This window comes from Ictidomys tridecemlineatus, chromosome 2 (assembly GCF_052094955.1).
Source record: "Ictidomys tridecemlineatus isolate mIctTri1 chromosome 2, mIctTri1.hap1, whole genome shotgun sequence".
Taxonomy (NCBI): Eukaryota; Metazoa; Chordata; class Mammalia; order Rodentia; family Sciuridae; genus Ictidomys; species Ictidomys tridecemlineatus.
The window spans coordinates 160,267,745-160,339,833 of NC_135478.1; the positions used below are offsets into that span (position 1 = coordinate 160,267,745).

Consider the following 72,089-nt stretch of genomic DNA (forward strand, 5'->3'; position numbering starts at 1 on the left):
TAATATTATACCAAAGATAGACAAATATATATATGTATATATGTGTGTCTGTGTATTTTTTTAACCAAAATCTATCCAAACTAGTTTAATAAGACCATATATTGGTTTTGTTCTTTTCTTTCAATTCTCCTTTATAATTTCATTTATGCTTCAAAGACTTTCTTTTAAACATTTGTAAAATCCAAGTACTTTATAACTTTTATCACAAGTTATAAAGTTGGTACCCAGGAAAGAGAGTACTCACTGGGTATTCAGGATGACAGACTTTTTCAACATAACATCTATAAGAAACCATTCTACCTCATTCATTTTCTTTTTCTTTCCCAGTCTCCTGCTTATCTTAGATTTCATATATTGATAGAAAATGATTTAACATAGCAGCTTGAGTCTCCCTATTTGCTGAATGGCCATTGTTCCTAGGTTTTCTCAGATTTACTTTGTGAACTGGCTTCTTTCCTCTTGTTTCTCTGCTACACAGAGTAAATTAGTTCAGATGTTGAAGGGCATCTGGCTTAGCATATTACTGTGCTTTCTTGTTAGGGCAGTTGCCACAGTTTACAAACAGAGTGTCATCCCCACTAAATCCCACAGAGGTCCTGTTGCTATGCTGGGATTTATTTTGTTATTTAGCAAGGTTAAAATCTTAAGGAAAACAAACAATGTCTTCTGATTCATCTGTTTTGCTTTGATTTTGTCTCATTCCCAACTTCATGTCTTACATCTTCAAAATAAACACAACTTTCTAAACATATGTAAGGAAATATCCTTGCTACCAAGAGTATTGCAGCTGTATGACTGTATGGTGAATCAGACATCAAAGGGAACCAAAGAGGGAAGACTGAGAGCCTTGGATTTGATACAGAGCTAAATTTATGATGTTGGCAAGATTAGGATTTAATGCAGATATGTATACCCTCAACTAAGGCTTTTGTGTATTTGCTTTCCATAGGCTATCATTTTTTTGCCAATATAGTAATTATTATAAAAAATAATGTAGCCATTGTAATAAAATGAATTATTATTATAATAAACTCAATTCCAGGATATAAAAGGCTACTCATTGAGACTGTGGGGTGGAGGGAGTCCAGCTGGACCACTGTGTTGATCCACATGGATTTAATCGACTGTAGCTCTGAATGACCAATGTCCCTGCTTTCTTATGTTTTGAGCTGTCTTCCTTCAATGCTTTTCACATCTAAAATATCATAAAGAAAACAGAGGCACTAGCATCATCAATATACAAAATATACTTGTCAAAATATACTTGAAGTGCTTTTAGCAATATTTTTGTTGCTCTTTGGAGTCACATACAAGTGTACAACCTATAAAGTAACAAATCCAATATACTTATTTAATAAATAAAACATGATGCATAAGATTAGGAGTGCTAAATTCTGCTTTTGGTTTCCTAAGAACACAATGGATATGTGGGAAATATTTTGTTTAATTATATAACGAACCATTCTTCCTGTCACTCCAATAGAGAATGTAGATAATTGCATTCACATGATTGTAAATGTAAACTATGCTGTCTCGTGGTCAGTGGGATATAAGTAGAAATATTTGTGGTGCATTTGCCATGCCAATGAGAAGGGTTATAAGTTTAACAAAATGTTCTTCTTGTCATTTAGAATGATGTTTTAAATATCTTATGAATTTTTTTTTTCACTGTGACAGAAGGTCCCAACCAGAACAACTGTAGGGGAGGAAGAGTTTATCTGGAGGCTCACAGTTTCAGAGGTCTCAATTCACATACAGCAGGCTCCATTCCTCGGAGCTTGAGGTGAGGCAGAAAATCATGGCTGATGCGTGTGGTGGAAGGAAGCAGCTCACATGATGATCAGAAAGAAGAGAAAGAAAGACTCTACTTTCCAGATACAAAATATATACCACACTGAACCACTTTCGCCAGCCACACCCCCACCTGCCTCCAGTTACAACTCCTAACAGGGATTATTCCACTGATAAGTTTAAGGCTATAACCCAATTATTTCTCCTCCAAACCTTTTTGCATTGTCTTACCTGTGAACTTTTTGGGGATACCTCATATCTAAATCATAACATTTTCTTACCTAAGAAAAAATGTTATGAAATTGAATTCCTTCACAAGTTTTCAAACATTTATAAAGCATTCTTTTCATTCTGCCCTCATAGTGATATATAGTATTTCCATAATTAACTTAACTAATATTTAAATAAGCTGTAGAATCTCTGAGTAGAAGCATTAATGTGTTAAAAGGTGATTTCTACAATGTTGTATGTATGAATCAAAGTGCTTTGTGAGGAGAAAAACATGATCAACACCCACTTGGAAAGAACTGTGTTTCTTAGTTCTACTTTTACAATAACAATAACACATTTCACTTCAAAGTCTCCTCCTGTGGAGAGTAGTCATGAGAAGCCTCATGAAAACAAGTTTCATAGTTAAAGAAAAAATAAATGGTAAAGAATGTGATCTAAACATTGCCTATGTGTAAATTCAGAAACTATACAATGTCATAAGAAAATTCCTAAAACGTTGATTTCTGTTTCCTGGCTGATAAAAATCACAAAATCTTCTTGGAATAACCTCTATTAGCACCTCCATAAAACAAAACCTATTCTGGGATTTGCTAATATGACCATCTACCATTTACCAAATGTGTTCACATTTAAAACCACATTTGAGCCTCTAATATTTACCACATACTGAGACTGCATCCTTCAGAGATTTCCCTGGCTTTCCAAATACAGCTCTTGCTCTAGACATATTAGTAATTTGGGCTATAAGCTGAGACATAATGATAGGCAATTGCTCTTCTGAATAATGAATCTATTTTTGAATAGATAATACATATTTAAATAAATAGTTATTATATTACTTATTGCCTCGTTTTTAAAATATTGTTAAAGTGTGGGAAGTTTTTTCACCTTTTAAAAGAAATTTTTGCTCTTTTTAAAATTCCCCAAAAAGACACTTCCTCTTTAGAAAGGTAAAGGTGAAAATATCTTCACCTTTCCAATGAAAATATTTCATTTTCTCTTTCCATGTATATGGTTCTCTAATTCTAATAAAGTTATTGGGCATAATATTAAGACATCTTCAAAATTACCTCTTTTATTCCTAGAAACATATGTTATTTACTAACACACTTGATTATTTCACTAAATATAATCATGTGAGTGCTTCAGTAAATAATATATACTCAGTAAGAATCAGTGTTTCATTATATATATATATATAATGATATATATGAGCATAATGATAATGCTTGCTATTAAATGATTATTACTTGACTCTCTCAAAAAAATAGAGTAATAATCATATTCTATTGTGTCCAAAGGATCCCCAGCACTAAGTCATAGATATCACTAAAGACTAAAGAGTTGGGGTGGTAACACATGTAGAAACTTCTATAGCTTTTGATTTAAAGCTGTTTCTTACAAATCAGAAAACCTAATTTCAGCAAATTATGACAATTTCAGTGTCATCAAAATCTCAGAAGTTATTACACAAAGTTCTTCATTATAGAACAATTTTTGCTCACATTTTTCTCAAGAAGCTCTATCAAAAAATATTTAGAGTAATTTTCCAAATTCAGAAAAACACTGTTAGAATTGTTCTTCAAAGGCTTGAGAAGTATTGAATTAATCTTTATTTGATATGGTGTGTGTGCACTCATATGTATAGAAAAACACAAATGGATTTACCATTCAAGTTTCAGTATTCTACTTACTATAATTACAACCACCTAATTAACTTTTAAGTGTTGTGTTGGTGGGAATGCAAATCAGTATAACCACTCGGGAAAGCAGTATGGAGATTCCTATTGAAACTAGGAATCTAGTTTGACCCAATTATCCCACTCCTCATTATATATCCCAAGGAATTAAAATCAGCATACTACAGAGACACAGCCACATCCATGTTTACAGCAGCACAGTTCACAATAGCCAAGCTATAGAGCCAATCTAGATGCCCATCAACAGATGAATGGATTGGAGTCATTTTTTTTAAAAGTAAAATATACCTCGGTCATCATTCTTTTGACTGAGTGTTATATCATTCAAGGTTTGTGGAGATAGAGCAGGCCATGGACCACCTGCAGTTATTTCATAAAGGAAATTTCATTAAATTCAATTTAAGCTGGTAGAAGACCTAAAAAGACAACCTTGGGAAGATGATGCAATTCATAACTGGTGAACAAAGTGAAAGAAGCAAAAGCGCATAGTAAAAATGAGTTGATATTGGTAGAATGCTCACATTTTGCCTCTCACTATTCTAAGCATTTTGCAAGTATTAATTCACTTAACCTTCATTAGAAAATCTGTGCTATACTGTGTGTTTTATAGATAAATGTGGCATAAGGCACAGAGTGCCAGGGTTATCAGTTTTGACTGGGCTTTCTAGAGGAGAAAGTGAATGCAGCAAAAAGCCCACAGTTTTATGGGTGAGAGACTGGGAATTGTGCTAGCCAAGCTTCACACTCCTTATCCATACAAGATTCATATTTAGGCAACTGGATTTCTATACTCTTACAAACAATCCTATGATACAGGAAGCAAGGGGATGGGGAAGAAGACAGGGGAAAAAAAACCCATGAAATTGTGGGGTTTTTTTCTTGTTGCTGTTCTTGATTTGGTTTGGTTTGGTTTTTCTGGCAGGAGCCAATTTGGTTCCATTAAAACTCCTGTCTTTCTCACATCTGAGATACCTGCCTATCTTCCCATCCTCGTCAGTTCTTCTATTCAGTGACAAACTTTCATCCAAAGTCAGAAAACTAAACCTTGTCCATAAATTAGGCCAAGAAATTACCTGGAAATGAAGATAGCAACCAAGTTAGTATTTTGGAAGCTAATAATAAATGTCCTACTTGGATCTAATCAGTCTCACTGTAATCAGGCCCTATACAAGGTAAAATTGGGACAGAATTCTTGGCTGTTGAGGCCAGTGCAAATTTTGACATCTAATTTCCAGGTTCTATTAATTTATACTAAATGAATAATCAAAGAATCCAATAATTTCAATGTCTTCATGAATAATAAATGATGAATTAAAATCTTGGGTATCATTTCATAGGAAATCACTGTAATGGTTTAGGTAACTTATACAAGTACAATCGTTATAATATTAAGAATTTTATGAAATAACCTTTTATTATACAGAATAGAGAATAATTGGGGAAAAAATAATTGAGAGCAGCCTGCCAGCATATTCTCTGGGCAAACCTCAGTGAGGAACAGATCTCGTGACAGAACAAGATATGACTCCTTAACCACTTGTTCTGCTACTGTGGCATGGGGTTAGCTGGTGATTGGGCAGGGTGTGATCCCTGTTACTCATTGACAACTTCACCAGAATGCATATGAAGGAAATAATGGTCTCAGATTCTAGAAAAAAAAATGTGGCTTAGCTGTGATACAAACTTTTATCCATTCTGTAGATTAAACGTAGTATGAATTGAAAATTCTTTGCTTTTGTTTGAATATCTTCTTTGCTCTCTGTCTCATATGCATACATACACAGAAACACTAAATTCCTCATATATAGTAGCCATCAGTAAACTTATTGAATGTTTTCAATTTTTTTCAAACTGTTACTCTAGCTTTATTTTATTTATTTATATGTGGTGCTGAGGATCGAACCCAGGGCCTCACACATGCTAGGCAAGCACTCTACCACTGAGCCACAACCCCAGCCCCCTCAAACAGTTACTTTAGGTGGTTCCATTACCAGTTGTATATATAGACTTTCCTAAGAAGTCTTTTAGAAGAATAAATTATTATACATGAACACTACAGAAGTGAAGTAGTATATTCAAGTTAGGGTATCTGGGATAATTTATTACATTTAATATCAGAATATTGCATTAGTTAGACCTACTACTATGTGTATATAATATTTTGTCTGCTCAATAGCATCTCTATAATAAACAGTCCATCTTCCGAACATATCCAAAATCCATATGCACATGGAAAAATTAAAAGCACCCTAATAAAATGATTCCAAATGTGGGAAAAAGATCTAGTAATCATGATTATATGCTGAATCCCCAGGTTGTTGGCTCCAGTTTCTATTTTTTTAGGCTTTCTCTAGATCTCAGAAGGCTAAAAGTTTGCAAACTACATTTCCAAGAAATGCTTTCCAGGTAACTCTTGGTTAGGTTCTATAAGTGGAGCCATGGCAGGAAATAATGTCATTTCTAGTAGATTAGCAGTGGATGTGAATTTGAGTTCTAGCCTAGAAACAACCTCAGCTTCCTGATCTCTGGATAACACCTCTTTTCTTCTCAGTGCCATTTTTAACTGTTCAAGTCCCACACCACCCCTCCTGTTTACTTCTCTAGCCCTTCCAATATTTCTGTAACCAATTCCTTATCTTAAATCTCCGGGTTTTTATTTCCCAACTAGATTTCGTCTGATAACTTCAATTATGAAAAAAGTTGCATTCCATGGATTATTTGGCACTCATTTGCCTGAAAATCACTACAGAGGTCACCATAGAAATAATATTATGTATAATTTTTAATCCTCAACATGGCTTGCAAAAAATCAATTTATTCCATAATGTTTCAAAGCAAATGTAAGACAACATCCTAGGCCACACACATTACAGGTAAAAACAACTCTGCTAGAAGAGACTATTCAAAGTTCACTTCTCTCAATTTTATAATGGAATGAGAACATATATTTCTCTACCTGCTAATACTCTATTCGTCCCAAGTGATATTCTGACATATATTTAACAGTGAGGATAACATGGAGAATAAAACCATGTCCCTTTTTCCTGCTTCTTGAATTTCTTTCAAAGAAATTAACATGAAAGAATTGAGTAAACAAATTAGCAAATTACAAGACAATACAATTTCAATGAAAAACTATGAATTTCATTTTAATACAAATATAAATATTTCAAACTGCAGTAGTGTCCTGCAGTAGTGTCCATATCTTGAGATATTGAGAGGATTGGGATAATATGAGATACTGCAATTTTGAGTTAGAAGAATATGATTTTTATGAGAAATAGTGTCATTAAGGACCTCCCAAAGTTCTAACCGAATCTCCCCAACCCCCAGAACAGAGATTTACAGTGAGAAAAGTCAAGGAAATAAGACTTCACAAGAGTTGAGAATCATAAGACTGTAATCTCTGGACAAGTGAACATGTACAATGGAGTCTTCATAATGTATTTACATCATTTATAAATTACAATCAGCCTTCTAAATCATCCAATTGTTTTGTTATTAATTGTTGCTATTTAAAATATTTTTCATGTTTTCAAGAATTAACCTAATGCTTCCTTTCCCCTATCACTACACGTTATTTTCAGCTGTAATTTTTGTTTTTCTAATTCTGCTCCATCAAAAAACATACAGTTGCACACTTTCATTTCTGATTTTGCATGAGCTTTTTATAGCTAACAAGCTATGGTAAAATAACATGAAGCAAATGAGTATTTTTATCCTTCTGCTTTTCCATTGCCAAAAAAATAAATCAATTTAGATGATAAAATTACATAATAAATTTCATTTACATTCAAGAAATATTAGTGCTGAGATGGTAACAAATCAGAGAAAGCTACTCAAATAATTGTCATCTGAATCTTAGGGTAAGAAGAGCAGTTTAGGGTTTCTAACAGTCTCCATGACACAATTATAAACATAAGAAAATTGTACAAATCTGAGTGGACAACCCATGTGAGTAGAAAACAGATGTCTCCTCTGATGGACAAGATTCAAAACACAGCCTTTCAGAACAGAGCCTTTCCAGAGTTCTCCATGACTCTACATGGAGAACCTAGAGTCATGAACAGGGAGGTTGAAGTGTACTTAGCCAGGCTTCAGAAGGTAACCAGCTCCGGTACGCATCATTTCAGCAGATACTCTGGGAAGAACAAGGTGCAAGGAATGTGACTGTGACCCAACTAGATTGACTAACCAGTGACAAATAACAAACAGTTTAGTGAAGCCTTTGTATACAAAGGTAACAGATGATGACAATAGGAAATCCAACATCAGAAGTAAATGGTACCTGCAGAGAAGTAAGATCCCCATATACCAGCCAGAGCCCCACTTCACAGCAAGGAAGAGCAAAGCAACTAAAGACGCAAGGCAGAAACTTCCCTTGAGAAAACGTGAAGTGTGGTAGGTCACCAAAAAAACATGGAATCAGAGTGGAAAAACCAGAAGCACCGTTGATCAGACAAGTGACCAAATTCACCATGGACTGAAAGTAGGTTAGGGATTCCCAGTAGAATGGATTAAAGTTAAATTCTCCCCTGCCTGAAATTTGTCTTGTTTCTAGGAGTCAGAACAGGGCTCAGTGGCAATTTAATGGCCCTTAGAGAAAGTCAGATAAAAAGTCATAGAATTTCATTCATATTTTTCATCACACACTGACAATTCAGCCTTCCCACAGCTGACGCTGACTTGGGGTAGGAGGATAGTACATGATATCATGAATATGGATCATGAGAGGGGGGCCATACCCCAGAAAGAGCAGGCATAAAGAAGGATAACTAGGGCATACAGACCTGAAGCAACAGCAGAGGGAAGGGACAACAAACTGAATTCAGTAAGTTGGAAATAATTTACAGCATTATTTTTGGATTTAAATAAAACATTTGTTCACAGCACCAGAAAATACCGGCTCCATTGTACTTTTTTATAACATTGATGTATACTTGTATTTACAGTCCAAGGGTTTTTCTTGCTTGTTTCTTTCAAAGTAGGCAGAGGTAATGGGCATTTGGCTGGCACCATCAGAAGAGAAAAGGCAGTTAAACACAGATGTAGAGTACTGTGTCTTGAGTAATGAGCTCAGCATGTGGTAATGGACTGGACTTCACCACACACCCAAAAACACAGCAACACTGTTCTCTAATGTTGGCTTTTTGCCCTCAAGTGAGGAGTCATGCAGAAGAGCTTCAAAAGAGAGTCTTGGAAAAAAAAAAAAAAAAGTTCTTCTCTATAATGTGAGTACAAAAGTTTCCATAAAATGAGGATATTTAACAACAGAAGAAGTAAGACATTATCACAGAGTCAGGGTCAAAAATTACATTTCAAGAATACTTTGGTGTAGAAAGAAGTTACGTAAAATTTCTTAACTAACATATTTTATAGTTCTTGGTAGCTCTACTCAGCACCAATACCACACACACACACACACACACACACACACACACACAAAAAAAAAAAAAAAAAAAAAAGACACAGATCACAGATTATACTTAAATTAGTGGTGATATCATTCCCAAATATTGGGATTTTCCTTTTAACACTTTTTCTTTAGAAACAAATGGTAAAAACAAACAAACAAATATATAATATACAGAAACATTGGCTTGAAGTTTTGTTTATTTATTGATTTGGATATCAGAGATTGAACTCCGGGGCACTTGACCACTGAGCCACATCCCCAGCCCTATTTTGTACTTTTTTTATTTTGAGATAGGTTTTCACTGAGTTACTTAGTGCCTTGCTTTTGTTAAGGCTGGCTTTGAACTCACAATTCTCCTGTCTAAGCCTCTGGAACTGCTGGGACTATAGGCATGCGCTATTGTGCCCGGCCTTGAAGGTTTATCATAAACCTTAATGTAATCTACCTTTACACAGGTACATGAGAGCTATGTCATCATAAACAAAAGTCAGAGATTTCTTTAAAATGGAGATTTTTCACACACATACTACATTAAATTGGGGGGGGGGATATCCCAAACTCCAGGCTTTCATAAAAGTTAGTTGGTAATCTGATTTAAAGAACACTTAAAGGCCTTCTCTATCTATAATTACTTTAATATAATGAACAAAAAGATACATATTGGTTCAATCATTTAAAAAAATGTTAGACCCATCTCTATGCTGTCTATGAGAAAGTCACTCAAGATTCAAGGACACATATAGATTTAACAGCCACAGACTAAAAGTGAAGGTATAGAAAAAGATGCAAATGATAACATGCAAATGATAACAAAAATAGAGTAGAAATAACTATACTTAGGACAAAAGAAACCTAAAGTCGAAAACTGTCACAGGAGACAAAGGGCATTATGTAAAGATAATCCATCAATATACTAGGAAGATATAACACTTATAATTATATATGTATCTAACATCAGTGCTCCTACACATATAGGACAAACATTTGAAAAAACTAAAAGGAAAAATAAATAGCAATGCAATAATAGTAGAAGACTCCATTACTCCATTTCAATAATAGATAAAACATCCAAACAGAAGACCACCAAGAAAACAGAGGAACTGAACAACAGTACAGACCCAGTGGATCTAGACATACGAAACAGTCCACTCAGTAGCAGTAAAATCTACATTGTACTCAAGTGCATGCAGAACTTTCTCATCATAGATCACATTTAGGCCACAGTCTTATCAAACTTAGGAAGATTAAATAATACCAAGTATCTCTGCAAACCACAATAAACTAGAAAACAACGACAGAAGAAATATACTGGAAAATCTACAAAAATGTTGAAATTATATGACTTATTATTTATTTCTTCTAGGGTATCCAATTTATTGCCATATAATAATTCATAATAATAATCAACTCTGCTTGCAATAACATGAACTTATATACATAAACCCCCAAAGAATCAGTTAAAAATTAATAGAACTTATAAACTAATAAATTTGCCAGAGACAAAGTCAGCATACAAAAATTAATTGCCTTCTTATGCTCCAAAATAAATCCATACCCCTATGTTCAACTCTTTATTTAACAAGGGTACCAAGAATATACAGTGAGTGTAGAATAATCACTTTGACAAATAACATCAGATATTTGTTGGAAAAATTGGAGATCAGTGTACAAACAAAATGAAATTTGATACTTCTCTTACAACCCCCCCACACACACACCTCTAAAGCTAAAAATGGATTAAAGACTTAAAAGTAAGAGCTGAAACTGTAAATCGATTGAAAAAATCCTCATGACATTTTTCTTGGCATAATTCCATAAATATAACACCAAAAGCACAGTCAACAACAACATAATAAGTGGTACTATATTATACTAAAAAGTTTCTGCACAGAAAATCAAACAAGCAACAGAATGAAAAGGCAATCTATGGAATGGGAGAAAATATCTGCAAACCACGTGTCTAATAAGGAGCCTAATTCTATACGAGAAATTCAAAAAACCATACGGCAAAAATACCTAATAACATGAGTTAAAAATGGAATAAGGACTTGAATAAACATTTTTAGAAAGATATACAAATGACCAATAGGTATATGAGAAAAATGTTTATCAGCACAAGCCATCAGGCAAGAGAAAATCAAAACCATAATAAAATATTACTTCACACCTTTCACTATGGCTATTATATTAAAAAAAAAAAAGACAAGGAGTGTTGGCAAAGATTTGTAGAATTGGAACCTTTGTACTTTATTGATGGGGTTGAAAGATGGTAAAATTTACAAAATTAAAAACAGAACCATATATACCTAGCAATCCCACTTAAAGCTATTTATCAAAAACACTGAGATTATGAAATCAAGAAAACATTAGCACTCTCATGATTATTTACTTTCACAATAGCCAAGATGTGAAAATAAACTAAAGATCCACCGACAGATAAGTAGATTTTTAAAAATGTGATATTGAAATTTTAAACATAATAATCTGTCTTTAAAAAGGAAATTCTGCAATATTTAACATCATGGGTGAAACAGGAGGACATTATGCTAGAATAAACCTGTTACAGGAAGGTATACACTGCAGGATTCTACTTATATGACATATCTAAACTAGACACAGTCACAACATCAAACACTGAAATATCGGTTGCCAAAGGCAGGGGTGAGGGGAAGAAATTTGAATTCACTAATCAACACACATAAAATATCAGCTAATCAAGAAGAATGGGATATGCCAGAAGTTGGGAGAATAGAGGAAGTCTTGTTCCTGGCTTCTCTGTGGTGTGAAATCAGAAAAGCAGACAAGTACCACAATGTGGGTGAACCAAAAAAATAAAATAAAAAGGTATGTTGGGGGAACTTTACTAGAACCTAATACTGAACATTCAAAGCAGACTAAGAACACAGGAGGTCAGATATAATAAAATAAAGAAAAAAATCCCCAGAGGCACAGCCCTGCCACAGCTAAGCAGAAAGCTCCAACCAGAGTGGTCCCTCTGTGAGCAAAGTGGAGGCATAAGGGAATTAAAGCAACCCGCATGTTTGGAGGTCGAGGCAAGCCTGGGTATGGAACCTTCAGAGACAAAGGACATTGCCCCACAAACCTGAAGGATCCACTGAACAATGTCCGTGTGTGGGAAAAGAAGCCACCATATCTCCAGGTGGCTTGTGGAGGACAAAGGAGAGAACCATTTTGCAGCTATAAGGAGGAGACCCCGCAACTGAGAAAGCCAATTCCTCTCCAACCTAAGTTTGGCTTGAAATACAGGCCTAGTAACCACATGCTGCACAACACAGAGTGTGCTTAAGTGACTAGGAAAAAAACTCAAACATTGAGAGAGGTCTACACAGAGGCAACTAGTTGAGGAAACCCACCCAGCTCTACCCCTCCCTCTCCAATCCCACTGCTTGAAGAACCTGCTGGGAAAGATGTTCTGGCCAGGAACTTGGAAGGGTGGGGTGGGAGAAATTGTTTAGAGACTGAACCCAAGACAAGGAAATGTGAGGTCTACAGGTGACACAGGGAACTAGGAATGGGCTTCCACATCACATGAGTGGAACCCAGGGGAGATCCTCGGGGTAAAGTCTTCCAGAATGGACCAGCAACTACTAGGCGCTGGAGGTACACTGATTTAAAATCTCCAGACCAATTAGCATTCAGCAAAGACCTTGGAGCCCACTTGAGCTTACAGGATTACCTCTCTTACGCCAGCAATCCAGAGGATGGAGCATCACACTTCAGAAGACCCCACCTTAAACTGCTGAGAAGAGAAGCTGAGAATATTTTGAATGACAATGGAAAAAAATTCTTTAACTTCTCCTCAAGATTTTTTTTCCAATCTTTTTCACTGTTTGTGAGCTTAATCGTATATGGACATTTGTACAGTTTCCTAATTTTTTTTCTTTTCATCTCTAGCATTTTTGAAGCCAGTTATTTTACATGGATTAGTGTGTGTGTGTGTGTGTGTGTGTGTGTGTGTGTGTGTGTGAGAGAGAGAGAGAGAGAGAGAGAAGTAGGATGTTTAATTAGTGTATTTTAGTTTTGTTTTGTATTCTTTTATTTTCATTTTCATTTTTTTAAATTTTTGTTTTTATATATATACATGTATTTTTTTTTCTACCCATTTCCCTTGATTCTCTCTTTTCTTCTGCTAAGAACCAATCTCTATTGTTCTCTTTCACTCTTCCTTTAATCTCCTACTTCTGTCTTCTCTCCTCCTCCATCATAATCATCACATGCTATATCACTTCTGTTCTCTGTCTACCGTTTGAAAATGTAAACACTCTTGCAAACTTGCGGTTTTTATTATAAGCAACAACTGATCATATCATTTCTGTTTATTGTGACAGTTAACATTGCAGTCATCATAGCAGAAACTATTTGGTTTAATGCTTTATAAATTGTATGAATTAGTTATTATTTGTTCGCCCCTTAAATGGTGATGTACTGGAAACCTACAGGGACACTAGAAGTCCACAGGATAGAAACTCTACTGCCTCAGATCCAATGGTTAGATGAATAAATACATAAACAACATGAAAAAACAGGGGGACAAATAACCCCAAACAAACTAAGATATTTCAATAACAGAATCTGCTGATACCACAGTGGAAGAAATGTAAGTGGAGGAGTTTATAATATATATAAACTGAATTGCAAGGTAAAGGACAATGTCAGGAGTAAAATCAGAAAAAAAAATACAGGAAATGAAAGATCCCTTCACTAAAGAGATAGAGATTCTGGGAAAAAAAAATCAAGCAGAAAACCTCAAGATGAAGGAATCCATAAACCAAATTAAAAATTCAATGGAAAGCATCAGCAACAGACTGGTCCACTGGAAAAAGTTTCAGACTATGAGGACAAAATACGTAATCTTAAAAATAATGTTGACCATAGATAAAAGATGTTAAGAGACAATGAACAGAACTTCCAAGAAATATGCAATAAACTGATACATTTATGATGTATCAGAATAGATGAAGGCTCAGAGATAAATCCCAAAGGAATGTACAATTTTTTCAATGAAATAATATCAGGAAATTTCTCAAACCTAAAAAATGAAATGGAAAATCAAATACAGGAGGCATACAGGACACAAAGTATACAAAATTACAACAGACCCACACCGAGGCACATTGTCAAGAAAATGCCTAACATGCAAAAGGATGGAATTTTAAAGGCTTCTAGACAAAAATGATAGCTCACACTTAGAAATCAATTTGGATCTCAAGTGATAGCTCAACCAGACCCTCAAAGCTAGGAGTTCTTCAAATAACATATACCAACCTCTGAAAGAAAATGGATGCCAGCCAAGAATACTATATCCAGCAAAATTAAGCTTCAGAATTAACAATGAAGTAAAAACCTTTAAACAAATATTAAAACAATTCACAACAAAAGAGACTCAATGAAATATTTCATGAAGATGAAAAATAAAGTGAAAACCAGTAAAGGGAGGAACTACACTAGAAATAATGGACAAATGAAGGAGAAAATTATTCAAATTAAAAATAAGAAATAAATCAAAATGACAAGGAATAAAAAAATCATTTCTCAATAATAACATTGTAGAAATCACCTAAACTCATCAAACAAGACACATACTGGCAGATTGGATTAAAAAAAAACCAGCAACAATATGCTATTTCCAAGAAACTCACCTCATAGGCAAAGACAAACACATAGAATGAAGGTAAAAATATTGGAAAAAACATGTCATTCACATGGATCTCTTAAACAAACAGGAGTTTCTATCTTCATATAAGATAAAAGTGAACTTCAAAGTTAATCAAAAAGGGCAAAGAAGGTCATTGCATACTGCTTAAGGGAATTATACATCAGCAAGATATAATAATCATTAATATTTACGCCCCAAACAAAGGAGCATCTACGTACATTAAACAAACCCTTCTCAACTTCAAGAATCAAATAGACAGTAATACTGGGCGACTTTCACATACCTCCTAAACAATGGGTAAATCCTCCAAACAAAAACTAAATAAAGAAGCTAGAAAGCTAAAAAAATACAATTAATTTTATAAATATAATTAATTCTAAATATAATTATTTAGAAATAATTGACATATTTAGAATATTTTATCCATCAAAGACTGAATACACTTTCTTCTCAGCAGCACACAGATCCATTTCTAAAATAGACTGTATCTTAGTTAACACAGCAACTCTTAGCAAATACAAAAAAATAATACTTTGCATTCTATCAGATTATAGTGAAGTGAAATTAGAAATAAATGATGAAATTAAAAATAGGAGAAGTTATTGTAACACCTGTAGATTAAATAATACACTATTGTGCCAGGTGCAGTGGCACATGCCTGTAATCCCAGTGGCTCGGTGGGGGGGGGGGAGGCTGAGACAAGAGGATTGTGGGTTCAAAGCCAGCCTCAACAACAGCAAGGCAGTAAGCAACTCGATAAGATCCTGTCTCTAAATAAAATACAAAAGAGGGCTGGTGATGTGGCTTAGTGATTGAGTGCCCCTGAATTCAATCCTCCATACTACTACAACTACTACTACTACTACTACTACTAATAATAATATACTATTGAAAGACCAATGGATAATGAGAACACTGACAAAACATATAAAAATCTCTGGGAAAATATGAAGGCAGTTCTAAGAGGAAAGCTCATTAATTTTATAAACCTTAGTCAAGCTAATAAAAAGAAAGAAAGAGAAAACTCAACTTACTAAAATTCATGATGAAAAATGAAATGTCACAACAGACACTACTGAAATGTAGACGATGATCAGACTATTTTGAAAACTTATACTATAATTAAATTGAAAAATCATGAAGACATCAACAAATTTCTAAAGATATATGACCTACCTAAATTGAATCAGGAGGACATAGAAAATTTAAACAGATCAATTTCAAGCACTGAAATTGAAGATGCCATTAAAGACCTACCAACAAAGAAAGGCCCAGGACCAGACAGATTCTCAGCTGAGTTCTACAAGACCTTCAAAGAAGAATTAACACCAATCCACCTCAAATTATCCTATGAAATAGAAAAAAAGGCCACTCTTCCAAACTCATTCTATGAAGGCAGTATCACCCTGATACCAAAACCAGACAAAGATACATTAAGGAAAGAAAACTTTAGACCAATATCCCTGATGAACACAGATGCAAAATTTCATAATAAAATCATGGCAAATTGCATCCAAAAACTTTAAAAAGATAGTACACCATAATCAAGTGGGGTTCATCCAAGAAATACAAGGTTGGTTCAACATATAGAAATCAATAGCATAATACTCCACATCAATAGACTTAAAGACAAGAATCATATGATTATCTCAATAAATGCAGAAAAATCGTTTGACAAAATACAATATTCATGTTCAAAACACTAGAAAAACTAGGGATACTAGGAACATACCTCAACATTGTAAAGATACTAAACCCAAGGCCAATACCATTCTAAATGGAGAAAAATTGAAAGCATTCCCTTTCAAAACTGGAACAAGACAAGGATGCTCTCTATCATCACTTCTATTCAACAGAGTCCTGAAAACTCTAGCCAGAGCAATTAGAAATTAAAGGGATACAAATAGGAAAAGAAGAACTCAAAGTATCCTTTTTTGCTGATGACAATATTCTATAGAAGACCCCTAAAACATCTACCTGAAAATTTCTCGACTCATAAACAAATTCAGCAAAGTAGCAGAATATAAAATTAACACCAATAAATCAATTGTTTCTATGCATAAGTGATGAATGAACTGAAAGAGAAAATAGTAAAACTAATCATCCACAATAGCCTCAAGAAAAATAAATTTAAAAAAAAAACACTTGGGAATCAATCTAACAAAACAGATGAAAGACCTCTATAATGAAAATTACAGAACTCTAAAGAAAGAAATTGAAGAAGGCTTTAGAAGATGGAAATATCTCCCATGTTTTCTGATAGCAGACTTAATATTGTCAAAATGGCCAAACTACCAAAAGTGCTATACAGATTTAATACAGTTCCTATTAAAATTCCAATTACATTCTTCATAGAAATAGAAAAAGAAGTCATGAAATTCATTTAGAAAAATAAGACTCCCCAGATAGCCAAAGCAATCCTCAGCCACAAGAGTGAGCCAGGAGGCTGGAAATCCATATGAAGCAAAATAATAAAATTGAACTCCTATCTCTCACCCTGCTCAAAACTCAACTCAAAGTGGGTCAAGACCCTAGGCATTAGACCAGAGACCCTGTGCCTACTAGTAGAAAAAGTAGGCCCAAGTCTCCATCATATCAGTTTAGGAACCAAATTCTTCAACAAGACTCTTAAAGCACAAAAAGTAAGACCAAGAATCAATACATGGAATGGTATAAAACTAAAAAGCTTCTTCATGGCAAAGGAAACAATCAAGAATGCAAACAGAGAGCTACAGAATGGGCAAAAATCTTTGCCTCCTACACCTCAGATAGATCCTTAATCTCCAGGATATATGTGGAACTCAAAAAATTTAGCACCAAAACAAACAAACAAATAACCCAGTCAATAAATGGGCTATGAAACTGAACAGGCACCTCACAGAAGAAGAAATACAAATGGTTAACAAATACACAGAAAAATGTTCAACATCCCTAGCAACTAAAGAAATGCAAATTAAAACTAAACTAAGATTCCTTCTTACTACAGTCAGAATGGCAATTAAAAGGATACAAACAATAATAAATGTTGGCGACGATGTGGGGAAAAAGGTATATATTTCTGGTGGGACTGAAATTTGGTGCAACCACTCTGGAAAGCAGTATGGATATTTCTCTGAAAAAAATAACATCACCATTTGTCCCAGTTATCCCACTCCTCAGTCGATGCCCAAAGGGCTTAAAATCAGCATACTACAGTGACAAGGCCACATCAATATTTATAGCAGTTTAATTCAAAGTAGCTAAGCTATGGATCCAACCTAGGTGCTCTTCAACAGATGAATGGATAAAGAAAATCTGGTATATATACACAATGGAATATTACTCAGCCATAAAGAAGAATAAAATTATGGAATTTGTAGGTAAATGGGATGAACTAGAGACTATCGTGCTAAGTGAAGTAAGCCAATCCAAAAACCAAAGTCCAAATATTCTCTCTAATATGAAAATGCTGACTCCTAATAGGTGGAGGGGAAGGAGGAGTGGATGTTCACTGGATTAGATAGAGGGGGAGTGGGAAGAAGGGAGGAGATATGGAAATGAGAAGACAGTAGAATGAATCATAAATAACTTACTTATGTTCATCTATGAATACAAAGATCAGTGTAACTCCACATCATATACAACCACAAGAATGGGAAGTTATACTCCAAGTATGTGAAATATGTCAAAATATACTCTGTCATGTATATCTAAAATGAACAAATAAAAAAAGAATGGGCTCAAGAGATCTATAACTTGGTGCTTAAAGTCAACAGTTACTTATTGAATAATGTTTTTTAATAGGGTAAATCTCATTAAATCTATTAGAACTTCTCAAAGAAACAGAAACAATAGAATATATAGAGATATATAAGGAATTATTTATTCGGGAAATCATCTTAGGCAATTATGGAGGCCAAGAAGTTCCAAGGCGTGTCATCTGAAAGCTGAAGAACCAGGAAATCTGGTGGCACAATTCAGTCCTACACTGAAGGCCTGAAAAAGAAGGCAAACAATAATTTCTTAGCCCCAAAGTCTGAGAACCACAAACTTCTGTGTCCAGGAACAGAAGATGTTGTCCAAGCTCAAGAAGAGAGGGAAAGCAACCCTTCTGCCTTTTGGCTCTATCTAGGTCCTCATTCAGTTAGTCACCCATATTGCTGATGATAGATCTTCTTTACTCAACCTACAGATTCAGATGTTAACCTCTTCTAGAAACGCTGTCACAGGGAAGCCAGATTCAATGTGTAACCCGCTATCCAGGCATCTGTTAACCACATCAAGTTGACATAAAATTAACCGTTACAGTCTTCTTCCCACAGTAAGATAAAAATTTTTAGAAAGATGGAGGATAAAAACACAGGCTATAGACTGGGAGAAAATATTTACAAACCTCAACTCCATCCATGTAAATATACAATTATATTAAAATATAAAGTTTAATTTTAAACAAGGCATAAAGAGAAAGACTGAGAATGTATAGAGTTTTAGTGATTAGGTAATTTGTTCAAAGCCACACACCTTCAAGACATAAATGAAAGACACACTGAGTTCTTATTCAGTAAAAATTCACTTGAAATATTGATGAAAACAAATTCCAATAAGGACCACAGGAAAATTTGAGGAAAAATATTTAATTACAACCCATCCATATATTTTTTTCAATCATGTAATTATTAGAGGAAAGAAAAAAAATCTCTTTTTGTAGGTTATTATTCACTTTTGGTATGTTTCTTAGTAAATATTTTTATTACTAATATAGGATGATGTTTTGAAGACAGAAAATGTATATCAGTCTTAATTACACTGAAATGCCTGATTTGGTTTTGTTATGATTTATTTATTTAAAAAATCATATTGTCCACTCACTATTACTCAGACTTTGTTTTTTTTTTTTTTGCTCAACTGTTTTCTTTACTTATCTTTATATCTAATAAAACCAAAGAGTTTCAATATACAGGTATCAGTTTGTTATTGCCTTTATTCCTATTTGGGTCATTTATTCTAAAGATTCTCTTGGCTTCTGGGGGAAAAAACCTAACCAAAATAAGCAAAGTAACCAGAGTAAGCAAAACAAATAGGCTGTCATGTCTTTTTTTCCCACTGCACGATAATGATATCTATACATGGAAACTAGTTATCATTTAAAGGGAAAATCTCAGTGAAAACAATGTCAATTGCATGTTACTTGGACTATTATGGAATTTTTTCATGGTAGGAGAGATTTTCCAGCAAAAGGTTTATATTTTTTTCCTTATTTATTGAAAAAATAATATTTACAATATTTTGTTTCCTAGAGTAAATATGGCCTTTCACTCCTTTAAATCATCCCATTCTAGAAACTGAACTTAAAAGTGGAAGAGTGCTTGTTTTGCCCAGAATGAGGGCCAGAAGTTAAGTCACTGAACATTCTGGAAGGAAGAATAATCACAAAAAAGGGTTACGGTGTTTGCACACAAAGATCAATACTGTTTTCAGCCTACATTTTCTATTTATAAGAGCACAATATACTGTAATAATAGTTGTTTTCCAGCAGTTGCATTCTGGTGTATGTTCTAGTTGACCTCTGATCCATAAAACACAGGTTAGTTATATATTTTGCTTTCGTTTGGGTTAAATTTCAATTGACACTTACAATGCTCCTTTTTCTCAAGAAGTTTTGAACCATTCACTTTACCCTTCAAGCCAAGATACTTTGGGATGTAATAGGAATGCTATAACCATCACCTAGGACTATCAGCATAAATCTATACTATCTCAAGCAAAGTAGGACATTCAGTAAAATAACTATGCATGTTAGGATAATACTTTTTTAATTTTATTTTTGAGACCCAAATGTGAAACAGATTACTTATCAAGTGACTATATAAGCTTCTCTATAAAAGGAAACTTAGCAGTTCTGAATAATCTATTTCAAAAACTTCAATGTGTTATCAACCCATTAAATAAAAGTTAAAATAGAAGAGGAAGCAAAAAGATGGTCATATATGTTTGTATAAAGTGGAGATATCTCTCTATTTTTTTTCTTGAGAGAAAGAGAGAGATTGTGTGTATATGCTGTCACACAGAGAAAAGGAGGGGAGAGTTAGCTCCCCAGAGTTTTAGCTTCATCTATGCTATTGTACCACATTTCACTTTTTGAAGCTCAGTATTTTTTTTTAATTTACCAATAAAAGGAAAATACCTATATTATCTCAAGGAGTTTTTTTGACATTGCGACTCCTCCTGGTAGTGCTCTGGACTGCAGAGCAGTGAGCTGAGGCACTCGTATAGATGCAGGACTATGTTGTTTCTGAACATTCTGCTCACTGATAGTCCAGGAGTTGGAAACACCACACTAGGCAAAGAACTTGCATCAAGATCAGGATGGAAATACAACAATGTGGGTGATTTAGCTTGAGAAGCTTGATGGTGGGAAATCACAGAGTTCGACAAGATGTCTTCTCCCAGGAGCATGCCAAGAGATGCACGGATATGGCTATTCAGAATATGAACCAGATATTGAAGTTTGCCTCCCAATATGTGACCACAGTTCTAGATGATGCTAAAGTCCTAGCCATGCTTAGAAGGATACAGTTGATGCAAATGATGTGCCATTGGCAATGCAGTGTCCAGCTGACCAGCCATTTACATCTTCTCCCCCAAGATACTTTATTAGATATTGCAAAGCAAAGAAATCAACCCCCTTTACTATTTATCAAACCATTCAGTTCTACATTGCCACCTAATTGATATTGCTTAACAGCTCTAAATTATAGGCTCAAATATTTACCAAAAAAGTGGGGGGCATCTACTTCTACTGCAAGAATAACATTTTCATGATTAAGTGTTAGTTCAGTTACTAGCAGACCAAGTATTCCCACCCTAGGCACAAAACCCACACAAACTATGTTTGTTTCAACTAAAGTAGGGACTCCAGTGACTCTTATGGGGCAAAGGTTTATAGTACAGAAACCAGATTTACAATTCCTTGCTGTAAGGCCCAATTCCTGCAACATCAGCAATTCAGAGTATTCTAGTTAATCCATTGTTAATTGAATACAAACACATCCTTATTACCAATATGGTATCATCACAAAATACTGCCAATGAAACATCAAATGCGTTAAAAAGAAAACATGAAGATGATGATGGTGACGACTGATAATTTTGTTATCTAGTTCTGATGCCTGTAACCTGTATACTCAGTCTTGAATCCATTATACTGAAATTAAAGACACATGCTGGATGTTTTCAAATTATATTTTAGAAAATTTCTTAAATAGTATTTAATGAGCAAATCATAGTTACTATTTTTTTCAATTGAAATGTTAAATTTTCTTCAGTAGGATTAGTAATGGTTTTTCATTATCCTTTATATGTAAAAATTAAAGTTTTTCATTGAAGGAAAAAAAGATAATTTTTCTGACATTGAATGGAAAGTCATTGAGAATTGCAGTTTAAATATAGTTTCGGGAGATACAAATCTCAAATTCAAATATATTCAACATATACATTGAAAGCAATGAATTATAGCTTTGATTATTCAATCCATCAACCCCTGAATTTCAGGCGAGGCAAGGGAATAGAAGGCAGCTGTTATGGTTTGGATCTGGAGTGTCCCACAAAAGAGGTTCAGAGTTGAACCTGAAGAGAACATGAAAGGAATAAAGAAGGTTAAAATTAAAAATTCTATGGATGTATGCTTGTTTTCCTTTCTTTTCCCAGCTTATTTAAAAGGCATATATTATAAAAGTAATATTTATAACAATGTATTATTGTATTTTGTTTTAATTTGGATCTGGAATGTCCCCCAAAAGGCTCATGTGTTGGAAGCGTGGTCCCCAAAGCAACGAGGTTCAGAGGTGGAGCTTTTAGGCAATGACTGGATTGTGAGTGCTCTGACCATTTGATGGATTCATCTATAGATAGCTAAATGAACAGTTGGCAAGTGGAATCTGGTTGGAAGAAGTAAGTCACTGGCGGCATGCCCAGGAAGGGTTTGTTACTGCCCCATTCTGTCTTTCTCTCTTCCTTCTTCTTTCACTCGCCCTTTCCCTCTTTCCTGGCTGCCATGAACTGAGCAGCCTCTTCCACCGTCCACCATGATGTTCTGCCTCCTCTCAGGCCCACAGCAATGGAGCCTTCTGACCATGGACTGTCTCCTCTGAAACTGCAAGCCAAAATAAACTTGTCCCCTAAGTTGTTCTTGTCAGGCATTTTGTCAGCAACAAAAAGCTAACTAACACACAGACTCACCTGAAGAATGGAGACCTTGGGCCAAAATTTCCTCAGTTAGTGAGAAAAACCTCTGAATACAGTGCATGAAGTAAATAAAAGCATGAAATCCCTTAAAGTTAGTTCCATGCTTCATTTTAAGAAGTACTATTAGGCAAGAGAAATTTATCAATGTTTGGATTGCACAAATATACAATTTAATATAAAAAAAGGTATTTCCATATACAGTTTCAGTAACTGAAATCTGAAAGTTATTTTCAGAATGTTATGCTTAATGATCTACATAATTTCAGATAAAAGAACAATTTTATGTGTTAATATTTTGATTGCCAGAAAGTTTGCTAACAAATTCAATTTAATTCTATATAATTAAGTCTTCGTTCTATTTCTGTAACATTAATTTTTAATTTCTATTCTTTAATTACTATAGTCTCTAAAAAACTTTCACTTTTCTTTCTTTATTTCTTTTTTTTTTTTTTTTTGGCAGCTGTCTATAGTTTTGGAAAGAAAAAAAGAAAAAGGTGAAAAAGTAAAAAGTCAATTTACTAAAGCCCAAAATGTTCAGCAACAAAGCAATTGTTATTCCAAGTGTAATAATATTATATTTAGCAAGCATCTCAATAAATAAAAATCCTCCCAATTTCCTTCATAAGTGCTACTTTTAAAGTGCTGGATTGGTCTTCCATTACCATGGTTACTAATATAATAAAAAGTAAATTTCAATTTTTCTTCCAACTTACTATGATTCTGTTCTTGGCTCAGAACTTCACTGATTGCATAAGAAGTTTTATGCTGGGGAGAACCATAAATTTACTGAAGAGAGAATAAATATTGTTCTGTTAGATCCTTGTTCACAGAGATTTTTTAATTAGACATTAGCTTTCTAAAAGCAACAGATGCTCTTAAACAGGGAAAATAGCATGACAAAATGCAACACTGCTTACAGAGATTTCACTATCCCTCTTTTTTATTTACAAAGCATCAAAATTTTAAAAACTACATATGAGAATTCAATTAAGATTCAAGGCAGTCAACAGAGAGAAATCTATTTATATAGGTCTATATAAATAGATTTCTTAAGGATACGTGGATAAATATATGCCTTTACCCAATTAAAAAATGTGCATTAATAATGTCATCAACTGAGACCTTTATTAAATTGGTGATTTTTTTAATATCCAATTGTCTTTTTTCAGTGCCCTATCACAGTCACCTAGACAGAATTTGTGAGATAGATAATGCCTGAGTACGAAAGTAAGAAAATGGAAAACAACTGGTTAGAAAACCAAGTTTAAGAATTTTGGTTTGTGTCTTCTCTTTATCAGGTTTATCTTGAGGAGAATGGTTTCAAACAAGGATGGGCCTGAAAAGATTTAGTTGGCATTTCTTGGAGGTAGTGATGGGAGGAGTAGTTGCTATGGGCATCACTGGGAAGAGACCAGGGAGGCATCCTGCAGTGAACTAGACTGCCCCATGAAGCACAGAGTGATCTTGTTCATGATGTCAGTGGAGAAGTCAGGCTCTAGGTCAAGGATAATGAGACGGTTCAATCCTAAGAGTCACTATAATCAGTGACAGCTGGTAGAGGCATTTCGTTTGTTCTGTTTTGTGACTTAAGAAAACTTGTGAGGCTATTTCCAGTCATGATGGAAATAATGTTAGTGTATCACTGATTTCTAACATGGGTAAAGAAGAAAAATAGAAGTTTCATTTTCTATTTAAAACCTATGTTCCATAGATCTTGGAGTTCTAATTGTTTGCCCCGATGCATAAAATAGCTAAGAATATAAAAGGTTGTTATTTAAAGTAATTATTTGTCTTCTGATGACTTTTTTCTCCCCTTTGTCTTTGACAGAAACAAAACAAAACAATACACAAACAAAAACTTGAGACTGGGCTAATTAAAGTTTAGAATCATTTTGAGTGCAGAGATGCTTTGTCTGGGAGCCTATGCAAGTAACCTATTTTCATTCTGAATTTCATTAACTGTTTTTTACATGAATTCACAAGTACTCAAAATTCTGTCCCATTTTTTCTGTATAATCTAATACAACAATCAAAACTATACATTTGAAACTTTAAGAGAAAGTCATTAGGCTCAATGCCTTATTTTGTATATAGATCACTACAGGTTACTTGGATTTTTTTTTTTCACATATGATAGAAAACAAGAAAGAAATTAACAATCAAATGTAACAGTTTCTGAAAAAATATTTTCTAGGTATACTTACTGGTCTGAGAAAGTTAATGTAGGGACTCTTTACCAATCTTACTACATAAAATATTCAAAAAATAATATCTTGATGGTTATGTCCAAAATTCAATACATTTGGTTTCCTAAAGCAGCAAGTAACAGAAACGTGTTTTGCAGAAAATGATACAGCATATGCCAAGATGGGATGGTAATTATCATCAGCTTTTATGTGTAATGGTGATAGGATGTTATTACAGCCATCAAATCTACCAGTGTCTTATAATCAAGTTTAAACATAGTGTTGGGGCAGCAGAAACCAGCTCTGTGATTTAGTGACAGAAGGGAAAAAAGTACATTTCATGAAAGGTTCTAAACATACCGAAGGAGGAAAACAAAGTGGCTTACACTGAGGTACAATTAACACTAGATTCCCTACCTTAGTTTTCTCTCCTTGGGCTTCAAGCCCCCAAGAGAAAACCAGTCTCTTCCTAGTAGTTCATACATTAGCATTTCCATGATAATCACATTTTTTTTTCTCCTCAAATTTTCCAGTGGGTTCATGTTTCTCAGAATAAAACAGAAGTTCCTATGATGCTCAACAAAGTCCTACACAATCCAGCCATTCACTAGTTCCCCAACTTCACCTATTTCTTTTACTCTTGCTCACTGGGTCTTAGCATCCCTGGCCTGCTTACCATTCCCCTAAAATGGTAAACATGCCCTACCTTGGGGACTTTACTATTTACTTCTCTTTTCCTCCAAATTTCTGCATTATTTACTCCCTCTTTGTTCAAATATTGTCACTATCACCATTTAAATATGTGACCCTAGGTTCATCAACCCCAGTCATCCTCTATTTGCCTCCCATGCCTCATTTTTCTCTGAGAGTGTACTACCTTCCCCATTAGGCTTCTTCCTAAATAATCTGAGTAAATTGTGCACTAATTGAAATATTTTGGGCTGGGGATGTAGCTCAGTTGGTAGAGTGCTTGCCTCATATGCACAAGGCCATGGGTTCAATCCCCAGCACCACAATATATATATATATATTTTCCTTATGCATTTTCATATCAGTGAAGACAGTATACTTAAAAGTGTACTTAAATAATGTATTTTTTACTTCTGAATGATCAGATCTAAAATGAATCCAAAATAGTTTTTGAAATACAAATCATTCTTATTGTTGTTTAAATTCCCCTTATTTAGCATAAACTTTGGTGGGATTTGCTGAAATGCAAAGGATCTTTTTGTTTATTTTTTTTTTTTTTAGCTGTGTGATTCAAGCAGTTATAATTCAACCAGAAAAATCACATTATGGTAAACGTTAATGACTGCTGTTATTTTTATTTTGTTTTTCTCCCTTTGAATTGCCTTTTAATTATTAAACAAAAGATATGAGATGGTTTTATTGACATTTATATGTACCATTTCTTGCTCAGTGCCTGTCACATGCTAAATAATCAATAAACGCTGGTTAAATTAAAGAACAGGTAATTTAGTACTATAGGTGCTCAGTGATTAGAATTAGTAATAGAATAATTTCTAAATTCGTCTTTTAAAATATGCACTTTTATCGTTTTTTTTTTTTTTTTGTGGAAATACTAAAACAAGCTAGTTTCTATGAATGACCTTTCTGTTGTTAAGGGCACATGGACCAGCTATTTCACTTCCAAGTTAAATTTCTTACTTCACAGTAATGTCAAGAGGAAGTTACCTTTCATCTGAACTGTAATTTAAAGCCCATATTAGGAAATATCTCTTTACCACAAGTCTACACTCTATATATTTTTTAGAATGGCATGTGTTCTCACTGACAGATTACATGAATTTATTTCAGATCTTCTGGATTTAGTAACTAATCTTTTAAATAAAATTCTATGCCAAAAAAAAAGCCAGAATTTCTCTCCATTCCTAAAATTTTAAAAAGACATTCAACAAATTTTAAATTTAGAATTATATGCTCTGAGTCTGAGACAAATTTAACTTAATTTTTCACATTTTGCTCCAAACTGTCCTGTTTGGTAGAGTATATTAGTTTTCTAGGGCTGCTGTAGCAAAGTACCACAAAGCAGATGGTTTACAATGACAAATATACTGTCACAGTTCTAGAAACTAAGCATTCAAAAGCAAGGTGTCAGCAGGGCCTTGTTTCTTCTAAACTTGTGGGGAGGCCCCTTCCTTGTCCTTTGGGATTCCTTGGTGCTCTTTGGCCTTCATCTGCATCACCCCAATCTCTGCCTCTGCTGTCACATGGTGCGTTCCCCTTGTGTGTCTCTTTGCTTCTTCTAAGGACACAAATCATAGTGGATTATAAGTCTGCCCTATTCAGTATGACTTCATCTTAACCAACTGCATGTGCAGTGACACCACTCACAAATAAGGTCACAGTCTGAAACACTGGGAATTAGGACATCAATATACCTTTTGAGGGATAAAATATAAGCACTTTTCTAAGGAGGAAAAAAAACTTAGAATTTCAAGTGAGTCTACGTACTGAGAAGTAAAATAATGTAGTGATCAAGAGCATAGACCCTTAATTCTAGGAGCATTTCACTGATTCCTAAAGGAAAAGGAGTTTGCTATTAAGGGAGGAAAATGTATTCCAGACACATTTGAGCCACAGAGTTGCACAATTCATCGTGAATATGGAGAATTGTGTGTGAAATCAATGGGATGAAAAAAATGCCCTTATAAATAAAGGTAAATCTTTCCTACGGAATTTTAATTAATAAATGTAGACATAACTAGTATTTTTTTAAATCACCATTAAACATCACAGTAACAATCACTGCTTCCATCCTTCACTGACAAATGCTAAAATTAGTGAGCAAAACTTTAAAGAGAAGTAGAACATTTGTGTAGCCTCGAATTATATTTTACAAATTATTTGTTATTGTGTGGCTTTAGCGTATCTCCAAACTTTGGTATGTCTCTTCCCTAAGTGTGAGCTGGATTAGTGGCTCAATTCTAATGATTCAAGCCTAGAGAAAGAGAGATGGGAGGTTTATAGTGAAGAACTCTGGCAAACAGAGCCATGTAATCAAATGATCAGAGTTATCATCACTGGTAATAAGCCACATTAATATCATAAGTTCCATTATTATGAGGAAAAAATGGGTACTTTGCCTCTGTAATAGTCCTCCTCAATACTGAAACCCCAGTCTAGTCATAAGAAAACACAAATTAGGACACATTGTGCAAAACACCTGACCTGTGTCTTTCAAAACTGTCAAGGTCTTTCATGACTGAGGTCCTTCATATATTGGCAACCAAGGTACCATGGCAACATAAATAAAATATGGTACTCTGTATTCAGTCCTGGAATAGGAAAACGAAACTGATAGAAAATGGTTGAAATCCAAATAAAGCCTAAAGATTGTATGAATATTAATTTCTTAATTCCATGGTTAAATAAAATGTTAACGTTAAGGGGAAAAGAGGGGAAAGGACAGGAACTCTATGCTATCTTTATCTCTTCCATAAATCTAAAATTATTTCATAATAAATGGTTCTTTAAAAAATATTGAATTCCATCAATGTCGATGTAAAAAAGTCAGGATATCTTCTCCCCTAAAATAGGTGAAAAAGGAAAAAAGTAAGACACATCCATTTCAGGGCTTTAAAGTTTGACCAATTACAAAGTCTATATTGAGAGGTGATTACACATGGAAAGCCACTAGATTTCTGGGTAATAACAATGGTATCCCTGGTCCCATCCTCCTTCCCCTGACACAATACCCCAGTTCCACCAGCTCAGTAGTTTTACCTACACAGAACTGTCTGGGAAAATATTGCTGGCAGAGAGTGGCAAGAGTGTTATCAGTGAATGTAACATGGTCAGTAGGAAACAAAAGGCAAACCTGCAGTTTTGCTCCCATGAGGGTACAGTCCTAGCTGGAATACACATGGATGATCCAGAACTTTATCAGACAGGTCCTGTAAAAAAGAGAGCCATAGAAAGAGTAGATAGACACACATTCCTGGCTGGCTCAGAAACCACATCCTTGCAAGGGAGACCCAGGAGCCTGGCAGAAAGTAAAAGGTGAGATGGATTAAGAAGTACTTGAGTTGTGAACATGCTCTTCGACATACACACGAGTATATTAGAGTATATTATCAAGGGCAGAAGCTTCAATTATCCAAAATAATTCACAAACTCTTCACAAATATAGAATTGAGGTGGCATCAAAGATCACCTTCATTTTATGACTCATAGTTCTTTGACAGCTGGTGCCTATTGAGCTTAATTTTACCTTTCTCCCCATTAAGGACAAAGTGGCAGAGAACATTAGCAAAATGAAAATACACAGATGACAATAACTACAGCAACCACAAACTAACAAAAATTCAAAGTATTTAAATAAGCTAAAGAGAGGGGCAGATAATGACAGAGTTTAAAGAGAGAAAAGACAGCCACAAAGATTGACACTGGTGAATAATACTGATTACTCAATGTTTAATATAATATTGTAAACTACTGAACACAAATCTTTTTATTACTTTTTTGTGAAGAAAGACTTTATTGAAATAGAAGACTAAAGAAGATCAAGGTGAAATTTTCAGGTCATTTAGGGTAGAAAAGTGACATGAGAAGAGATGTGACAGTAGCAAACCTTTTTCTGTCTTATCATCATGCACTATTTAACCCCAAATGTATTTTGATCATAACTGAGTAAAAACTAAAATAAGGCAACATATAGATGATTTTGATGTTTTCTCATCACTTACAAGATGTGAAAACTTTTCAGTATATGGTGCTAATACCTGAAGGTCAAAATCTGAGTTGTGAAATATTTTATTTCCACCAGATTAAGAAGTCCATCACTTTTAAAATCAACCTCACAGAAAGACTCAGGACACAGGCAAAATGCAGACAACTTCTCAGCCAGAACATAACATGAATGGCCTCTACTCCAAATTCTAATAGTGTCCTCCTTTTCCTCTAACCCCTCTTAAGCCCTGTCTTCACTGTCCACAGTCCTATTGGCATTCTGACCTTCTGAGCTCCCACCAGAATCAACCTCCCAGACAGAACTGTACCTCCTAAGGTACAATAGTCTAAAGCATTTCCAGCATACACTGATACACACCTCAAAATTTCTCCCCAAACTTCCAAAAAGCTCTTCTGAACTGCATGTTCAGATTAGGCACAGCAACAACCCCACTTCTCAGTACCAATTCCTGTTTTAGTCAACTTTTATTGCTGCTGTGACTAAGAGACCTGACAAGAATAATCTTAGAAAAAGAAAACTTTATCAGGAGGCTCACAGTTTCAGATGTCTTAATCCATGGTGGAAGAGTGTGGTGGAGGGAAGCAGCTCATATGATGATCAGCAGCAGGAGAGAGAGAGAGAGAGAGAGACAGAGACAGAGACAGAGACAGAGACAGAGAGACTGACTCCACTCACCAGATACAAAATATATACCCCAAAGGCATACCCACCTCCTCCAGCCACATGCGACCCACCTCCTCCAGCCATGTGCTACCCACCTTTAGTTACCACACAATTAATCCCATCAGGGAATTAATTCAGTAATTGGGTTAAGGCTCTCATAACCCGTCATTCTCCTCTTAACCTTTTTGCATTGTCTTACACATGACCAGCATTTTTTTTAAACAAAGACCATAACTATAGTACAAGTTTTCATAGATCAAATTGAGAACAACATTTAAAAAGGCTTTCCCAACACTATTGAGTTATATGTGTATTTACCACTAAATCTCTTTGCTCCTCAGAAAGTTTCAGTCAAGCATAATATATTTAACTATTATAAAACATCAAATATTCTTGAGGAATTTCTCAATCAATACATTTTACTTTTTTTCTTCAGAATTCAAAACTTATTCTTTAGTAACAAAACTTTTGAAGAGAGCCACATCTTTTTCCCTTCTGAATGAACATTCACAGATCAGCAACATTTAAAGTAGAAACTAAACCTTTTTATCTTATATCCAAAAGTTATTGGTATAATGCCGTATATAATGCCTTGTAGCTGCCAACCAAATGCTCAATGACTGAACATGGAATTGTTGAGGATAAAAGTGTTAATCTCTTCTGGAATTTGGTCATGTTCTCTCAGCTAGGATTTAGGGATATTTGAAATATAACCCCAGATGGTTATACTTTTCATACATTAAAAAAAAATCTCTCCCCAAACCTTCAATGAACATAAGATAACATTATCGTATGCAAGAATTAGTTAGTCTCAATGTACTTAGGAGGTACAATTCTGTCTCAGGTGCCGGGATAAAAGAATGTTAATATGTTAATGTTTATTAAAGCTTAATACTTTAAGAATCATTTTAATAAATGAACACCCAGATAGCCTACACCAAAATAAGAAAGAAAAGAAAAATTAAAGTAAGAATTCAACTGAAAAATAGAGAAATCTAACTGACTTTTACATAAAGCCTGACTGGTCTGGTAATTAAATCTTTGAAGCCAGTAATAGATTTCTTTCCACTTCTCTTCTTCTCTACATTCTTAATTACTTTGTATACTAGTCCCAAAGTGCTTAGCAGTTGCTCTTTGACTCTGCAAAGGAGGAGGATATTGATTCCCAGAATTCCAAAAAGTGTTCTCAAGGTTCATTTTACTTGTTTCAATTCAGAGTATAGGTCTGTCCTTAAACCCTGGTATGGGACAAATTCCATACAAAGGACATAAATCAAATTGGATGGAAGGATTTATCAAAATTTAAAACAGATTGCTGCTCCCATCAGTATGGACGGCTGATATCAGTAAACAAAATAGAAAAGGTACACCACTGTGTTTAGGAAGTGCAATAAATGATTTCTGCTCTTATTAAATATAAGTATCAAACAGATGAGACGACATTCTAATTTATGGATAAGAAAATTGGGTTTGTTGGGCACAGTGGTACACGCCTGAAATCCCAGTGGTTTGGGAGGCTGAGGCAGGAGGATCTGGAGTTCAAAGTCAGCCTCAGCTACTTAGCAAGACCCTAAGCATCTCAGGGAGACCCCTGTGGGATGCTACCCATAAATTTTGAGGTTATTGAAGAGTCTTCACTCAGCTTTGAGCCAGAAAAATTTAGGTTTGGCATTGTAAACTATTTTGTGGCTCCTCCACTCAATGAATTGTGCAATGTGGGTGATATCTTTCTTCTTCACTTAGATAGGGAGAGGACTCTCTAGCTTCAGAATGGGGCATAACCCACTGGAAACTGGACAGCCTACCTTCTACCTTATTTGGCAAAAGAACATTCCATGGAAAACTTTTGATGTTTCCCCCATATAAATAAAGCAAAAGCAGGCTCTCACTCTCTCTTTCCAGTGTAGAAACTCCATCCCTAAGGTCAAAGAGTCTTCCCATCTTCGCCTTCTCAAATTACTTCCAGTGTCATGTGGTTTCTTCACTGTTTTCTCTTTCTTAGCTTTATTTCTTAGCCAGCCTATCACACACAGGGGAACCCCAAATTTCCACAGACCCTGTCTCTAAATAAAATTTTAAAAAAGTCTGGAGATGTGGCTCATGGTTAAGTTTCCCTGGGTTCAATGCCAAGACAGAGAGAGAGAGAGAGAGAGAGAGAGAGAGAGAGAGAGAGAGAGAGAGAGAGAGAGAGAGAGAGAGAAGGAGGGGTGGGAGAGAGAGAGAGAGAGAGAGAGAGAGAGAGAGAGAGAATGAAGGAAATAGAGACAGAAAGGGAGGGAGGAAGGAAGGAAGAAAGGAAGGAAGGCTGAGTTTTTTAAAAAATTGTGCTAAAACATATATAACATAAAACTTAACAATTGTACTTATTTTTAAGTGTATATTTTAGGGATATTTAGTATATTCACAAGGTTGTGTGACCATCACCACTGTTTCCAGAACTTATTCATCATCCCAAACAGAAACTCTGACCTCATTAAACAATAATTCCTCATACCCTCATCCCTCTAACCAGTAGAGCCTTTACTGTATTTTTCTATGATTTAACCTATTCTAAGTAACTCATATTAGAGGAATCAAGCAATAGTGTGTCTAAGTCATTACACTTAGCATAATGCTTTCAAGGTTTATCCATGTGTCGCAAGGGGGCAAAATTGTGACGCACGCAGTCAAGGGGGAGAAATAAAGAATGTCCACACGCTTCTGCCCCTGTTCAATGCTTTATTCACTCAAATTACTCAATACAATTTCACTCTATAGGTTTTTATAATCAAGAAAATGACAATCCTTAATGCTAGGCCCCTCACAAGACATAATCAACTCCCAGCAAACAATTCTAGATTAATTAATTCACAGCAAACAATTCTAGATTAATTCTAACCACTGCAAACACACTTAATCATGACAGGCTAATGACAGATATTCCCGATGCATGCTAAGTTCAAACGTCAGACCAAAAGTCTTAAGCCTTAGGCTTTAAGTTCAGCCAGATGCGCACTCACTCAGACCATAGTGATCAGGTCCAGAACCGAGGCAGGGTTTTCCTGGTGTGGAGTGGAGAGGGTCCTAGGGAGAAATTGAGGCTCTCACCAGGGTCAAGATGAGGCAGCAGAGTTTGAGAGCAGTGAGGATCATGCAGAGAATGAGGAAAATGATGACAAGTGATGGGATGTCAGTCCAGGTCCTTATCAGGCTCTCCAGCTCGAATGCATCCTTGTTCTGGCTGGCTGAATCCTTGTTCATTAACTCTATTATTTATACTAAATTTTGGGGCTTTTGAACCCCCTTATATTCTTATCAGCTACCACCAGATTTCTCCATGACATCATTTACCCTGGGATCAGAAACATCTGGTCTGGTGGTCTCCACCCTGATCTTCTCGCCTTTCCCTCTTACTGGGGGAGGACAGCCAACCAGAGGTTTCACTCTGTTTATCAGGTGAGGGGTAGTAACTTGTCTGAGGCCGTACTGGAGGGATCCAGAGGTGTGCCTGGTGAGACTGCAGGTTTCAAAATGAAGTTGCTTAGACTCAGGCCTAAGGCCATCCTCACACCATGTAACAGCATATACTAGAATCTTATTTCCTCATAAGACTGAATAATACTCTGTTGTATGTGTATACCACATTTAGTGTTTTATCACCTGAATATTTATGTTATTTACACCTTTTAGCTTTTATGAATAATGCCATTATGAATATTGGTATAGTATAAGTATCTATTTGGAACACTGTTATTAATTCTTTTGTGTTCATCTCTAGAAGGGAAATTATTGGACCACATGATAATTTTGTTTTACATTTTGAAGAAAACCTTTTCCACAGTAGTTGCAGCATTTCACATACCTACCAGGAAAGCACAAGGGCTCTAATTTTTCTACAACCTCAACAATAATTGTTATCCTATTCTTTTAATAATGAATATTTTAATTGATATGAAGTGGTATCTCATTTTGGTTTTTACTTATATTCTCCTAAAGACTAACAATGTTAAACATGTCCTCACATGCTTTTTGTATAACTTCTTTGGAGACATGTCTATTAAAGTTCTTTGCTCATTTGTGAATCAGTCCCCCACCCCAACTTTGGATAAAATGAGATTTAAGGAATTTGTAATTTTCCCAAAATTGTCCAACACATAAACAGCAGAAATAGAAGACACAATCCACACAAGAGTCTACCAAGCACTTACTCTTTGAAATTCCACAAGTCCTCCTTGTAAGTCAATGGCTGCTTAGCCAAAGCTTAGTCTCCCTGACACATTAGACTCAATCCAAGAGGGAAAATGAACATTTATAAATTATAACAGCTGCTGCTCCCACTATGAATACCTCTCACATAACAAACTCTGACATTATTGCCATAAAAATGATAAGCACCCCTCCAGGTACTGGCCCAATTTTACAGCTTTTATTGAGAAGTAAAAGCTCTTCAAATGTTACTACTTTATTTAGGTAACATTTTGTTTTTCACATAAAATTCCTGGGGCCATAAGTATGTTTTCAGGTGCTTTCTTTAATCACAAATGAGTACTAAACCTCTATGTGCGGCATGTAGAAAGTGTGCCACTGAAAAGCAAGCAATAAAGAAAGGCTCCTACAAAGCATATAATATGAATTCAGTTTTTTTGTTGGCTTGTATTAGGTTTTATATATGGAAAAAGAAATATTATATTTAAGAAAGCTGTTTGAAGCCTAGATTCTTTGTTTCTAGTCAAGGCAAATACCAGCTGATGTAATATATATGTAAATTATTCATAGATTAGTTCTAAATCATCTGTAGGGAACTGAGATCATCTTTTTATATGGAAATAAACATATTTTTGAGAGAGAGTAAGCCAGCTTGATTCTGGCTGTGGAGACACTAGGTTAGAAGGAGACTTTGATCCCAGTGCCCAGGAAAGAAGAATTATGATGCATCATATAAAGACTTGCTCAGACTTTAAAAAGAGGCCACAGAGGCATCTCATTTACCATTGCTGCCTGGGAGACTGAGGACTACAGCAGCACTGGGGTGACAGAGGAGGCAGCCTCTCAACTGCTCCTCAGCAGGTGGCAAAAAGGCGTCACTTCATTCATCTGCAAATTAATAGGGTTACAGCAGGATCTGACATCTTCCACCCAATTCCCTTGAAAAAAGTGACCATTATTGGAACAACAATAAAGGAGGTCACTGGAAGGGCAATTACCAAGGAAGTCACAAAAGGCAAAGCCATACAATAAACATAAGGTAATAAAACAAGGGATGGCTTGGTATTTCCAAGAGTGTTTCTCAACAGTTGGAGTTATTTTTAACCTGCATTTCATTTTTCAACTAGTTATAGCTTGAAGAATTACGTATGAGCCGATTCACTTGGGAAAATTACATGAAGAATGTGTGCCTTCATTGTTTAGAGACTGAAAAAGTTCAAGTCAGGCATGAAGGTGGCCAGGAGACAAAGTTTCATTAAGATACTATGGTTAAGGGATGCCAAATCCAAAATGCCTTCTAACAATTTGTACTGTAAAGACCGACCATTAAACTGGTCCCAGCCATTGATGCTAAAACTGGTTTTCATCAAGCAAAATTCTTCCCAGCCTCTCTGAAATGATGCTTGTCTTTTTTAAAATAGTTATTATTTGGATCCCTCCCACCCTCTCCATACTATTCCCTGTCAGCATTGTCCCTTTGGGAAGGCAGATTGAAACATGTATCTAATAAAGGCCTCAGTACCTCCTCACCAACAGACATCTGTATCTGTAGATACAGAATGAGTCAGTTTTTGCTCCTTTGCAGTGTATGTTTAAAAACTGATAATCAAAGATGGTAAATATGTGACTTTAAGTTGGTGGACAATAATTTTCTACTCATAATTCAAAGTTACCAATGCAAATAATAATAATAATAATAATAATAATGATAATAATAAAAAGTCTGCTTTGACCCTGAAATCACCTTGGGTACCTATGAGAGTCAGTGTATAAACTCCCTAGCAAAGTGCTTGTCATGTATGAACTGCTGCCATCACCCCAAATATTAGAATTATTCTCAGAACTATTTATGACTCACTCATAAAATCAGTCTCAGCACTTCAATTAGCCCAGCTTTGATCAATCATCTTATTCATCAAGCTTGGCTCCAAATGCCTGTTTTCCCAAATTGAATTCTTATTCAATGTATGAAGATTCTCAATTACTGACTCATTGTGGATATATTTGTAAATGCTGCTGGCAGATTCCAAAAGAATAGCACAAAAATAACTGAAAATAAAGGCAATATCTTTTGGTGAATAAATATCTATTTCCTCAAGAGGGATTACTTGGAAAGAGCTCATCTTTAGGATCTACATTTTCCTATATTACTTTGAACATAACATCAAGGATTTGCTGGGTGTACTTTTATCTTTTCACAGAGACCAGTTTCTGTTAAACATACAGATGATAAAAGTTCAGTCAAGAAAAACTTACTTGCTGCTTATCAAATTTAATGTGGCTATAATAGAGTAATGATCACAGAGATTTGGGAATATACATTTATAGCTAATAATAATAATGATAAACATTTCTTTAATGTTATTGTTGATTTTTGATAGGTTTTGGTTGAAAGTGATATATGTGTATTGGTTCCTAACATTTATATAACACAATGGTTATTTGTAATTATGAATTACAGGTGGGGGAAAACAATGTTTTATAACTTAATGAAGAAATAATATAACTTTCTCAAAGTTGGTATTTAAATACAAGCAAACTCCAGAGCTCCTTCTTTTAACCCAATGCTATATTACCTTTTAAATGTTTTAGATAATTTATAATATTAATATGGAGAGGAGGTAAGATAGATTTATTCCTATATTTACTTCTTTCTTATAATCTTCTTAGTGACCTTGACCAAATATATATTTTTCTTTTAAGACTTTTGGATTTAAACCAATGATTATGTAAATTAATTTTTTTAAAGCCTAAATTAGATTTGTTTTTTTAGATACTATATTTCACTTGATTCTTTTCTTCCAATAGTAATTTTATTAGCTTGAAAAACTCAAGAATCACACTTTTTCTAGATTCTATAATTATTCCAAATATATAATAGCCCAGATGAGTGCTGATTAGGGTTATACAGCAAAGAAGTAGACTATGGTTCTAAAATACTTTTTGAGTCTTCTGTCAGTAAAACCTAATTAGATTTCTTTGCTCTAAATTCTACATTTGAGGAAGCAAAGCAACTGAGGGAAGGAGAACATTCATGAGTTTGGTGTGTGACAGGCCTGACTTCAAGTTTTTATTCTGTTACTTACTTGTTTCTGTACTTGAACAAATTACTGTACTTGCATAAATTATTTGTTTCTACTTTCTCATCTTCATATGAGCTTAATACCACATTCTCATAGTGTTACTGTGAAAAGAAATTAGATTTGTACAAATTGCTGGCATTATATTCCTTCATTTCGATTAATAATTTTTGATGCTGGGTGGTTGATGGGGGTTGGGAGGTAGGAAGGGAGTATCTGTGTTTCTTTTTCCAGTAAGAAAAACAGGCTAGGGATGACAGTCCAAGGAAAATATACTTTCCTTCCTGTTATCCTGTTTGTACTGTGTTTTTAATATGCCTTTGTAGTCTACAGTATTTCCCATGAGATTAATTTAATGTGCTTTTAAACAGTTCTTCCATATCAATAACAAAAACATTAAATACAACCAGATGTAATAGCATCTCCAAAATGTCCTGGCAGCCATAGTAGATAGCTCCCTTGCTCCATCTCCTGTTCCCTTACCCAGAATAATTTTTGATAAAATCCTACTTGTAGGGATCAAAAATTGAAAGTCATTCAGTGGATCTAGACTTGAAAAACCAACAAAAGAATTATTCAGAGAAACTGGCCTCAGGAGATTCAGATTCAGAACCCATCCCAGGTTATCACTGTTTCATGGAGCCTTGGAGGCGCCATGCTAATGTGAAATATTTTGGAACCACTGATAGCTCATCACATAACAAACAGAACAGAAAATGATGTCTGAAGCTAAGGACTTAAAATTGCTCTGATTAGTAACAACATGTATTTCAGGTTCACAATGGATTCCTGTTCATTATTTATAATTAATGAATAAAACAATGTATCTTTATGCAGTTATGTTTGGCATTAGTTGAAAAATGTTTCTGGATCAGGACATAAAATAATGAAAAGAAACTGAACTTATCATTTCTCATTTAAAAAAAATAAAAAGAGTTAAATATAAGGTTTTAGAAATATTTCAAAGGATTTCTAGAAAGCATGAGTGAGTAAAGAACGTATCCAAAGATTACAGTGACTCAACTCCTAGCAGGGGTGGTATTTTTACAACAATTTTATTTTAACACTGGCATCACAATATCTCTGAGGTTTAACTCAAGGCAATAGTCAACTTCAGAAGTGAACTACAGAATTATTAGTACTATTATAACAGAGGTAGATTTTGTTCCCTAATTTTATAATTAATATTTGCTAAATTTCCATTTAATTTTATTTCATACTTCTGATATAGAATGATACTTCTTGTACAAACTCAAGTACTTCTGGAAATTTTAGTTCTTTTACATGCACTTTATTAGAACCCACTGCAAATGTTCATTAAGGCCCAGATTCATTATGTCAGTTGAGACTCCAAATCCACATCAAGACAACAAGGAAAAGTTTTTTGTATTTTTTATTCTGGTATAAGTATGAATGTATATAATTAGGGAAGTTAGTTCTTGGAAATCCTTGATAATAGCTTTAGCTAGAAAGGATAGGGAGAAAATATTAGTAATAATACATAGAAATATATTTTAGTAATTGCATATTTGAGCAATATTAAAAATAAATATCAATCATATGCCCCCCAGTACTAGGTTTGAGGAACACTGCAATTAAATGTGCAATTGTTTTGGAAGGTAGCAAATGAATACTAAATCATTTTCAAGAAAATATTGCATGAATCATTACAGGTGAAAAAAAAACTTATACTTGCATCTTTCAGATGAAAGTAAGAAATAACGATTCCTGTTTAGAGTTTTAGAGATGCTAGCAAAGATCTTGTGCATCTTCTTTTTTAAAATTGTTTTTTTCTATAGTTGTAGATGGACAGTATACTTTTATTTATTTTTATGTGGTTCTGAGGATCGAACCCAGTGCCTCACACGTGCTAGACAAGCACTATGCCACTGTGCTACATCCCCAGCCCATGCATCTGCTTTTGTCAACATTACATTCTTGGAAGATATAGGAATGTTAGATTTTTTTATCCTGTTATCAATGATTACTGTTTAGAATTTATCCTGAATTTTTTATTTTTCTTGATGCTATTTTCCTTATAAGGAGTACCATGATTTACAAGGAGTACCATGTTGTTTAAAACTTTAAATGTATCAACAAGAAATGTGTACTTTCCTACTATTTTTTATTCCATTTTAAAGTCAGAAAAAACAGAAATTAAAGAGACAGACAGACAGACAGACAGTGAAAATACCTCCAATGGAAGTAGCCACTGAACTTATATATTGTGTAATTGGCTACAGGTGCCAGATGTGGGTGGGTTGTGGAAGTGGGCGGTTGGATATGAGTGAACAAAGATTGGTAGGCATGGTACATTTTCTAATTTTTCAATGTATACCTTCTAAATAAATAGGTAATCTAAAATAATTTGGTTGTACATTGATATTTGTACATGTTTAGAAAACATATATATGCATCTCAGAATGCATATGTAATTGCACACACATATAGCTGCATTTGTGAATATAAAAATACATGTAGCTAACATTTATAAAACACACACTTTGTTCTGGGAATGTGTTCATTGTTTAACACGTATTATTCTACTTAAATCTTGACAGATTTTAAGGTACATTTCAGCATCATCTCTTTTAATCATCTCAGGAAACTGAGGCTCAGAGATTATTTTTCTTGTTGGACATCATAGCACAAGTAAAGCAAAGTAACTTTTAGAATTAATATCACCTCAAATCTTTTACCTGATCACTTGAGTAGTTAATAACAATAGGATATAACTTCATTCTTTTCACACTGAAACCACACAAGATGAATGCATAGTTCTTAACTACAATTGATGTTTTCAGGGTCTATTTTTTTTTAATTTGACTGTCAAAACCATGGCAAATTTTGCATTTTCCACAAAGAAATACATATATAAGTGCTAAATTGATTGCAAGGGTATATTTTAATGATAATAATATTATGTTAGGTATCATTGGATACTCAAGACTTCATTCTGCTATCAATATTCTTTTTAAAAATTATGTTAATATTGAGGTTCCTTACCAACCTGTGTGAGGATTTGTGGTTAAATCAGAGTGATGGGACCTACAACTGCTATTAACACAGGCCACCATAATAATTTTCAGTTTCAATGAAAGTTAATGTGACCTCAAATCCCATTACTAAAATAATAATTATCAAGAACTAATAGAAATGATGTACTTTATGGAGATATGAACAATATGAGGATGTTTTGTGCAAGTTTTACACTATTTTTAAGAACTATGCTGCAGGCTAATTGAACTTTTTATCCTCTGTCTGTTATGTTAAAGAACCCCCCTCAAAGGTTAACTGAATGTTGTTTCTGATCTTGTGACCATTTGACGTGGATAATTTCAACCAAATTCATAAACAAGGATATACACATAGACAAGGAAATAAAATGATTGCTTTGGGTATTTTCCCAAAACCATCTTGGCAAAGAGACTTTCACACCCTAAAGCTCCACATCTGCAATTGCAAAATAATTAACTTTTGCCAAGCTATTGTGCATATTCCAGGACACCAGCCAAGATCTAATACTGGCATCATTAAGTGAAAAATATCGTAATGTTAAATACTGTATTTCCCTGCTTCATTTTGCCAATCATTGATGTCAGTAGTATCCTGTTCTTTAGGAAACTTAATTAAATTCTTTCATTCAGATAATCAACATTTGTGCTCCCAACCACTCTTTAAATAGAGTCATTCTTTGTCTAGCAGCTGTGAGAACTTTTTACCCCATCCCCTCACAGAAACAAATAGAGAGAAAAAAAAAAAGTTCATTTAACACTTAGATAATGAAATCCTGTTTGAGATACCATTCATTGCATGGTGCAGTTTTAACAGCAAAGCTTAATCCTCAGATTTATTCAAGGAAAGTATACATCTCAGTCAATGAAGTTTGGTAAAAAGAAATTAACTCCCTCAACTGACCACATCAAAATGGCATTCCTTCCACTAGAAAAAGAACATCAATACTGGTAATGGTATGGCTTTAAAACACGAAGATATACCCAACCAAAAGCAAATAATCAAACATTTTTAGATTATGGTTAATGTAAAAGGAGGAATTTTAACTACAAATATACCTTCACACAAATCAAAACTAAATATCTGTTAATTTTATAGCATCTTGTTAAAAAGAGATGTATAAATATGAATATTTGTGTGTGCTATCAAGGTGAGATATGTAAATTATTTTTTAGTTTTGGTTACTATATCCCTACTATTCGAGATAATAGGTAGCATATATTTATTAATAGTTTCTCTCTCCTCTCCTTTCTCTCTCTGTTCCTCCTTTCACCCTGCCTATGCTATTCTCAGATTATTATAGGAGTAAAAATTTTCATCACCTCACCCTGATTATTTCTAATATAAATTTTGTATTTGGAGACTTTGGATGAAATTGTCATTTTGAATTTTCAAAAAGATATTTATAAATATTTGAAATGCTTATAGGAATATTCATCTATCATCTCAAAGTACAATTTGGGAATTAAGATATAATTTAAAACCACCCATTTATTGCTATTATACTACTTACACATATGTAAGCCTTAAAAACAAAAGCCAGGCACCAGAAAAAAAATGCATTTATAAAATTTATTCTCAGCATCTATTTAACCTACCAGACTGCATGTAGCCTGAAAATGTGACAAATTCAGAAAACATTTGTCTTATATGTCTTTCACATTTTTAGACAGTATAACCACTTTAGAGAGTCTATGTATTAGAAAGTGCTATTGAATTAACACATAATAGCTAATTTGGTTAACATCTAAACACAGTGATAGAAAATATAGTTCCTTCAAATACCTTTTATTTGGATATAATTATTTTATGCTGTACTAACACAGCCTAAATTAACTGTCACTCTTAACTTTTTACTATATATACACAAATATTTTCCACTCTGACTTGGCTGGCAGAAGTTTCTTCCTAGAGAATTGGACCCCTTTTGAATCCAGTTGTGTTTGACTTTCCCCTGCTGACACCTCCCAAACCAAATAATGACCCACCACCTGCTTAATTACCTTGAAAAACCTGCTTTTAGCACTAAGAATATTTGGTATGTACTAAGAAAAAGAGAAGTTAAGTTTCTAAACATAAAAAACAACAAAATAATCATATACATCATATGTATATTGGTTAAGTTTGCTTGATATCAAAGTATAGCACATGCAGCAAGGAAAGCATAAATCCATTATTAAATGCAAAATTCCACACTGTGGTTTAATTAATGTTCAGCACACATATTTCTTTGGATCAGATTCAAAGTAATGCAAAATGTCTTGTTTTGAGAGAATAAACCTACCATGAATGAACAGAGGAAGTTTTTCCTTGAGTATTGGAACTAACAGTGCTTTTATTTCTCAATGGATTTTCTATTTTTATACTAAAACTATGCAGTACTGTGCTGTTTATCATGTGTGAATGGAAAACATAGTTTTCCAGTATAGTTAATGAAAATGAAATATTTTTTTTTCCTATTTGAGCTTTACCGTAGCTCTCTGTTCATGTGTGCTTGTTTCTAGTCACAGCTAAAGCTACATGCCACTTGCATATGAATAATGTTTGTCATCTTGATATTAGAATTCTTTTCTTAAAATAAATAGCTCAGTCACTAAAAATACATATTTTTACCATACCTTAGAAATATTAAGGATGCTTTCAACTCACTGAGAATTCAAGCAGCCCACACATAATGAATTTCAAAAGGCCTGAACAGATTGTGTGCATGGTAAATAGGGCAGAGTGCCCTTTGCTATGAATGGACAGGCATATGTGAGCCTTTAGCCACAGAGATCAGATAGGTCACTTTCTCATAATACTGACTTCAAAATGAGAAGGTCTCCCATCTGTAGGGGGCCATGATAAGTTTTTCTGTGTCAGCTTTACCATTTATCATATTGTCAACACCACATGTGTGAGTCAAAAATTCAACAGGTTTTCTTAGAGCATAATAATAAATATCATTGTTTCCTTTGCTCTTCACCAATGTGATCTCTTCTGATAAATTAATAGTGATTAAAGGAAAATAAACAGTAGGTGTCAGATTAGGGTTATAAATCACACTTATTTCAAATATACTCTCATTTCCATTTAATCATTAAATAGAGAGGGAAAAGATAGTTTAAAAAGATGGTTATAAAAGGAACAAAATCTACTGGAAAATTTTTCTTTCTGGTCACTAGATCAAGGTATTTTAAGCATTTAGGAGAAAATTCTGCCAGAAAAATTGAGATCACACACTGACTCCAAGCATTGCTATGTCTTCAGCTTGGTTTAGAAATATGACAATTATAGTTAAATCAACAAAGAAATATTTTTCATCCCTCACATTGGAAAATCAGTTTAAAATAATAATACAAAGCTGACTAAAGCAAAAGAAACAGAAACTCACACATGCGGATGCTTTTATTTCTGATCTCATCTAGGTTTATGGCTTCAAATACAATACATATACCCAGAGCAGAATAAGTTATTGTCCTCATTTCTTTACTTCTGTCTAAACCTGTAGGATTTACTAGGTAATTTGCCTTTTCTGCCATAAGAAGTGGAATGAAACGTCATACTTCCTGACGTTTGGGGTTGGCCTGGTACCTTGGTTTAATGCAATATTAGAAATGAAATGTACTTGAGGATTGTGACTCACCCTCTTATGCCTCTGCCATCACCATAAGCAGAAGTTAATTGAGTCCCAGAAAGACACATATAGAGAATATCAGAACCCAGGCCACAGTGAGGAGAAACATCCAACATGACCCTAGCTTAAGCAGAGTTGCCTAGCTAAGGCCAGTCTACACAGGCAACTGTAAATGAACTATGGACATATAAGAAACAAAATGTTATTTTTGTATTCTGCTGGAATTCTCTGTTTTTTTCTTACTCAGAAATAACTGATGGAATGTTGATTACTCCCAAAAGTAATTTTCCATGTCTAATATTTCTCTCAACTCCAACTGCCCACTCAATATTTCTAACATTGCAAATTTACCATATGCAACACTGAAGTTTTGATCCTCAACTCGCTCTTCACTGTCTCATCCAGGTAATGGCAGCTGCACTCTTCTAGTTACTTGATTCAAAAAAAAAAATTTAATTTAATTTTTTAAAAACTCTGAGTTAGCTTTACCTGCCTGCTTTCTCTTATTTTCTACTTCTAATCGCTCAGTAAATCCTGCCAACTTTTCTTCAAGAGTTGACCAATTTTCATCACTTTCAGAGCATTCTGTGTCCAACTGACATTCTTTCTTTCTGTGATATTGCAATAGTCTTCTGTTTCTGCTGTCACCTGAAATAATTCTAGTCTTAATGGGGGAATCGGGATGCTAAATCCAATCATGTCACCCCTGACCCAATCTCTTAATGACATCCCACCTGACCCAGCGTACCAGTCAGATCCTTACACAGAGCCACAGTCCCCTGCATTATCCACCCCTCTTCCTTTGCTTCACAACCTATCACTTGCCTCTTTCTCGCTTGTCTACAGCCACATGCCCTCTTCCCAGTTCCTTTCAGGAACAAGGTACATGCTCAGCTGGAGCATTTTGCACTATGGCTGAGAGGATTTTGCAGCAAGGTGTTTTCGCTTTCTATGGATTTTGACCCAAATATCCTCTTCTTAAAGTAAACATCATAGATTTCTCTAGATGATTCATTTTAAACCAAAGTGCCTACTCCTCTCTTTCACTCTCTTCACTTCTCTGGTTTAATCTCCTTAGTTCTTTTGTATCTTTCTTTCTTATCTTGTTAAGTAACCATTTCCCTCAGAGGAATGAATAATTCCTGAGGAAATATACTTGTCTATTTCGCTATATCACCAAGAGCCCAGAGTGGTTCCAAGTATCATGGTAGGGCTGCAAAATAAAAATTTCTGATAAATGGATAAGTGACGATATTCATGGAAAATTTTTGAATGTAAATTCCTTATGATCAACTAATTCCATTTTCAAAAATTTACCTCAGGAATGAGGATATGCAGAAAAAATGTTTATCCATAAGCATATTTTTGACAGACTTACAAAAACAAAATAAGTGAAAACTACTTAGATATATAATTTACAGAGTTCATAAAAATCGTAGTACTTCCATATAATTAAATAATATATCTGAAAAAAAATGTGCTTAAAGCATAATGCAGAATAATACTTCATTATGTGGTAAAGAAAAGTTCATGCAGAAATAAGTCATGTCATCAAATAATTTTTAGAGTAAATTTCTCATTTTTTATAAACTAATATTAGATAATTGGTGATGAATTATATTGACAAATGAATAGACAGACATCAAAATTCAAACAGTAAATATCTGTGAGTAGTGAAAATAAATATAATCATGAAAATTTAGTTTTTTGGGTTTTTTCTTTTTTTGTTCTTTTTGGTTTGTTTGTGGGCTTGGAGATTTTTCAGTTTTTCACAGTGAAAAAGATTGATTACGTAATCAGAAAAAAAATGTCTGTAATACACATCTATTTCTAAGAAGCAGGAAACTCTGCTCTTATCATCCAAACCACAGCTTTTAAAAAGCAAGACTCAAGTTTAGGTAATAAGCTTACTCATGTGTATTATTCCCGGCTCACTGCTTCCTGAGTAAGCCTTCATGAGACGATTAGAAAGATGATACAAACTTCAAGATTAAGACTGCACAGGGAGAACTCACATCTGTTGCAATCTCTATTTTCAAAAAAAAATCAACTAAAATAAGTCAGTTATGCACACACACCTTCCCCCCAACACACACCCTAGAAATAGCTAAGTGGCTCCAGAGTTTGTATAAAGCTTAGAAGTGGCCAGATATGTTTGCTCCTGACTCTGGGCCCTCAGCTCAGTAACTGGGCTGAAATACCTGCCTACCACAATGATTCTCAATAGCACACAGTTTTAATTGTTTTTACTGAAAATCATAAATTGTCAAATTTCTACAAAAAGTAGATCACTGCCTGCAGAATAAGAAATGTTGATACTTAAAAGCAAATGAATGAGAAAGATTAAAATGATAATAATTTTGCTAATTTTTCTCTTGATTCTCTCCACCAAATTTACAATTTGCATTCATCTCAATTCTCTTACATAGTTTATTTCTTATGTATTCATGTCTTATACTTGAAAACCCAATTGAAAATAGAAAAACAAAGCACATTACATTTATTTTAGCTTTACTTATTGGAGAAATAGTTTATTTTCACTGATAAAGTATTATTTTTAAGTATTTACAAAGTAGCCTTGATTATTTTTTTCTTTTTATTTAAAAATAAAATCAAAAAATTATAAGACATAACTAGTTTATTAAGTGCAAACTGCAAAAATTACATACATTAACTCATTGAATCAGTTTGGGGATATTTTCTATATCCAACATAATTCAGTTTATATTTTAATATTCAGTTAATGTTTAATTTGAACATGATAGAATTAGGGATCTTTCACCTTGAGCAGAAACTAATTTTCTAACAAACCACAGCGAATAATAAAATGATTAAATGTATAGTAAAAATTTCATTCAAGATGGCAATAATAAATTCAAACATACTATTTTGCAATACAAAAATAACTTTTTAAAGGTTTGAAGTTACCTTTATTACATAGAAAACTAATATAGAAACAATTTTTTAAATCTCTAACAAGCAGGAAAAATAGAGTTGTAAGAGGTCCTTAAAGCAAGACAGTTCACTTTTGGAAGCTAAAAGAAACTACACCCTGAGCTCAGAATTCAGAATCTATGTTTTAAGGCCTTTGTGACAGGCTGGTAAGCTGCAGAGAGGGGAGGGGGAAATAAAGGTAGTTATTGACCTACAAATTATTTGAGACACCTAGAGAGCCCAATTATTTCACCTTGAGCAGAAAAAAAAAAGAAAAGAAAGGGAGAGGGAGACAGGGAGGAAAGGAAGAAGTGAAGAAAAAAGGGAAATAGAAGAAGAAAGAACAAGAAAGCGGATAAGAACATTTATTTCTGGTAAATTAAATATTTTCTCAATTGTGGGGAAGGTGTAGCAAGAAGGGAACTCCAGTTTCATTTTGGATGACAAATATTACCTTGTGTAATTTCTTTTTTATAAATTAGTTTTAATTAGTTTTTGACATATCATATATAAATGAAGTATAATTTCTCATTCTTCTGGTTATACATTGAGGGCCATTACCAAGTAGGAATGACGCATCGAAATTTCCTTGCCAAGCGTACCCCATGCTGCTTAGAGGACATTCGATGGGACATTGCATGCATGCTTTAATAAGGTGACCTTGCTCAAGGACCAAGGCGGATCCGGGTTTAGAGCTGATCAGGTTTGAGGAAGTAACCGGATCCTTGAGTTTAAGGAGTTGCCAGTTTAAGATAATGGGTTTTAGGGAAGTTAGAGGTTGAAGATTATTGCTGGGATTAGGGTGTTCCTGCTGCTTGTTCCCGTTGAGTTCTAGTGAGATTAAAATGAGATTTGGAGATAGCCTCGTGGAGTAGGTGAATTGTGCGGGAGACGGCAGAACGCGATTGCCCCTGGACCTGTGTGGAGGCGGTGTGAGAGCGGGAATAAAGAATTGCTGTTTGAACCTACAAAGCTGTGGTGCCTCCTGATTCTGGTGCCAAGCCGAGACCTTGGCAATACATGGTGTAGAGTTACACCAGTCATGTAATCATATATGCACATATATCATTCCTATCCACTACTTTCCCCTCCTCTCACTCCCCTCTGCCTAATCCAAAGTACCTCTATTCTTCCCTAGCTGTCCCCCTTATTGTGAATTAACATCTGCATATCAGAGAAAATATTTGACCTTTGGTTTGGGGGGATTGGCTTATTTTGCTTAGCATCATATTCCCTAGTCCTATCCATATACCTGCAAATAACATAATTTCATTCTTCTTTGTGGCTAAATAATATTCCATTGTGTATATATAGGACATTGTCTTTATCCATCCATCTGCTGAAGGGCATGTAGGTTGGTTCCATAGTTTGGCTATTGTGAATTAAGCTGCTATAAACATTGATGTAGTGTTGTCACTGTAATATGCTGACTTTAAGTCCTTTGGGTATAAATGGAGAAGTGTAATAGCTGGGTCAAATGGTGGTTCCATTTCAAATTTCCTAAGGAATCTCCATACTGCTTTCCATAATGGTTGCACCAATTTGCAGTCCCACTAGCAATGTATGAGTGTACCCATATCCCCACATCCTCGCCATTTATTGTTGCTAGTATTCTTGATAATTGCCATTCTGACTGGAGTGAGATGAAATCTTAGTTTTTATTTTCATTTCTCTAATCACTAGAGCTGTTGAACATTTTTGCATATATTTGTTAATCGACTGTATTTTTTTCTTCTGTGAAGTGTCTGTTTAGTTCCTTAGCCCATTTATTGACTGGGTTATTTGGTTTGGGGTGTTAAGTTTTTTGAGTTCTTCATATATCCTGGAGATGACAGCTCTGAGGTATGTGCAGTAACGTTTTTCTCCCATTCTGTAGGCTCTCTCTTCACGTTATTGTCTCCTTTGCAGAAAAGATGATTTTTAGTTTGAATCCATCACATTTATTGATTCTTTATTTTACTTCTTGTGCTTTAGGAGTCTTATTTAAGAAAAGCCTAAGGTGACATGGTGAAAATTTGGGCCTACTTTTTCTTCTATTAGATACAGGGTCTACAGGGTCTCTCTTCTAGTGCCCAAGTCTTTGATCCACTTTGAGTTGTTTTTCTGTGCAGGGTGAGAGATAGGGGTTTAATTTTATCTTGTGACATATGGATTTCCAGTTTTCCCAGCAACATTTTTTGAAGAGGCTATCTTTTCTCCAGTGAATGTTTTTGGTGCCTTTCTCTAGCCTGAGACAACTGTATCTATGTGTGTTTGTCTCTGTCTTCAATTCTGTACCACTGGTCTCTATGTCGGTTTTGGTTCCAATACCATGTCATTTTTGTTACTGTTGCTTTGTAGTATAGTTTAAGATGCTTCCCGCTTCACTTTCCTTCCTTAGGATTGCTTTGGCTACTCTGGGCCTCTTATTTTTCCAAATGAATTTCATGATTGCTTTTTCCAGTTCTAGGAAGAATGCCATTGGGATTTCAATTGAAATTGCATTAAATCTGTATAATGCTTTCGTAGTATGGCCATTCTGACAATATTAATTCTGCCTATCCAAGAGCATGAGAGATATTTCCATCTTCTAAGGTCTTCTTCAATTTCTTTTGTTAGTGTTCTGTAGTTTTCATTGTGGAGCTCTATTCGCCTCTTTTGTTAAGTTGATTCCCAAGTGTTTTATTTATTTATTTATTTTTTGAGTCTATTGTGAATGGGGTAGTTTTCTTAATTTCTCTTTCAGTGGATTCATCACTGATGTATAGGAATACGTTTGATTTATGGGTGGGTGTTGATTTTATATCCTGCTATTTTGCTGGATTTATTTATTCTAGAAGTTTTTGTTGGAATATTTTTGATCTTCTAAATATAAAATCATGTCATCGGCAAATAGTGATTGTTTGAGTCCTTCTTGTGTGATTTTACACATAAGGTAGATATCTTTACTTGCCAACTAACTTCTCATCATTTGCACTGAAGCTAAAAAACACCATACTGAGATTTGTCTTTACTCTATAGGACTCTTTCAAATTGGCAAAAGAAAATAAACATGGCATCAAACTTTGTATTTCTATTCCTCCTTTAAATCTCAAAACAAACAGACTAGAACCTACAGCTGTGAGTGACTCAGACCCACAAAAGAGAAGACTTCAAAAGCAGCTTCTCTATTCTCCTCTTCAACTCTATCAGGGGCAGATTGATGTGACTGCTCTCCCAATTATCCACAGCATTCCACAGTCTGGAGGCCTGACGTGACCCCTGAGTGCTGGAGGATTCCCAGCTCCCACACAAAGGGAAGGCAAGGTGGTGACCCAGGATGGCAGTTACAGATCTCAGTGAAAACAGTCACAAAAATCACAGTGAAAAGTCCATGTAAACTAAACTAGGTGATCTGTGCAGCGATTACTGACTCATTCTATTGTCCCAGACCTTCAAATCATGTTCTTTAATATCTGTTTTATATGTATACATATGATATCTTGGAGAAAAAACCCAAATGCCAAAGCAGATTCTAATATATTTGAGTCTGTGTGGATTTACAAAATTCCTTAAAAATGGAAATTCCATGAAAGATGAGTGATCCAACTTATCAATGCTCTGTTAATCAGTGCTTTCAAAGAAAATGATGATTAAAATACATTTTCTCTCTATTAAAAGAGAGAATTTTTTAAGTTACCATTTAAGACTTGTAGTGCCAACAAATTTATTGTATTGGAGATGAAATAGGTACCTTTTGTCTTTCTTCTTTCAAGATGAATAACAAGTAATCCCATGCAACTGGAAACACTATTCTGTCACTGGGGTTCAGGTTTCTTGGAGCTGGGCTACAATAACCTCAGCAAACTGTATTCTCAGTAATACTTATTTTCCACTCTGTGGTGAGACTGCACAGGAACTGGATTTCTCAAGTGTTCCAGGAATTGCAATTTAAAGAAGAGGAAAAAAGGGATATCCTACCAGAGCTAGTTATTTCTCACACGTGTTTTTGCTTTTTAAAAAATATTTCAAATCCAAGATTTGAAATATCCAAGAGGAATGTCTGACCCATGTATGTACACGAAGCCAGCGTTGTACTACCAGATGTGACTCTGGGGTCTAAATGCCCCAGTTGAACAGGGCTGCCTTTGTACTTGACATGAAATGCAGATTATCTTCCCTTTCTCTTACCATTCTTTCCTTCTATTCATGAGTTTTCTATTACCTGCAGGCCTATTGTGTTACAATTAGTAACACACAGTTCTTTGTTCAGAAGAACCATTCGTAAAATAAGCAGTCTTTTATCCAGCCATCACAAAATCTGTTTTTAAATACATTTCTCCCCAAAATGTGAGCATTTTGTCAAACTGAGAAAGGGAGAAATGAAATATTGAGAGAAGAAAGAAAGTCATATTTTAAGTATTTGCAATCCTTGAGTATCAATAGTTTTTGTTTCTCCCAATGCCTTAGAGGTATCTTTTTCCTTTTATAATTTTAAATTATGAAAATTACAAGCAACAAATTTAGGAAAACTGGGAAAAGATGATATAGAACCTGTCATGTTATTCTTAGATTTCAGGTGAAAAAAATACATAAAGTGCTTCATGTATAAGGATATTTGATTCTTCTAAAATTCATAAATTAAAATTACTTGATGGTATTAGGTCTCTTGTATAGAAGAAACAAATATAATCTTGACTTATTGATAAGATTAGTAAAGTATAATAGGCTTTTCATGTGGTGAGATGAAAACATATTTCTTAATATTTACTTTGGATAACCCTTTCAGAGTACTTGTTTGGCTTGTCTTGCAGCAACATAAATTGTCCTGTTTGGTTCATCCTCTGCTAAAGTGTATGTGACTCCTAAATGAGGTTGTTTCTGATGGCTGCTGTTACTTAACTAAACAGTAACTTTTTCAGGTAGCCAAATTTAAAAATAGATATATTCAATAACATGAAATAATAACTAAACTTTATAATGAGAACAACTATTTTCTAAAGTTAGAATGCAAATAACTACCTTTTGCTGATAGCATCTAAAAATTTAACAAAATAATACAAAAGCATATATATTTTTAAAAAGGTCTTCCTACATAAAGAACATGCCATGTACCTAAATCTCCTTCAAATCATATTCATTTTGCTAATATTAGATTAACATTTTAATACGGGTTTTGGAAAACAAATCTCAGAAATGAGGATAGAGTTCAACATACATACTATGTCATCAAATGCATGATTTTTCAACTTCATACTGATGAATAATTCTAAATTACCACATCCATTCACATATTAATTTAAAGGTATTTAATTATGGTCTAGAGACCTCTGAGGGTCCTTTAAAAACACTTTCGGGGGCTCTATGAGTTGAAACAATCTCATGGTAAAACTACGATATTATTTTCTGTTTTACACTTATTTCTCATGTGTATACAATGAACTCTTATAGAAGCTATATGACATGTGATATTACAGTAGATTAAGTGCTGAAGCATATGAAAATCCAGCTGTCTTTTCTAAAGCAAACATTAATGAGATTTACAAAAATATTAAACAAGCCACTCTTTTCATTAATTATTTATTATAGAAAACATCTTTATAGTTCATAAAATATACTGTTTTTTAACATATAACCTGGTTTTATTTTGCTAATGTAAACCAGTAAATAAATATCTTTAAATAGTTCAGTTTTAATTCTTAACATTAGAAGTATTGATAGATATTAATTACATTTTTTAAATCTCTTTGTGGTCCTCAATAATCTTTGAGTGTTTGAGACCCTCGGACTTAAAACATAGTGTTTTTCTTTAAAAATTTATTTGTGAACCTTAAGAACTGAAGGGGAATTTGAATTCATGTGCCACTTCTGCTATTTCCTTTGTATCTGCATTTTTATTTAGAACAATATGGCCATAAAGTAAAAGCTCATATCTAAATATCTATCAATTGACTCATAAAGAATGCTTCATTTGACTACAAGATAAAATCAGGCAGGTTTATAGGAGTTTGGTGATTATAGTTACCTTCTTTGCTGGCTGTTTCATTAAACCATATCAGTTTTCCTCTAATCAGGTTTTTCCTGACAGTTTGGCAAACTATTCAGAAAAATGATACTCTAAGCACTCTTGAAGATAATGAATTTGTTAGGCCTAAGAGTCACAATAGATAATATCTGGGTGTGAATTGCATCTTTATATATTTAATGAGTTCTCTGTCCTTTCCCCCTAGAATAGCACAGTGTCGTTGGTATAACGTTGCCTTGGCAATGCTTAGTATCATTGCACCCAGTATATGAAGATTAATGCTGTTCCCACAACAGGCACCAGAAATCAGAAGCTGCTTTACAGCTCTCCCACATAATTCTGAGTCATTCTTCTCCTATGCTGGATCTGACACAATATCATTTGAATTAAAACGCAAGACACGTAAAATGATATTTCTTAATAGATCTAACTTTGCTCAGCCAATTCCTCTTGGATCAGAAATCCTAAGTAGTGACTTTTTCTCTCAGCCTTGGGTGTAGGTTTCTTTTCTGCCATTACTAATAGATGGGTGCTAGCACTCTGACTACCAAGTTTGTCTCAATTGTCATCTCGATCTCATAAAGGACAAGTAGTAACTGAAGACCAAAGTGTATATCTCATACCAAAGTGTATATCTCATATCTTATGCCATTCTGTCTACTTTTGCTTTAGAAGGAAAGAAGTTTACAATTAGATGGGAATCACCAAGTTTATTCATCTCATCAGATGAATTCCAACCAATTAACTGGTTCAAATGCAGGATGATGTTGCCACTATCACAACAAAAACCTTATCGGAATCATGAAGATGCTCTTCCAACAAAGTGCATGTTAGTATGATAAATACAAATAGCTCAAGGTATAAGCCAGAAAACCCCATGTTTTGATTCCAGCTTTGATGTTTACTAGCTATGTGATACTGACAATTTCCTAGCTATGTGACAATGACAGTTTCCTTTTTGTAAATTGGGAAAAGCATTGCCTATCTTGAAGAAGATAGGCTATATGGAAAAATCCCAGCACATAAACTGTCATATGATAAACAATTAAAGAACACTAAAAATTATTTACCTAATAAGGTAGATATTTTATCATTATTTTTATAAGAGCATCTGTCGGCACACAGAGCTTAATAAGAAGCTAGAGGGGATGAACTAAACCTGCTTAAGAAATTCGAGAACTTGATGTGATTGTTGGGATTAAAAATTCAAATCAGCTTTTCAAGAGAAAATGTTTTAAGTTTATCCAGATACACTAGGAAGATAGATCATGCATCGAATACTGTGGTTGGACTATCTAGTAACAGCAAAAATTACTTCTAGATATCAGTGGCTGTCATGGAATCATTCATATACTCAAGATATCAATGGTCTCAGAACCAAAACCACTCTGTCCAATAAGGAGTTGGTCATGCATGGTGATTTTAGGGAATAGAAGAGGGTTTTAGTTTAGGTTCCAAGAGACAGTTAAGCAAGCCAAGAAAATCTAAAAGAGAATATAATGTTTATATACATGCTCCTGAAACTTACAAGAGTGATGAATTTAATAAGCAGAAAGCAGCAGATAGTGAGGGAAAACCTTTAAATGCACAATAGTTGAAACCATAAACTAGAGGTGAATAACACCTAATAATCATCATCAAATGCTCCAACAAGTACTTGGGTCAGTTGAGAAGAAAGAGGCTAGGTAATTAAGCTTCCTGACCACTTGGCAGATTGTTGGAAAGAAATGTTTGCTTATAATTCAAAGCTAGACGATAGTATAAAGAAATAAGAAAAAATTAAAGTGTTTAGAAATTCAGATCAAGCCTCTTAGTTGGAGCAAAGAGAAAAAAAAATGAGGAAAAGCTATAAATTGGGGTTTTTTTCCTGTACGTGGACAAGATGTGGTCTTGAAATGGCTCTTTTAAGACTAATATTCATGACACCTAGAATAAGTCTACAAGATTATAAGGATTAATATGTTCATTATAAGATCATACCTCCTAATAAAAACCATCATACTGAGTCACTAAGTTTACATGTTACTCTCATTTTGCAGATGGAATGAGAGTACCTAAGGATGTCTAGAAAAATTCTACAGAATCTATAAGTAGAACTGATGAAATGTCCTGAATAACAACTTTGTGGATTCAATAACTACAAGATAAAAAGACCAAAATCTGCATCTCTAAATCAGAAATTCTTCTTAAGTATATATGCTTCCAATTATACTTTATCAGAGAATTTTTCCTTGACATACTGTGGGTACCCTAGACTCACCACATGCAATTTATATTCATCATCTTAACCACAACACAAAACTTCTTGTGTGCTCTTTTCATCTCTGATTGCACTGTTGTTAGTGTCAACATCATATACCCAAGGCTTAAATCTGAACAGATAATTAATAATGAGTAAGAAAATGAAATCACATAAAGCCCACAGCTAACTTAATATTCAGTGGTTAAAAAAATGAAAGTTTTTTCTATAAGATCATGAATAAGGCAAGGATGGTCACTCTTGCCACATCCATTCATATGGTAACTTAAAGTACTAGCCAGAGCAATTAGGCAAGAAAATGAAATTGATGCATCCAAATAAGAAAGAAATTAAGGGTCTCTGTGTGCAGATGATATGATCTCATATACAGAAAACTCAAGACTCCAGAACAAAGTTGATAGAACTAAAAAATTAATTCAGTAAATTTGTGGTATAAAAATCAACATATTCAGTTGCCTTTCTATACACTAAAATAAACTTTATCAAAAGGAAATTAGAAAATAATCTAATTTATAGTAGCATCCAAAAGAATAAAATACTAAGAAATAAACCTAACTAGGGAAGTGAATGACTTGTTCATTGAAAACTATAAAATACTGATCAAAAAAATTAAAGAAGACACAAATAAATGAAAAGATACCTCGTGTTCAAGATTAGAAGATTGAATTTTTAAAAAATAGTCATACTATCTAAAGTAATCTACATATTCCATGCAATCCTTATTTAAATCACAATGGTATATTTTACAATCAATTCTAAAATTCATATGAAGACTAAAGATCCTATCTAGCCACACTGATTTTGAACAAGAAGAACTAAGCTAGAGTCATAGCACTTCCTCATTCCAAAATGTATTACAAAGCTATAGTAATAAAAATCATATGGCACTGGCATAAAAACAGACAGAACAATTGGATAGAAATTCCAGAAATACACCTAGGTATATACAGTCAACTTAACCTTGAAAGGGGTGTTATGTATACACAATGAGGAAAGGAGAGTTGTCTCAATAAATAGTGTTGGAAAACTGAATATCCACATATGAAAGCGTGACACTGGACCCTTTGTTTATACCATATGTAAATATCAATTCAAACTTAACTAAAGACATAGTAAAACCCAAATCTATCAAACTCCTAAAAGAAATAATAGGGAAAGAGTTTGACATTGGCTTAGGAATGAGATTTTAGATGTGACACCAAAAGCACAGGAAATAAAAAACAAAACTAGAGAAAGAGTTTGACATTGGCTTAGGAATGAGATTTTAGATGTGACACCAAAAGCACAGGAAATAAAAACAAAACTAGAGAAGTGGGATAATATAAAAATAAAGTTTCTGCACAGAAAAGAAATCAATCAATATGGTAAAAAGACAACCTATGGAATGAGGAATACTTGCAAATTATACACCTCCTAAAGGGATTATATCTAAAATACACAAGGAACTACTACAACTCAACAGCAAAAACAAAATTCAAGTAACCTGATTAAAAAGTTGGATAAAGGAAATGAACCAACAGTTCTCTAAAGAAGCTATATGCATGGCCAACAATTATATGAAAAGGTCCTCAGCAACATTAACAGAAAAATGTAAGTCAAAACCACAATGAGGGAGCTGGGGTTGTGGCTCAGTGGTAGAGCAGTTGCCTAGCATGTGTGAAGCACTGAGTTCAACCCTCAGTACCACATAAAAATAAATAAAGGTCCATCACCTACTAATAAAATATTTTTTAAAAAAACACAATGAAATATCACCTGATTAGAATGGCTATTATTAAATCATTTTAAAAAAAGATAACAAGTGTTACCAAGGCTGTAGAAAAGCTGGCACCTGTGTACACTGTTGGTGGGACTATAAAATGGTTCAGCTACCATGGAAAACAGTGTGACAATTCCTTAAAAACTAAAAGTAGAACTACTATATGATTCAGTAATCACACTTACGTGTGTAGTTCCAGAAGAATTGAAATCAAAGGAATAGCTGCACTCCCCTGTTCACTGAATCATTCACAATAGCCAAGATTTGAAAACAATTTAAATGTCAATTGATGCGTGAATAGATGTTTTTTTTAAAAAAATGTGATATAGACATGCAATGGGACCTTATGAAATTCTGCCATATGTGATAACATGAATGAACCTGGAGGATATATCCAAATAAGTGAAATAAGCTAGTCACAGCAGGACTTAGATGAGACATTTTAAATAGTCATATTCATAGTTGGCTGCCAGGTGCTGGGAGTAGAGAGGAGTGGAAAGCCGCTGTGGAACAAAAATAAACTTTCAGTTACACCAGATGAGTAAGTTCTAGAGACTTACTACAGAAGACTCTGCCCATATTTAACAATACCATATTCTGGACTTAAAAATTAGTCACAATTACAAAACAGAAATTAAAAAAAAAGAAAGGAAAGAATGAGGAAAGGAGAAAAAGGGAGGAAAAAGAGAGAGAGGGAGGGAGAATAAGAAGGAGAGAGGGAGTTAAGAAATTAAGGACCTCCTTAGGTTTACCTCATTCATCTCTTATATCCAAATATTGAATGATTTTTCTAATACTTACTCTCTTCTGCATGTGAGATTTCCAATATCCAAGGCCTCATTTTCTTCCAATCAGACTGCTGAAACCGTTTCCTAACTTGTTTTCACCACCTCTGGTCTCACTTTCTTCCCAAAAGATGTCAAAATTGCTACCAAGTTGAAAGTCTGATCACGTCTCCCAGCTAGAGACAAGATTTTACCGATTCCTTACTTTGTATAACAAAGTTCAAACTCTCTGATGAAATGAGGTGAGATGAATAGCAGAGTCTTGTGTGATTTGTTTATCTAACTATACATCCTCTATCATGACAATAACCATTGGTTCTACAATAGCAAAAACAAAATAGATCCCTAAATCTATCACGTTCTGTGCTTTTTCACATGCTGTCCCCTCTTCCTGCAATCACTTTCCTCCCCAAATTCTTGAGAATGCCTGGAATGTCATATTTGTTTTCAAAACTCCGCATAACCATTATGACTTAAAGAGCTTTTTTCCTCTTCCTCCTCTTCTATGCTACTTGTATATTTTAGACTAATTCTTTCATTTCACTTAGCACCTTGTGTGATGATTGGTTTAGATACTTATATTCATTACTTGATTATAACACTGAAGGCAGATACATTGCCAATTCTTATTCTCCTATGTCAAGCACTATAAAATGAGACACTTTTTCTCATTGTTAATATTGAAGAAATAAATATACACATATCTATTTTCATGAAGGAATGAATGTACTAACTCAGTACATTGTTAGGTCCACTGCAGTCTTAAGTTATCCAATTGCTTGGGTTTTTCTCTATACCTGGCAAACATCTTTTTTTTTAATGTGATATTTTAAAATTTTATATATGACAGCAGAATGCATTATAATTCTTATTACATATATAGAGCACAATTTTTTATATCTCTGCTTGTATATGTAGTATATTCACACCAATTCATGTCTTCATACGAGTACTTTGGATAGTAAAGATAATCACATTCCACCATCATTAATTACCCATGCCCCCTCCCTTCACCTTCAAACCCTCTGTCCTAACTAGAGTTCATCTATGCCTCCCTTGCCCCCACTTCCTATCCCACTATGAATCAGCCTCCTTATATCAAAGAAAACATTTGGCATTTGGTTTTTGGGGATTAACTAACTTCACTTAGTATTATCTTCTCTAACTCCATCCATTTACCTGCAAATGCCATGATTTTATTCTCTTTTATTGCTGAGTAATAGTCCACTGTGTATATATGCCACATTTTTTTTTTATCCATTTATCTACTGAAGGGCATCTAGGTTGGTTCCACAGTTTAGCTATTGTGAATTGTGCTGCTGTAAACATTGATGTGGTTGTGTCCCTGTAGTATGCTGTTTTTAAGTCCTCTGGGTATAGACCAAGGAGAAGGACAGCTGGGTCAAATGGTGGTTCCATTCCCAATTTTCCAGGAAATATCCATACTTCTTTCCATATTGGCTACACCAATTTGCAGTCCCACCAGCAGTGTATGAGTGTACCTTTTTCCCCACATCCTCACCAACACTTATTATTGATTGTATGCATAATAGGTACCATTCTGACTGGAGTGAGATGAAATCTTAAAGTGGTTTTGATTTGCATTTCTCTAATTGCTAGTGATGATGAACATTTTTTCATGTATTTGTTAATTAATTGTAAATCATCATCTGAGAAGTCTCTCTTCAGGTCTTTGGCCCATTTATTGATTGGGTTATTTGTTTTTTGGTGTTTAGCTTTTTGAGTTCTTTATATACCCCAGTGATTAGTGTTCTATCTGATGTATGAGGGGTAAAGATTTGTTCCCAAGATGTAGGCTCTCTATTCACCTCACAGATTGTTTCCTTTGCTGAGAAGCAGCTTTTTAGTTTGAGTCCATCCCATTTATTGATTCTTGATTTTAATTCTTGTGCCACAGGATCTGGCAAACATCTTAATCCTCTTTGATATACTCCCACTGTCCATACAGAAACTGACTTAATTGTTTTACGTAGAAACAATAGCAATACCATTTAGAAACATTAAAAGGTTTAAGAAATTAAATATCTCTCATGTTATTTTCTCTCATTCATAAATTAAATATAAATGAGGATAATTTAATTGTAGTTCTCCCTCTAATTCCTTTCTCATGAAGTTAGTATTCTATTGGGGTCAGGGAATAAGAGTCAACAAATAATTCCATGTTGTGATAAATATTGTGAAAAAAATATTTTAAAAAGTTTTACCTGATTATTTTATTTGTTGTAGAGGTTTGGTATTTCTAAGATAAAAAGTTAAAGACTGGAGGAGGTACTAGGGATGAAATATATGCATGTACAAATATGCTTCAATGAAACCCACTATTCTGCATAATAAATATGTACCAATAAAAAAAAGAAAATTAAAGATATATGGGTTTATCTTAACACTTTCCAGCCAGCAATATATTGAATACTGAATTAGTGTGACATATAGGATACTTTATGGGTCACATAAGCAGATAGCTTCAATTTCTTCAGCCAGGTACATTTTAATTTTTCTTCTCCAAGAAAATGTCCTCAAAAACATGTAGAATCTCAGAATGCTGTAGTTTCTCTGATAGGGCCAGCACAGTCTTACGGTCTCCATTTATTACCACAAAATATACAGAAGCACATACACATAGAGAAAGAGACCCTCACTCAAGTGTGGTTGAGAGGTAAGTTAATTTACACACTTGTGGTCTTCAGAGAAATCTCTCCAAAGAACATCCTTTACATAACCTATGAATACAATAGCAACTCAGATTGTTAATACCCTAAATATGGTTGGCCTAATGTGGATGAATGAGAAAAGTTTCCATTTGTCTTTCAAAATCGAACATCTGTGCAGTTGTTAACAAAAAGCAAAGATGGGATTTTTAAAAATCTACTTATAGATTTTTAAAATCCTAAACAAATTTGAGTCTTAAATAAGGAGATTTGTGTTGTATATATGTTGGTACGAGATAAAGGAGGGAGTATTGACATAACATTGTAAAAGGGATACTATCAAGATGTGGTCATTTCTGCGTGTCTTCAGAGTAAGGTATGGGAATGCATGTCACTTTTCAAAAGAATTAATGAGACAATTTGGTTAGTATGAAGCATTTCATTTCAGCCTCTTTTATTCTAATCATCTTGAAAATAAAGAAGAGAAAAATATCATCAGTGCTCAGAAAATTCTATACCTGCCATTATCGGCCTCTAAGAAAAGAACAATGTCAGTTTTCCAATAGTCATGATTTACAGAAATGGGAAATGTTCTAGTGATGGCTGGTTCCAAACTGGTTTATCATTAAATTACTTTGGGAAATTCAGTTAAACATAAGTTTTGATATTTAACATCCTCTTGGAAAAACAAAGTAAGAATAATGTGTGTGTTACTCAATTTACAAACAGTGAAAGCCACCACCGAGCAGAGAAATAAAAGAGGGGAGGATTAACTGAACAGCGTGGAATGAAATAAAGGGAACTAGTGAACCAGATGGCAGAGCAGTTAAAATGTAAGCCAAGGGGATGGCATGACTTTGCCTATAGAGCTGTACCCTTCAAAATTTGTGATAATATGCAGATCTCGGCAAATACTTCGGAGACCTGAGACATGGCAAGACTTTCTCCTAATATTTTCTATGAGGAAAAGATGTAGGTGAGGCAGCTACAGCAAAGTTGAAATCCTAGCACTTCCATGAGATATTTTGTGACCTTGGCATGCTTATAAAGAGCATCTCTAAAATTTCATTTCTTCTTCTGAAATGACTCCACCTTTGATCTCACAAGCAAGGGAATGCTAATAGGCATTTCATAAACAGTGGTCCTGATAAGGGCTGTTAAAGGAGATAAGAAATAATTAAAAGGAAAACAATTTAAATGCAAAGTGATACTTAAGTGTCAAATACTGCAGTAGCATCTGTTTCTTTTATTTTGTTTATTGTATATGTTTGTTTTGTTTTGTTGGTGCTAGAGATCAAACCCAGGGTCTCACACATACTAGCAAGTGCTCTATCACTGAGCTACATCCTCAGCCCAAGAGTTGACTTCTGAAAAAGAAATGAACAACACACTTTATGGTAGTTATCCAAGAAGAATAATGTTAACAAACTGGCAAGTAGCTAACCAAAGAAATAGAAAGTTTTCATGAATATCAATTTCATAAAAACCATGTATATAGAACTTGACTTTCTAAAATGTATGTTGATAATGAAAGTTTCTATACTAAAAATGAAGTTTTATTAAAATAATTTCATTTTATCTATTATTATAAAGTTCAAACTCTGATGAAATGAGGTGAGATGAAATGTAGAGTTTTGTGTAATTTGTTTATCCAAATATATATCCTCCACCACACCAATAACCCTTGGTTCTACAATAGCAAAAACAAAATAGATCCCTAAATAGATCATGCTCTGTGCTCTTTCTTTCACATGCTGTTCCCTCTTCCTGTAAGAGGAAAGAGTCTGCATAGCCCTGAGTTACTCCATTTTATACAGCAACAGTTGCCCATGAGCTACGCCACTTTGAGAGCAAGTGATAAGCCAGAAAGTCTTGATATTCTGTTTGGACAAATTGATAAACACAAATGGTGAACATATAGAACTAATTGAAAAGCATAACCCCCAGCTGCAAAGCACAATCATAAGGAACAAACAAATCAATGAAAAAGTCTAATAAAATGACACCTGTGAATTTACCAAATTAAATTAGAAGCACATGGAGGCATGGGTTTATCAAACACATATCAGAGAAACAGGCCCATGACCTTTTCAGATACACAAGACCACCAGATGATACAAGCCCCTCACCATAAACACTTAAAAGGAAGGGCACCTCAGACAGTGGTAAGGAGGCAGACACTGACCCTGTCACCTCATCAGACCATCTGGTGAACTCATCACAGGTCAACAGGCAAAACACCCCCAACTCTGTCTCAGGGGCTTTAGCTTCATTCAATCTCCCTGATTGATGTGACACTTCAAAATGCCTGCAGTGCAGACTCAGTTCCATGCTCTGAACAGCTCTGCACCCTAAACAGATTCTTCATCTGGTCCATAATCTTATCTGACCACCTGCAGTGACTCTTCTCATTTGTATCTGCTCTCATTTATTCAGTGTAGCCTCTTCAAACCCTGTTTCTGCCTTAACCCTTTCTTAGCTATTCCGTAACCTAGATATCATTGTGTGAAATGTGACATGTGAAATGAGTATTATAGATATTAACAATTAAAATTGAAATGAAATAAAAGAACTCATGATTGCCTTGCTCTTGCCTACCAAGTAAACTATGAGTATACAGTGAATTAATGCCAATAAAGATGATGTTGTAAAAAGACACAAATGTATGGAGTCTATGTTAAAGGCATAGCTCACTCATGACAATTATAAATAATAGTAATAGAAAAATAGTATTGCTTTTATCTGTTAAAGAAGGATCAGGATACAGATAAATAAAACTAAATTTGGCCTAAGGATACCTTCCATTTGAGTATTTATAAAATAAACTTCATCTTAACTTAGTTTTGAATCTTGCTATAACCCTAATTTAGGAGTATACCCTTATAACAAATAATTCACTATCAGTCTGTAAGAGTAGCTTCAGGTTCAGTTGGTTGCATATGTTCAACTGATTCAAATCAGACAAATTTAGCTGTAAACAATTAAGCTGTTCATGTCACTCACTGTTATTTTCTGTCCCTAAATGATAGCTAACAATGGTGCAAGCCAGAGTTCTTAGAACCTGTTCTGCCCAACTAGAGAACCATTCTTCGTTTGACTAAATTTTGTTAAATTATCTGATTTTTCCTTTTGCCAGAGCATAAAGGGGGAAATGAACATAATGAAAAAAATGGAAAAGAGAAATAAATCTGGTCCATTGTCCTCATGAGCCATAGCTTCCTTTTTTAAAAAATGGATTAATTGAGATGTGAATAATATATCCTATAATTTACTCTTTAAAGTATAAATTCCAAAGATTTCTAGTATAGCTGTACGATAATGCAACCCTCACCACAAAATATGATTTTCTTTCCCGCTTAAAAATAAAACTTACTTCTAGTAGTCCCCCTACCTTTGCCCATCCTCATCCCAGCCTTAGGCTATGACTAATTTCACTTCAGTCTATCAAGTTGCATAATGTGAACATTTCACACGCTGTGGATTGGACATGTCTCCAATAAAGCATGCTTTGGAAAGTCAATCTCAAGAGCAACAGCGTTGAGGTGGGATCCTTCAATGGTGACTAGGTCATGAGAGCTCCACATATTATATTACTTCATTTAAATGATAGCTGTAGCAGAATACCCTATATTGGGTTATTTATAATTCTGGAGAAGAGGAAGCCCAATGTCAAAGGGTCCCTATCTGGTAAAGGCCTTCTTGCTGTAAATCCCATAGTGGAAAGGGTAAGAGCAAGAAAGCATGTGCATAAAAGGAAAGGAGTCAAACTCATCCTTCCCAAAATCCATTTAGGATTTTCATAATGATTGTATACTTTCTAGACTAATTTAAGGAATATTGCCATCTTAACAATATTAAGTCCTCCAAACCATAAATTAAAGCATTTAGAACTATACAATTCCCCCAAAGCATTGTGTTAGCCAAGCCCATAAATTTTGATATGTTGTGTTTTGTTTTCATTTTAGATATTTTCTTATCTCCCTTCTATTTTCTTCATTGTCCTATCGGTTATTTAGGAATGTATTTTTAAATTTTCTACTTTTTCTATTTTTAAATTTTCTAGTTTTTCTTCTGTTGTTGATTTCTAATTACATTTAATTTTGGTCAAATATTGTGTTTTGAATGATTTAAACCTTTTAAAATGTACTCAGGCTTGTTTAATGGCCTAGCATCTGATCAACACAGAAGAATGTGGTTTTCTTGCTAAGGAACTCCAAGGATGTCTGCTAACATTAGTTTTTTTTTTTTTTTAATGCTGATTTTCAGTTCTTCTCTTTACTAGTTGATTTTCTGCCCAGTTCTACCCATTATTCAAGCTGTTCTATCTCACTATTATTGTGTGTATTTCACTCTCATTATAACATTTGCTCCATGTGTTTTGAGTTTCTGATATTAAGTTCATGTATATTTATAATTATTATGTGGCTCCACATGGACTCATTTATTCTTAAAAAATAGCCTTCTATGTCTATACTTACAGTTTTGTCTAAAGTCTGATTTTGACTGATATTACAAAAGTTATTCCAGCTCTATGTAGCTTACAGTTTGCATCATATAACTTTTTCTATCCTTTTCCTTACAATCTTTTTGTAAGAATCTATGTGTCTTCTACAGAAATCACAAAGTTTTGGATGAGATTTTTTTTAAATCCATATAACAATGGATGCCTTCCTGATTGGATTTTAATTCATTCACATTCATTATTCATAATATGATAGTATGATGTATTTTTGTCTGTTATGCACCTCATCTCTTGTTTGTTTCTCTATTCCTCTACTCTTGCCTTCTTTCGTATTAAGAGGAAGTTTTTTAATCCAATACAAGTAACTTAATTTTTAAATATATTTTTAAGTTAATGATTGCTCTAGGGCTTACATTTCAATTGGTAGAAGCAACTTCATTTATACTGATATACTTCCAATGAAATAGAGAAACATTATTTATATAAGAGCTTATTCCCTTTTCACCACTTTGTGCTAACTTTGGTATATAGATTCCATCTATATATTACAAACCAATAATACATTCTTATATTTTGTATTTGTTATTACTTTGTATAATCTATGTCTTTTAAAGAAGCCAAGGAAAGAAAAGATAGCAAGTATGTATCTGTAGAGTTTACTATTTTAACCTCCTTCTCTCCTTCTGATTCTCTTCATTTCTTCCTGGGCTGTTGAGTTACAACTTGGGTCACCTCCTTACCCTACACAGCTTTGCTCTCCCCTTCCCTATCTGTGGTGTTACTGGCATGGAATATTTCTGTATCTTATAGGCCCAATGATCCAAACACACACACACACACACACACACACACACACACACACACACCCCTACCTATATGTATATATTTATATAATATGTATTTATATATTATATATTTATATAATAATTAGTCGTGAAAAGAGAGGAAAAGAAATATGTGATTATTATCTGCATAAAAATGTATCAGCATTCTATTTTTTTATACAGATTTGAATTACTGTCTGGTGCTGTTTGTTTCCAGCCTGAAGAATTTTCAGTATGATTTTTTTTGTAAGGCAGGTGCTCTAGCGTCCTATACTCAGTTTTTGTTTATCTATTACTGTTTTTATTTTACCTTCGTTTTTGAAAGACAGTTCTTTTAAGATTTTTGATGGTTGTTCTTTGTTTTTACTTTCAGCACTTTGATTACATCTTTCAAATTCCTTCTGACTTCCATTATAGGTTATCTGTTTGAGTTATTGCACTTCTCTCACATAAAATGAGTTGCTTTTCTCTTTCTGCTTTCAACATCTGCCTGCTTTTCAACTTTTTGACTACAATGCATCTGATTATTGATCTCTCCACTTTTCCTATGCAGACTTGGTTGAGCTTCTTGTGTAACCAGATTAACATTTTCTTCATATTTAGGAAACTTTCAGCCAATTTAGAAGTTATTTTTCTGTTCTTCTTACCTCTTCATCTGGTGCCCTTATTATACATTCGTGTGTATGGTGTGTGTGTGTGTGTATGTGTACACGCGTGCATGTGCTTAGTAATATCCTATGTTCTACATATCCCTAGGTTTGTTAAGTATGTTTTCTGGTCTTCAGATTGTCTAATCACTGTTGACCTAACTTCAGTTTGCTGATTCTGTCAACTCAACTTATTTTTTAGTTTTCAACTAGAAATTTTCCATTTCCTTTTCTTCTTCTGTTTTTTAACCTTATACCTTCTCTATAGAGAATATGAGTAAGAAATAATCAATACACTTTTAATTTTTTAAAAATCACTTCTTTTAGCCTTTGAAAATATTAATATTAATAATAACTACTTTGAAGTGTTCGCTAACTTCACCACCCTACTATCAGGATCTCCCCAAAGGCAGTTTTAAATGCCTGCTGCTTTTTCCTGTGTAGGAATCATACTTTCTTACTTGCTTGCATATCTTATAATTCATTTTTATTGAAAGCTGTATTTTTTAGGTATATTTTTAAAAACCCAGAGACTGGTAGGTTGTTCCTGATGTTTGCTGGGTCATTTGCTTATTTGCCTCACAATACAGTTAAACTAATTCTGCAAATTTTATTTCCAAGTGTGCACCTTCTGATGCTCCTGCTCAGATTTCTTCCCCTGGTTTTCTTCTTTGGCCTGACTTTAGGAGTCACCTTTGTAGTGGCATGAGCTACTTATTTGTCAAAGGTTTTAAGACTTTGAGGTTACTATCAAAGTTAGGGAGTTTGTTACCCCATGTTCTCCTAAGGATTAGTAGCTTAGGGATTCCCTCTGAACTTTCTCAAGCAGCAGCTTTGGACATATATAGCCACCGAGACTGTCAAGAATAACTGTGAGTTTTATATTTATACTTTTGCAAATAGCCCCCCAGGTCAAAGTATGTTATTGTTTGATCTATGTTTAAGCCCCTTAGTGCAATGAGGGTTCTATTCTGTTCATGGACAGGTGTGCAGTTTGGGAAGATGCTTCAAGTCTTCCCTCATCCTGTTCTGATTGCACTTGTACAGCCCAGCTCATATGCATAAGCCTAGAAAGATTCTTCTTGGCGCTTTCTCTCTAGTTCCTACAAAACTTCTGGTTGTTTGATTATTTTGCTGGTTTGATAAAGATACCAGCCTTTTTAAGTTGCTCTCACTAAGAACATTATTGTTTAAAAAGAAAAACTCTTAGGCACACAATTTTGCATGCTCTGTTCTAAATAAAACCAGTTTCTTCCAACACAGCTCCTGAGTTCCTTGTCTTCGTGTCCTGCCTCTTCTGGACCTGGGCAAAACTTATACCTCCTCACCATGGGGGAGGATGGGGGTAGAAACCTGCTTCTCCAAGAATGACAGTCTGTTCTGAGTTGTGAGGGGAAGAGCAGGGTGAGTGCCCCTTATTGACTTGGCTTGCCCTTCCTGATATGGAACTTTCTTCCTATGAACAGCTGGGGCAAAGGCAACTGAAGTCCCAGTATTTTCAACCTGTCACATCTGGTGTTGGAAATAGGAAATGGGTGGGGAAAAGAGAAAGTCATTTCTCTCAGCCACATTGGCCTAGAAGAGAGTTTCTGCAACATGGGACTGGGATGAAGGTGAGAGATGGGAACCATCCCCAAACCAGAAGGTCAGAGGAGAAGAGGCTCCTCTCTTATTGCCTGCAGCTGCCCAGGGAAGAGCTCCTGGGATTGAGTCCTGTAACTTGGAGTTGGGTGCAAGTTAAAGGAACAGGTAGTGGCTCAGATACCACAGATTTTTTTCATTGTTCTTACTGATATTCAGTAGATTTTTCTACCCTCACTCTATGACCCTCGAACAATTTCAAGAGACTTTAAGTGATTGTTGTCTTGCTAGAGAAAAAGTTAATCAAGCACCTTAGTCTGCCATTGTGTCATGTCCTTCACAGCTTGACATTTAGCTAAGTAACAAATGCATATTCTGAATACCATCCTCCTTCCAAATTTCTTCCCCTACTTTACAAGGTTAATAATATGAAATGAGAGAAATGTCAAAAATCATGTTCACACAGAATACATTTTAGCATGCTGATAACTCCCATGACCAACTACAGCCCTCCACATAAATGATACAAATAGAATTGAAATATCCTGAATCACATCCAGGAATCAAAACTATTTCTGAATTGGCTTTTGTCTGTGGAGTCCCTTTCAATTTCTTGGATCTTGTGTTTCTTTTTTAAACCTAAAGCACTTTTAAATTGATAAATATTTTCAAGAATGATAAAGCAAGTTTGGCCTTTTTTTTTCTTTTTTTCTTTTATTCCCTCTTCGAGGGATTATCTTGAAAGATAATAAATGTCAGCTCAGGTGATAGGAATCTCAGACTGGAATCAATATCCAGGAGTATTAAGGCCATTTGCTGACTTTTCATGAAAATAGCAGGTCACATCTCTGCAATAATTAAAATGCTTTATATTGCCTAATGGGGGTGAATAGGCCTAAATTTCTTCAGAGTGTGTTTAGTCCTTATATTAAGTTGGCTGTCAGGCCTAGTAACCCAATCTTTAGATTGGTAGAGCACACACATTTTGTGAGGAAACTACCTCTATATTATTGGAGAAAAAACATATTCAAATGGTTAGAAATGACATAAGTAAGACCTCACAACAAGCAAATTTGAGATTCATTCCTAAATGGACAAGATAATTAAATTCTAAATTGATAGTTCAACTGCAGCAATATTACCAAATGTTAGACAAAATATTATTCTAAATATACAAAAATAATGAACTATAAGCAACATAACTATGAAGAACTACCTCCTATTACTACCTTATAGATGTGTGCTGATACTTCCCATCACTTAGTATACCAGATATTTACTCCTATACACCTGTGAAGACAGGCATTCATTTGCAAGATGTTATGTTTCTTAATTTCTTAAATACATGATTTTATAATACCTGTGTTTAGTAATATTGTATTTTTCATATATTCACCTATTTTCACTTTCTTCAAATGAGATTTCATGCTATGAAGGAAATATATAGTCATGCTTTTTTCTACATTTGTGAAAAAATAATCATTCATACATGAATATTTACTAATATATATAAGTACAACTAGCCATTAATTTTAATCAAATATTTATGAACTTCATAGTAAAAACTAAAATATATCTTATAAAGATTCCCAAGAAATGGAAAGATCTATAATATTAAAATGAAACCTTTTGGGCCTCTACGATTTTTTGGAATGAGACTTTAACTCAAGCCTTCATATAGATCAATACTATCCAACAGAAATATACTACAAGTCACATCTGTGCAATTTTTAATTGGTAGCCTCATTTTGAAAAGGTAAAAATAAGTGAAATTAATAATCATTTAATGTCATTTCTCTAAGAATAATTTTATACAAAAATCCAACTTATTTATAAGCTCAGGTACTATTTAAGTTATTGTAAACTTTTGTTAGGCATTTAACTCTGATTTTAGCAAATTTCTTTTGTCTATTACTATAAAACTTTTATTTCAACTAAGGTCAGTGATTCTTTTTATCAAAAGTAAATAAATGATAACATTCACTATGAATTTGTTGAGCATCTCTCTCCATATTTTCCACTTCACTATCTTTTCTACAAAAGTAAATGATAATAAAATGACTTTTTTATTTTGCTATGCCAGAGTTAAATTCAATTGCCATTCTTAATGAAAATATAATCTGACTTCTAATAATCTCTTTTTCTCTTTACTAGTCTGGTATTACCATCTTCACTCAATGCTACATCTGCGATAAGCCTTTATTTAGAAATGTGACCAAAATTTATTTATTTATTTATTTACTTACTTACTTACTTACTTATTACAGTGCAGTTGATCAACCCCAGGGCCTTACACATCCTAGGCAAGTGCTCCTCACTGAGCTACATCTCCAGCCCCATACTTAACTTTTAACTAAAAAAAGATGCAATTATAACTAAAATAATAATATCCAGTTGAATTATAAATTATATATTTTATAGCATCACTGGATAAAAGGTCAAATAAGAATGCTTCAGTTTTACATTGGAGCATAGAAATAAGCATCCAAACTGCATCAGTCCACAAGCAATGAATAGACGTACACACCCAAGCTTCTAAGATAAGGCAGAAACACCTTATGCAATCAGGCAGCTTAAGTAAAATATAGTTTTATGACAACAATAAAATTACCTCAATAGAAAAATACTTTACTTCACTTTTGACATTTAAATTTAGATAAATTAAAATTACTTATAATTAAAAATTTTATTCCTCAGCCCTGCTTGTTAGTGGTTGCTATGTATCTAGATAAATATTCACTACATCTAACTAATTAAAAACACATACTTCTAATATTCCTAGGTAATCCTTCTATGCTAGTTCTCAGAGATCTTATCTACTCATGAACAGAATTATTACAAGAGCTACCAACGGCCACAAGTCTGGTACAGGTGGACAAGTTGGAGCTTGCAAGAGACACCTGGTGAGAAGGGCATATCCAGCTGTTGATGTGGGACCCTGAGGCATTGCTGATGGAGGAGTCTGTGGAAGCTGTTGTCCTGTGTAGCTATGGCTTTTCTGGTCAGCAGCTAAAGGTTTGGCTAAGGGAATAAAGCTGCTGCATTTGAGCATGGTCAGCTATCAGGATGATGAATAGAGAGGACTGAGGACAAGCTGGAACCCGCCATCATAGCTGTATTTCTGGCCACATCCCACCACACTTCCCTTCAGAGAGCAATGGCTACAGCTTCCCTCCCACCTTTTAAATCTCACACAACTTTCTCTTTGGGTTGATTCTAATGTAAGACCATAGAAGGCAGAGGTTTTGGAGAAACAATGCCAATTTCACCAAGTTGACAAACCACCATAGAGAGTTTGTTCAAAACTCTCCCCTAAAACACAGAAGAGATTATGAGCTTCTAAAAATCAATGCTTGAAACAAAACCAAAATTCCAGTTTCAACTGGGATAATGTGAATAGATGGAATACTTAATTTGTGAGAGGAATTCTCCTTAGAAGTATTGCAAAGTTTCAGACTTACAGTTCCCTTATTTGATAAAGAGTAAAAATTGTGCCTTTTCTCAGTGACTGTATAATTTTAGTCACAATTTGCCTGTCTTTGAAAAGATTCTGCCCAAAGGACAGATACTATCAGTTGGAGAGTAGGTATTTTTAAATAATGCAACATTTCCTTGTTCAAGATATTGCCATTGACAGAAGAGGAGAATTGCCCACTTGTGAACAACTGCTCTTTCTTATTACTACACA

At 34.3% G+C, this 72,089-nt stretch overlaps 1 pseudogene; it reads left to right on the forward strand.

The window, feature by feature from the left end:
• Positions 1 to 21,202: 21,202 nt before the first annotated feature.
• Positions 21,203 to 21,938, forward strand: LOC101971036 (transcription initiation factor TFIID subunit 9-like; annotated as a pseudogene).
• Positions 21,939 to 72,089: the final 50,151 nt, after the last annotated feature.